We start from the raw sequence: 72,089 nt of genomic DNA on the forward strand, positions 1-72,089 counted from the left end.
CTCCCTTTAGGATTAGCAGTCCCAAATACCTCCGGGACTGATAGGATCGGGATGGGTAATAGCATGCAATAAGTAAACGAGACCATTTCGCGCTTTAATACCTAAAATAGGGCGGGAAGGGGAGATATGGATATGATGACCACGCGGTGACATCACGTGTAGCCCCTCACTGAGGAGTGATTACCGGATGTTGTGTGGGGTGATCTATATTATTAATAAACTTAGGAAGGACCCCCCTTTTCCTTTGTTTCTTCCTTTTAAACCTTTTAAACTATTTCTTCAAAATCAACTCTTTTAGTTTTCTTACTTGTAACCATCATGTGCAAAATCCCCTCTTATTTGAAGTCTTATTCACCTACGTGTTGTTTGCGCTTAAAGTCACAATAATTGTCTGGCCGGGAATCACACTAGTGGATCCTGAGGGGTGCCTAACACCTTCCCCTTGGGATAATTTCAAGCCCTTATCTAATCTCTGGTTACTCAAAACAAACCCTTTTTAGTGTCCTAATGCACTTTAATCATTAGGTGCGACTCTTCTATTCAAACCCAATTCCTAAAAGGGAACGAGATGTCCTCCCAATTGTCATAAACCCGATTTCACGAGAAAAAGGGGACGCGACACCTGTAGGTCCGTTAGAGGCTTGAACAGATCGGGCAGCTCCAAGCACAGGTTGATACGCTACAAGCTGAGGTTGAGGAGTTCAAGAAAAATATGGACCTCTTAGCCTCGAAAAAGGAAGTTGTACAAGCACAACTAGAGTCGGCCGAGGCCAAGCTCTGGGCTACAAAAGAGAAAACCTTGGTACAAGCCAAGAAAATCGAACAACTTCAATCGTAGTTGAATCTGGCTATTTTTGGTAAAAATAATCTGGCCAAGGAACTCAAGGCGGCCAAATCAGAGGTGGTTGTGGCAAAGACCTAGGTCGATACTAAAGTGGCCCAGTACAAGGTTGACGTCAAGGCGATTTAGGAGCAGGCTAAAATTATGGTGGAGCATGCAAGGTGGCAAACTCGAAGAGAAGCCATCGAGGGAGTCCATGCTCAGAACTTCGATATATTGGCTGAAATCGACTATGCCAAAGTAGAAGAAGCCAAGGACTGAAAGTTAGACTTTCCCGAGGAAGATTCCGAGAGCTTAAGCGAGTCTGAAGGCGGGAATGAAGATGTTGCCTCCTATGAGGACTAGGCCACTTTGGTCTTTGTATGTTTTTATTTTTTGCTTTTTTTATATCTTTTTAGGCCATTTCGGCCATTGTAGATTTTTGTATTGGGCTATTCTAGCCTTTGTAAATATTATATATATATATATATATATATATATATATATATATATATATATATATAAGGCTTTCTTTCCCTTTCGGCTTTAAAATTATTCCTTTACTTTATTACTAGTATTCACAAAGGTCGGAATGCCTTAGCATAAAATAACTTAGGTTATGTTCGAAAGTTCAAACAAAATTTGCCTTTAGGTTACTCTGTTTTAAGGCGCCTTGGGGTCGGTGTTATCGGAAACTTTCTCCTAAGGTAAATAATTCAAATTATAGTTTGCCAAGGGTAGCCTTCAGAATCAGTTATGAAAAACTTTTCTTTTTTGAAGGCCTAGTTTTTGTTACACGTTTCGGACTTCTCTGAGTCGTGTTAATATGGCCACAACCTTTTAGTTTGGGGGATGCCCATTGGACTTGCTTTCCCTAGTTATTCGAGGTTACCCAAGATAACAGTCCCCAAGCAAGGTGGTCGTGGCCTTTAAAATCTGGGGGGTTTCCTAATAGGTTATATGCCCCCGAGGCCCAGTAACTTGGGTTGTTCGAGTTTGTTTTTGGACGGCAGTCCCCGAGTGAGGGAGTGATCATTCGAACTCCGGTTATAAGTGGCCCTTGATCTCGTTACCTTTAGGAGATCGGAAGTACAAAATTCTTTAAGGGATGTAAATCGGATTTTTTTTTTAAACATGAGAGGATTGCAAGGAAAGTACTTCTCTTTATTCTTGTGTAAAATAGTTATGCATGCATTTTTTATGCCAGGGCTCGAGCAATCTATGTGGGAATAGTTCATTTGACCGTTTGTCCTTTACAATAAATCCTACCTATCGAGACCCTTCCTTTACGAAGTAATTTCCATGCTAAAGTTGATATCCGAGGGTAATGCCCCCTCAGTATTCGAGGTTAATGTAGAGGAACCTCAGATACAGTTAATGCGATCTTCGACACCGATTCGTGATTGGTCTTTGATTCTAAGGTAGATTGATCCACTATTGCCTCATTAAAAACCTTGCTGAAAATTCCAATTGGGACAAATCCGATTCAAGGGGAAAAGAGTGCATCGCGTGCTTTCAGACCTAAAGACTTCGTGTCGCTCCTTGTCGACCACCTGCAAGTGCTAGTCCAAAATTAAAAGGAAATAAAATGGGGTCGTACCTTAGCAGTAATATCATTTTAGGTAAGTTATGTTCCAATTGCTTGGTAGTTGTTCTCCGTTCATCATTTCGAGCTTATAGGATCATTTCCTTGTGACCTCGAGAATCTAGTACGATCCTTCCTAGTTCAGACCTAATTTCCCTTTGTTCGAATTTCGAGTGTTTAGTATGGCCTTCCTTAGTACTAAGTTCCAGACATTGAAGTATCTAAGGTTGGCCCTTTGATTGTAATACCTCTTGATCTATTGCTTTTGGGCGGTCAATCGAACAAGGGCATATTCACGCCTTTCATCCAATAGTTCCAGGCTCGTATTCATGGCCTCGTCATTTGATTCATTTGTTGCACATCAGAATCTGATACGTGGCTCCCCAACTTCGACTGGTATTAAAGTTTTAGTGCCATAAACCAACAAAGACGGGTTAGCCCTGGTACTGGACCTTAAAGTTGTGCGATATGACCAAAGAACTTAGGGCAGGATCTCGTTCCATTTTAACTTGGCGTTGGTCAATCTTTTCTTAAGGTTTTGGATTATAGTTTTGTTGGTCGATTTAGCTTATCCATTCCCATTAGGGTGATAAAGTGTCAATAAGATCCTTTGATCTTATGATCTTCGTGAAACTTGGTTACTTTGCTACCGATAAACTATTTCCTGTTGTCATATATAATTTCGGATGGCATCTCGAACCAACATATGATGTGGTCCCAAATGAAATCGATGGCTCCCTTCTCCCTAACCTTCTCATATTCTTGTGTTTCAACCCACTTAGAAAAATAGTCAGTCATAAATAAGATAAATTAAGCCTTACCTGGTGCCCATAGAAGAAGGTCGACGATGTCCATTTCCCATTTCATGAATGGCCATGGAGACAACACCGAATGAAACAGTTCCCCAGGTTGGTGAATCATCGTAGCATATCTTTGGAACTTGTCATATTTTCATACAAACTCTTTCGCATCCTTTTCCATATCTATTCAGTAATAGCTGGCTTAGATCACTTTTTGAACGAATGATTTGGCACTTGAATGATTTCTGCAGGTGCCCTCGTGAACTTTGTTCACAACATACTCGGTATCTCTCGGTCCTAGACATATTGCTAGCGGGCCATCGAACATTCTTCGGAACAAGGTTGCGTCTTCAGACAAGTTGAATTGGGTTGCCTTTGTGCGCATGACCCTCGATTCTTTTGGATATGAGGGAAGTTACCCAGTCTTCAAATACTCTACGCATTTATTTCTCCAATCCAAGGTTAAGCTTGTAGAGTTTATTTCGGCGTGACCTTCTTCTACTACCGACCTCATGAGTTGTACAAATGCCCCCGAGTTGAGCTCGTCCTCTTCGACGACCCTAAGTTTGCAAGGGCATCGACCTCACTATTTTGATCACAAGGCACGTGCTGTAAAGTACACACTTTGAACCAATGTAATGTTACCTGTAACTTAGCTAGGTACCTTTGCGTTCGTTCTTCTCTAACTTCAAACGTTCTGTTAACTTGGTTTACCACAAGGAGGGAGTCACACTTAGCTTCGATCACCTCCGCCCCCAAGCTTTTGGCCAGTTCGAAACCTGCAATCATGGCCTCATATTCGACCTCGTTGCTTGTCAACTTCACAGTTCTAATGGATTGTCTAACTACGTTGCATCTGGGTGGCTTCTGTACGATGCCAAGTCCATACCCCTTTCCGTTCGAGGTATCATCCGTAAAGAGGGTCCAGATTCCTAAAGATGTCCCCAAGTTTACCAAGAACTCTCTTTTAACTTTGGGTATTAGGGCCAGCGTAAAGTCGGCCACAAAATTTGAGATTTAATGGCTCTATGGGATTGATATTCGATATCTTACCCGCTGATTTCTATGACCCATTTGGCCAATCGTTTCGAGAGTTCAGGTTTATGCATTATATTTCGTAATGGGTAGGTTGTCACAACACATATAGGATGACACTAAAAATATGGTTTCAGTTTTCTAGAGGCATTTAGCAAAGAGAGCGTCAATTTTTCTAGGTGAGGATATATAGTTTCGCCCTCACCTAAGTTCCTGCTAACATAATAAATTGGAAATTGCGTACCTTGTTCTTCCTGAACTAGGACTCCACTTATCGCTATTTCCGATACTGCCAAATACAAGTATAGTCGTTTGTCTACCCTCGGTGTATGAAGTAGTGGCGGGCTCAATAGATATTTCTTAAGTTCTTCTAAGGCCCGTTGGCATTCCGGGGTCCATGTGAAGTTATTTTTCTTCTTCAGTAACGAGAAAAATCGATGGCTCTTATTAGAGGATTTCGAAATGAATCGCTCCAGGGTGGCAATGTGCCCAGTTAGCCTTTGTACAACTTTCACATTATCAATTACTGTGATATCCTTGATAGCTTTTATCTTGTCAGGGTTGATCTCGATTTCTCGGTTGGACACCATGAACCTGAGAAATTTACCTGATCCGACTCCGAACGTGCATTTTTTTAGATTCGGCTTCATGTTATACTTCTTTAATATACTAAAAGTTTCCTGCAAATGCTTTAAATGGTCCTCTGCTCGCAAGGACTTAACTAACATATCATCAATGTAAACTTCCATGGATTTACCTATTTATTCTTTGAACATTCAGTTTACTAGGCGTTGGTAAGTGGCGCCGATATTTTTCAATCCAAATGGCATTACGTTATAGCAGTATGTGCCATACTTAGTGATGAAGAAGGTATTTTCTTGATCATCTGGGTTCATCCGTATTTATTTTCAAGTGTCAATAACTATTCCTTCAATTTGTGCAACTGCAGTGTATTTACTAGATAACATGCCTGTAGGATTATATTAATTTATGCTCTGCTAACTCCTATCTAGATACCATGTCTATAGGGCTTTTCAATTGTTTCCGTTATCTTATTACACTGCTCACCTAGATAACATGCCTATAGGAATAAGCGATAAATCTGCCAATTATTAGAACCTAGCTACAAAATAGTGCTCCTAAGCATGCCAAATGGATCAAATGAGAGTAATTCGAGTTTTTCAATGGTTATCACTGTCCCCTCACATAGATCACTTAGAGATCATGTCTATAGGTTTTATAATCGCGATAATTTGAATAGCAGTATTGCCATGAGACTTTTTTTGAACTGTGTAGTCACTTAGAAACCATGTCTATAGGTTTAAAATGACATCTCGAACCTGAAACTGCCTATACATAATATGGAATCTGCCCGCGTGCATATGTTGCTATGTGTGGAAGCTAACTTGGGCCTTAATTGTCTTTACGTGGAGTCCTGTTTGTTTTGCATGTCGCTTAGTTTTATCATTTTGAGCAACCTAAGTAAAGTCTAGAACCACCCAAATAGTAGGTTCAAAACCTCATGGATCATAGGCATGGGACGGGTAGCGCACACATAGGGCAGGACTTAGAATTGAACTAGAACGCTTTAGGTAAACAACTTTAACATAGTAACCGGGTATTATGAGATGATAGTCTATGCTCGCTGAATAATATGAGAAACTCCTCTCCAAAAGGAGTTGCAAAGTATTATTTATGTTGCACGGGATGATCCTTTAGTCTAAAAAACTTAGGACCCCCCTCCTTTATATATTTGCTATTAGACCTAAATAGTTGTATCTTTATAGTCGTACTAAGATTTGTATTAATTGTGTTATAATAAAATTCTTTGACCTTTACATTCTCCTTGTTTATCTTATCACCTAGCCTAATTACAATCCACATAGTCTTAAGTTCAACCGGGACCCACAGTTGTGGACCTCGAAGAGTGCCTAACACCTTCTCTTTGAGGTAGTTTTAGCCCTTAACCGATCTTCGGTGATATTGACTAGTTAAACAGAGTTATTTGCAAATAGGTGCCCTAACACACCTTAAATATTGTTAGGTGGTGACTCTTCTCTTTTAATACTTATTTTAAAAGAGTTGTCACATGTCGAAACCCGCTTTTGCGAGAAAACGAGGCGTGACAAAGGTGCTGACTGAGAGTTTGACATTTTGGTCCTGGAATCAGAGATACTCAAAAGAACAAGTGTAAAATAGTATGTGTTATGAAAGTTTATACTAGGTAATCACTATTATCCTTAGCCCCACGGTAGGCGTCAAACTGTTTACCGTTAAAATTGGATAACAATTGATTTATACGCAATTTTAAGGATACACGATATAACTTGATACAAATTACGTAGACAAATTAATATTGAAATTAACAATAAGAAAATAAATGCAAACCACAAAATTGAACAACCTTAGCCTCTGAGTTTGATCGCCCTCGAGCCAAGAAATGTCTCAACTGGTGTTAGAACTGAACAACAAAATGATAATAACTAGAAATAATCAGTATATTGCTTTCTTTGTGCGTGTTACAATGCGTCTTACAAATGATAAGAACCCCCTTTATATAGTAGGAGTGCTCCACTCTTGGTATAATTCTATACAATGTAAAGACATCTCCTGATTTGCTAACTAATCGGCCTCTTCTTGATAAGTGCCGAGATTTCCGTCGTGATCCCTGACCGATTGTGGATATTTTGGCTTTCCATGATTTGGCTCGGCAAATTTCCATCGATCTTGCTCGGTCTCTGGGTCACGAGCTCGACAATCTAATTTCGCGCTTTGGTTCGATATAACCCGAGCTCGAGTTTTGACCTGCCATGTTTCATGCTCGATTGGTCAAACAATGGACGAACCCGATTTCGACCGTATATGTTCACAATTAAGCTACTTAAAAAGTGCAACTAACTTCTTTAGAATGATTATTGATTGGTAATTAACTTCTTGATAGATACATGTGCTTAGCAATTGCTCTTTATGTCAAACCAAAAATATGGTAAAACGACATCTTAACTAACTTTTTACCTAAGCTTCTAGATTGTGTCATTCACAAAAAGGGTATTTTTTCTTGATTCTTTGGCTGTCAACAGTACAAGATATTTTTAAAAGGTAACATTTCTGAGATTTATTTTTATTTAATTATTATATTTATACTCCATTAAAAACATGGACGCCATTAGCGAAATGTCGTTCGCTTTTTTACCCTTTTAAAATAAGTTTCACATTGGATAAATATATAATTTAAGTTACTTTCCTAATATTTAGGAATTTAGAATCAAGTAAAATTTGAATTATTACCTAATATTTAGGAGTTTGCAATCAACTAAAAAAGAATAAAATATATTGAGAAAAAAGAAGAGAATATAAAAAGTAAAAGGTAAGTTTCTTTTCAACAAAGGACAATAAAATATTGTATAATTTTCGTGTAATTATTTGGGAAAATAGGTGTAATATTACGTTTTCTTTTCCCTGTATATCCTATACGGCAATTTCAATGGAAATATGTTTCACGGCTTCTTGTTGGGTAACTTACAATTCTAAGATGTACTATTAAAAGTAAGAGATTTTGTATCTAACTAAATATATATTTTACTTATTAAATGTAGTTTTTTAATATACACAACTTGATAAAAAATAATATATTGTTCGAGTAGGAAAAAGAAGTTTAAGAATAATTTTTAGCTTCTATACTATCATATAAGCATGAAATCTCAACAAATAAGTAAGTCTTTGAATTAATAAATTAGCAACAAAAAAAAAATTCAATTTTTTCCCCAAAATTATTATGTAAATAAAATTATTTATCTTGACAAAATTCTTAAGGTACAAAAATTTATTTTTACAAAAAGACATCGGCCACGAAAGAAATTAAAAAATAGAGCAAAAATTGTTGTAATATAATATTAAAAATTAAATTACTAAGTTGAAGCATTAAGGATGTAACATAAGACAAAAGGTATTCAAAAGAGTTGACATTATTATTTTTCTTACTTTTTATATTCGTTCTAATAAATGATAGCTTTCTTATTTTTAGTATAGTATTACATTATTTTTTATAATTCAATATTAGTTATTTAAGATTTATTTTGTTATTTATCAATATTTTACTAGGAGCTATAACTCTATTTCATCACTCTCAAATTTCTAAAAGCCCAAAAAATTCAAAATTTTAATTTATTTTATTATCTTTGAATAATTATGGTAAAAGTATTTTTAGTGTTATTTGTTTCTAGTATTTGGTAACAAAAATAACAATAATTTTTATAAGATATTTTACTCATCATAAATCATAGTAAGGCATATAAAGACTTATGTAGAGTAAAATTTCTTTGTTTTATTGAGCTAGTTTAATGAGATTAACATTCATATTTTTAGGAACTTATGTTTTTTTATATTTAATAACTCATACATTATTTGATAACATTTATGTATTTTTAAAAATTATATATTTATTAATATAAATGCACGCGCAAAACACGTATCCTAAGATTAGTATATTGAAAGAGCAAATCGCAGCGGAAACACAGGTCGAATATATCTCCAGCCATTGTCATGGAACGGGCATCAGCATAAGTTTTCCAAATATATATATATACAACTCTATATTTGGCGCACATATGGCACAACTATTAAAAAAATATAATCTAAAATTAAAGTATTGAACTTTAGAAATATGCACCAAACTGACTGATTTTCTTCCCATTGATTTAGACAGATGTGTCGTTTTCACTTTATCGACAAGAATTGCCAGCTTGTGAGAATATATTTGAACAACGCAAATTGGCATAATGGAAAAATGACAACTTTCGGTTGAAAGTGTAAAGTGTTAAAATGTGAAAAAACTACTCATTGTTTCCACTAAAACATACTAATATACCATAACTAGTTACAAATTTAAGGTGATAATGAGTATTAGTTAATAACAATTTAGTAATAATAGTACGTGTGAAGACATTGATCATGTATTTATAATTAAGCTGATTTAAACATCGAGTACTAGTAAATTTTTACCCTAGTTCTAGTTCTGTGTGACACCGAACTGTATTACTTTATGTGTAAAGATCTTGGTTTCAAGAATCTTTAGAAGAAGTGTGACATATGCCCATATGAATATGTCTCATAATTTGCAAACCCATAGGTTAAATATGTTCGAAACGCTCTCTTTCGACTATGCTTATAAGCTATTATTAGGGGTGTACATACGTCGGGTTGGTTCAGATTTTGTAATACCAAATCAAACCAATTGTGTCGGGTTATTAAATCTAAAAACCAAACCATACCAATAAAACTCGGGTTTTTCAATCTCGGGTTTTCGGGTTATTCGGATTTTTTCGGGATTTTTTCCGTTAAAATCTTAGTAGCTCAAAACATATAACTTGTGCTCAAAATATTTCTTTAATCCTAGTAAGATACAACTATGTAAGGTATTTTCCAAGAAAATAATATAAAATATGAGATGTGTCATGGCATTACCTAAAATATTCAACAATAAAGACAATAAATTTATGTAATATAAATATTGCTAATTAAAAAGTCATAATAAAAATAAACATAATCTAAAAGTACTAAGTCATGCTAAAATAATTAGACTAATAAGGGAGTATTAATTACATGACCAAACGCTAAAGAAAAATAAAAATAGGTTATGCATTTTTATCTAAATTATTGCAAAACAAAAAATAAATATTCAATACATTACCATTCGTAGTATTGAATTGAAGTAAAAATTGCACAGGGCGCCCTATTTGGTCCCCCATTTAATATATACCCATTTTTTAAAAGTTTTAACTTGTACCCACTTTTTAAACAACTGTAGCCCCTTTCAAGCTGTAAGTTTCTTCTTCTCTTCTTCTTCTTCTTCTTCTCTCTTCTTCTTCTTCTTCTTCTTCTTCTTCTTCTGCTGCTGCTGCTGCTGCTGCTGTTGGTGATGCTATGAAACTTCAGTTTATGGGATAATTGCCATAAGTATGTTTATCAGATTATTTAAAAATAAATTATAAATAATTATGTAAGTTAGTAGACAATAATTTGTGAATATTTCCACGTAATTCTGTTATTTTCACGTTTATTGTTTCCAAAATTTATGATTTAGATATTGTTGGCAATAGGATTATTGGAAAAAATAAGGTGATTATTTATCTAGTATGTTAGAAATTTTTTTCAAAAACTTCAGCTTATATAGTGCTAAAGTTTTTACAAATGAACTAATAACTTCAGCATCTTCTACTGAAGTTTTTGAAAAAGTATTATGACAAAACTAATGAATCCATGACAAAAAAACTTTAGCTTATATAGTGCTGAAGTTTTTACAAATGAACTAAATAACTTCAGCATCTTTTGCTGAAGTTTTTGAAAAAGCTTTATGACAAAACTAAGTAATCCAGGACAAAAAAACTTCAGCTTAAATAGTGCTGAAGTTTTTACAAATGAACTAAATAACTTCAGCATCTTCTGCTGAAGTTTTTGAAAAAGCTTATCCAGGACAAATTTTTTTTTAGCTTATTTAGTGCTGAAGTTTTTACAAATGAACTAAATAACTCCAACATCTTTTGCTGAAATTTTTGAAAAACTTTTATGACAAAACTAATGAATCCAGGACAAAGTGCTGAAGTTTTTATAAACGAACTAAATAACTTTAGCATAGTCTGTTGAAGTCTTTGCTACTTCAGGCCCGTCTACTAGAATGCTGAAATTTTGTGTGATTGTCTTTGCTACTTCAGCCCCGTATGCTGAAGTTACGCGAAAACCACGCTTGCAATATTTTTGCAAAGCGGGCACAAGTTAAAATGTGACCCAACAAGCGGGTATAGATGTAAATGCCCCTGAATTGAATATCTTTTGTTAGTATTAATATTGATTTGATTTTGGTTTGGGCTTTTGTTAGCATTATTTAAGTTACTAATATTAATGGCCATAAAACTTAATCGAACATTCAAAAATTTTAAGTCCAACCTTGAATTAATATCTTAAAAGATAAAATTATGAAAAAATTTAAGAAATATTTATAAATTACATCACAATAAGTATATTTATATATTAAATATATCTAAATTTTTTATATATGTAATATCGGGTTGGTTTGGTTTCAGTTTGACTTTCTTTAGTTAAAACCAAACCAAACCAATTATGGTCGGGTTTTTTTTTTCAAAACCAAATCAAACCAAACCATAGTCGAATTTATTTTCTATGTTTGATTCGGATTATCGGGTTGGTGTGGTTTATCGGTTTTCTTTGTACACCCCTAGCGAGTATATGTTTATTCAAGATGTGATTACATTGACGACTACACTACTGGAAAATGGCAGAATTCCGACCGTCAAAACGGTCGAAAATCATGAATTTTCGGCTACTTTCCGACCGAAATTGGTCGGTCGGAAAACAGATGGTCGGAAATCAATTTCTGACCGAATCTGTCGGTGATTTCCGACCAAAGTTGTCGGAACGTTCAAAAGGTCAGACGACCAAATATTTTTTGATTTCCGACCAAAGTGGTCGGAATTTACCGACCGAATCAGTCGTAATAATATAAATAAAAATAATTATTTATTTAAAATTAAATAATAAAAATATATAATTTCCGACCGAATCGGTCGGAAATTAATAATTAAAAAATAAAATTTATTTAATTTCCGACGAAATCCATCGAAAACGGTTAAATATTAATTATTTTTAAAAAAAATTTGGGCTGTTGTCCGACTGTTTCCGTCGGAAATCAGTTAGAATTTTCTGTAAAATTGGGCAGAATTCTGCCCAATTTTGAGCTACACCACCTATCAAACTATTACAATACAATAACACCAACAATACCAACCATTAACACATTCTAAACCAACAATACCAACCATTAACACAATCTAAACCAATAATACCAATCATTAACACAACTTAAAGTCTTAAACCAACAATACCAACTATTAAACCTAACTATTTTGGGCATAAAAACATCCAAATAGTAGCCCACATTTAATTTTAAAAACAAAACATAAAGTTGTCTCTCACAATCAAGTTTATCAATCAACCAAAACATCACACCTAAACTACTACACATTAGATTCAGTCTATTCATCCTCATCATCAGATAGATCATGCCCATGTTTTCTCATGAATTTTGCATCTTAACAAATGTTCCGAATTGGGAGTCCAATTGTTGCTTCAAATCAAGAATTTTCTTTCTCGTATCTTCCATATATTCTTGATTTTGAGAATAAGAAGAATTGGCTAAGAGTGGGTTTGGATGACCTGTAGGTCGTCGATGTACTCCAAGTCCGTAGATTCTGCCTTTATTTACTTCACCCGCTACCTCTGTCCACAATGAAGCAATATCATCAGGTATTGGTTGAGTTGAAGGAGGCTGAGTTTGTTGTCATTCGTCCACCCTTTTATGATAATCTTCCTGAAATGAAAACATAACTATTATGTAAAGAAACTAATATTAATAAATCATAAATAATTATGAAGTTAGTATTTTACATATGTGTCTAACCCACGCGTCTCCACCCAGTGTTCTCTTGTACCATCCTTCTTATTTTTCTTATATGTCTCCTCGAAGACCTCAGTATGAGTCGCCAGAGCTGTCACACCTCCTTTTTGCGCGCCCGCCCCGGAGGGTAAAATGCGCGAGGGAGTTTTTCCAATTTAAGTGACAATATTCGAAATGAGATTATTTATTTAATTCAGAGTCGCCACTTGGGAAAGGTTTGGCTTTTGGTGTCCCAAGTCACCGGTTTATCTTGAATCCCAAATCGAGGAAATTTTTGACTTTTCCAAATGAAGTCTGCGAACCAGAAATTCTAAGTAAGGAATTCTGTTGACCCGAGGGAGGGTGTTAGGCACCCTCGAATCCCGTGGTTCTAGCACGATCGCTTAAATTGTTATAATGGCTAAATATCTGATTCAAATACATGTTATGACTTACGTGCTTTTATTGAATTTAAAACCGCTTTTATTATTATCATTTATTTTTATAGAATTGCAACATCGTGAAAATGCATCTCGAACCACGTCACAATCAATGCACCCGTAGTTGTTAACACATTTCGGCTCCGTTGAGATTTGGATTTGGGTCACATCAATGTGCACCCGAATTTAAGAATGTAATTTTAATTGAGTCGCGCCTAAAGAGTCTAACGCGTTATTATCTTTGGGGAAGGCAGTGAAATTCACTAAACAGTCCATCCCAAATTCTAAGTATTTATTATGATTAATTATTGATGGCCCCGCAATTTGCATTTTTGTTCGACGAGGCTCATCTCATTATTTTAGAAGGGATATCCTAAAACGACTATATTTCTAATGTGTTTGTCTCTAAAAAAAATAGAAGAAAAAGATACATGCTAATTCAATTATATGCTTTGGCCAAATCCGGATTCTTGTTAATCATCTGATCAATTGTTTACCAAAGAATGAAGAATGCTATACTTCGTAGAACATGTTCTTAATTTGATAAAAAAAAAGGAAAATTAACATACAAGATTGATGGAATGCTATACTTACTCCAAACGACCTTAAGTTAAATTTAGATTAGCCCCTTTTAACAAGATTAATAGTATTACTTATTAGAGGATGCTACCAACGGTATTCGGAGACTCGTCCTATGAACTGCCTAATGAAGCTGAAATTCAAGAATTTAAAATTGTATCGTATTTGGCAAAATTTAAAAGCCATCCACCCTACATATTTAAAGCATGACTGGAGAAAGAGTTTGAATTAACAATTATACTAAGCAATTACACATTCCATAAATTATATAACTATGTCATGTATACTACTAAGCGAACAATTTTGCAATTTCTAAACCCAAATAGTTTCCATTAAGTACAAACTTACTAAGATGTTCTCTATTAGGCTACAAATCAAAAAATTACACAATTTTGGCAATATTTACAAAGCTGTAAGTAAAGCAATGACTGATTAAATTTCTTTGCATCTTCATTTCATGCTTTCGACTTCTACATCAATGTGAGGTTTAAATGTGTACCTGAATGTTGAATATCAACAGAAGAAAAAGAAGATAGGGAGAAATCAGCAACAGCAGCAACAGATAACAGCAACGACAAAGCAACACAACAAAAATGGCAATCCCAGGCAGAATAGACCAAAACAGTAACCCGATGATACAGTACTCAATGTTGATTCTTTCAAATACTCAAGGAAAAATCCTAAATCTTGACAGAATCAACAACAAACTAGATGCTGAACTTCAAACAAAAGAATGAGGAAAGAAGCAGTGTTTTCAGTTCCAGGCAAACAAAAATTTCTTTTCTAATCTCCCTCTCTGATTTCTGAAACCCCTCTTTCTTATTCAAAGCTATTTCTGACTAATTTCAACACCTCTTTATATGTGTGTGTGTATTTGTGTCTGTGTGTGTATGTGTGTATCTCTCTAGCTGTATCTCCTCTTTATCTCTGTCTCTCCAAAAATCAGTCCCTCTCTATGTCCCCCCTCAATGTGTATCTGTATATGCCTGTTTTTTGTGGTATCTCTCTGTGTATGTCTGTATATCCTCTTTGTCTGTGTGGTCTCTCTATTTATAGCCTAGCATTAGGCCATTTACAGCCTGTTAAACACATCAGAACCCCCTCTTTTCTGCTGTTTTTCCACTCATCTTTTAAAAGTAGAACCCTTCCCATGAGATTCCCTGACAGCCCTTTATCATCTTATTTAAATTAAAACCAAGGTATGGGCAGCCTGAAGGTGGCCTGACAGCCCATGATGTCCCATTTGCTCTAATTATTAAAGCACTATAGTGCACATGCTATCAATTCGGAACTCAAGCTGAACTGAAACCCACAAACTAAACTATAAATGTTTCTGATTCAAATTGAACAAACACAAACAGCTGTACTTAGTTCCCAGTTGGGTTCAGGCAGAACTTCACACAAAAACCCACAATATGAATCAGATCATTACCATTCAAGGGCAAATTAATTGGCGACGTATATCGACTCGACTATACTAATTGTAACACAGGATAAGCAGTCGACCAAACAAAACAACACAAAGCAAAGTATAACACTGTTCTTGACAATTTGCAACGATACAGGAAAACAAACGGGTATTATTGGTTTGACGATACCAACTGAATTGAAATAAGCATACTACCACATGAACTTAACATAACAGAATAAACAAACAATCAAATAAAAGGTCCTGTAGAGATGGGGAGACAAACTGATAACAGAAATCCCAGAACTGGACAAACAAACTAAACAAGCCAACAAATTAAACTAAAAATGGACAACAAAAGGGACAAAAGAGCAAACCTGAAAAGCTTTAAACATAGCTGACCCTAGGCCCGACTTGATTTGCCCGTTTGAAGTCGACAAATCCTAACCGAGGTGTTCTCGACCGAGAACACTTCGATTAGGGTTTACTAGACCCCAAACTTTATTTAAATTCAAACAGACCCCACAAAATCTTTATGTTCTAGGGTTCGATTTTTCCAGATTTGGTTTTTTGGGATTTGTGGGTGGATTCGGACCAAACCAAGCATGGTTTGGTCACAAGGGAGGTCAGGGGAGTATCTAGTGTGAATCTGGGGTAGATCGGTGTAGATCGAAGTCCTGCTCGAATCTTCAAATGAAGATTCGAGAACCTAGGGACTGATTCGAACCAAGCGGTTAGTGGATTTGGATTCAGGGTTGTGAGGTGCATCTAGGGTGTTGGTGGTCACCAGCGTCCGTACCGCCGGGTTTTTGGTGAGGGGAAAGGGGGCGGCTCTAGGGTTCCGAGAGTTTGGGTCTGTGAAGGAGATGACCTAAGGGCAGGGGGTCTTGGATAAGGGGGCAGGGTATGGTATGGATGCTTTTATGCGGGGTGGATGGTTGGGTCTTGGCCGTTAGATCACTCGAGATCAACGGCCTGGATCTAAAAGTTAATCCAAACGGTGTCGTTTGGTTTAGTATTGGGGTCGGGTTGGTCCGGGTGGAATGGGTCGAGTTCAAACAACGGGTAGGTGTATGTGATATTGGCCGTTGATCATTCTGAGATCAACGGCCTAGATCAAACAAGATCGAAACTACGTCGTTTGGACGCCCCTGAGATCAACTGGTCTGGACCGGGCAAGACACATGTTTTGGGCTGGGTTGTTTTGGTTTGGGCCTGTTTGTTTTAATTTGGACTGGCCCAATCCGAAAATCCTTATTCTTTTCTTTTTTTTTCTTTTTAATCTCTTAAATTAAATTGCCAAATAATACTATATAAAAACATTAAACAACAATTATCACACAATTAACATTTAATTACACTAACATCACTTAATGACAAAATAGAATGAAAGATGCATTTTTTTTGTGATTTTCCTTTTAATAACCGGATTATGGTCCAACTATACACGACACATTTTTGTATTTTGTTTGATAAAAAAAAATTGAACAAAATCACAAATAACTAAAAAAATGCCACGTAAAATTCAAAACTTGTACAGCAAGACCATTTGCCATTATTTTTATTTCTTTTGGAGTGATTGTCGCGTAAACAAAAATCACGTGCTCACACTTGCCCTCTTTCCTTTTCCTTCATAACAAAAAGTATGAGTTAGACATTACAAACATAAAATTCTATATGTAATACCAAGAAAAATTTTATACGTAATTACCAATTTTAATTTATGGGCCGCAAAACTAATTGAACCTCGAAAATACTATTTATTTTATTTTGATGTTGAGGATGCCATGTACACTTTGTCTGCAATATGAAAAAGTAACATTAGATGAAAACGACAATTATTTAAATAAATGTAATCAATTTTTAGCCTAAATTGATTCCACATTTGGTCTCTGATATTGTATGTTATCTGTCCCCAAGAATTTCACGGCTCATGATAACATAGCTTCATAGAATCCACAACCAAATGTGTAGACTGAAAGGACGGAAAAAACCTGCATTAAAATTAACATATATATAATTAATAAACATCAAATAAATTTAAATATTTGGGATCTACAATAATAATTATGCAAAAACAAAAATTGATTAATCTACAACAATAATTTAATAATTTAATGGATGAAACTGATAATAGATTTCAATTAAGCTTAATTCCATGAAAGTCAAAAGATATTAAAAAAGTTAGGAGTATGACATATTGTCAAAAGTAGTCAACTAGCACTAAGAGTTTTAAAACATTTTTCATACTTTCTCCCTTTAAAATTAGTACCTTCCCCAATATAATCAAATGAGATGAATTGCTATATATGTAACAATTTTACAAATTAGTTAGCAAAATTATTTAGTAAAATTATCCCCAACTTAGTAATGTTATCCCCAAATTAGTATGTAATTTACCAACATATAAATTTAATCTAGCAATATATGACTCTAAATTACCAACATAAAACTTTAACACATAACTCTTAATTACCAACATATAAATTTAACATATAACTCTAAATTACCAACATATAACTTTAATTTAACTACTAACAATAGTCATAGATTTATTTTAGCTAACACCAAATAATTTTTACAAACCAAACTATGAGCAATTAAACAAAATCAGTGTATTTTTTTAAAAAAATAACAAAGGAGGGTGAGGGAAACTTACCTGACAGTGGAGGGTCGTCGACAGACCTGCAACTGGGCGGCGGCGACTCCTGCTAGTTGATGGCTGCGGCGGATTTGGGTGGAGGAAAGTTTGAGTGAGAGAGAGAAGAGAGAAGGAAGAAAAGAGGGAAAGGAAAAGAATGGGGTCGCTGGAAGGTTTTTAAAAAAACTTTCCGACCGATTCGGTCGGAAATTTGGTCAAAGTAGTCAACCCTCGTTTTATTAAAAAATTCCGACCGAATCGGTCACTACTTATTATTATGTTTCTTTAATTTTTTTTAAATTTTTTCGGACCGAATTGGTCGCTAACAGTGATGCAGAATTTTCCGCCAACATTTACGACGGATATAGACGGGATATTAGTCGTAACTATTATTAAAAATTAAAAAATATATTTTTATGCATTTTTCAACCGATTCCGTCGGAAATTTCCGACTACTTTTTTCCGTCGGAATATTTCGATCGGAAATGAGCCTTTTTTAGTAGTGTAGTGAAACAAATAAAAACGGATCTTAAGAAAACTGTGTGTTCTTATAAGTTGCTATTGATTTTCCCATAATTGGTATACTACTTAATTCTTTTAAATAGTAATTTATATGTAACTCAACAGCTTAATTCAAAGGAGTGATCACACCACGAAGCTTGAATTTAGAAAGTTTGATCATCGTATGAATCGTCATGTTTTGTTCAAGGAAGAAAAAATGAACTAATACAAATACCAAAATTTGTAGCAATCAGACGTGAAATTAGATATAAATGAAACCTGTACTAACGTACACAACAATAGGGTTGGTTTGTTTATTTCCACTATCTATCTAATACGCTAAATTTGTTCATGATCATGTTTAGTTCTATCTATGTAATTCTCTGAATTCGTTCATGATCACATTGGGTGAAACATAGTTTAGTTATAGAAGAGTGACTCAGAACGAAAGATTCATCTTTTTCACTTTTCACTTTTCAGTATGTTCGTAAGAGTATAAAAACATGGCTTTTGTTAAAATTGACTTTGTTAAGTTATAAGGATTATTCTTTAATGTTCTTATTCAGCTAAATACTAGATAAAAGTTACATCCGTGAATAGCCATGCATAGAATACTTTTAAACAACCGCAAAAGCACTGAATATACATATTTAGTTAGGGGCGGAGATACCACTTTAGTTACGGGTTCGGACAAACCCAATAACTTTTGTTTAGATCCTATATTTGTATAAGAAAATTCATTAAATATGTATAAATATTCAATTGTCAACCTAGTAACGAAAATGAATTATAAGTTCAGTAGCATTCAAAACTCTTAATCTTCAAATCCTGGCTCCGTCTCTATATTTAGTACACGGGTTTTCTCTAGGGCAAGAACTACATATAAGAATGGATAAATTCAGCTTCTGGGAAAAGAACAAGAAGATCCATCTAAAAACAAATTTTTTGAAACCTCATTCCAAGTATTCAAACAACGAATAATACTTTCACACACTCAATATTTATATCAAATTCATGAATATATACGCACATTATTTTACTTAAACATGATGAATTTTTATTTTTTAACTTAGATCTTTAACTTAATCACGATATATTTAGTGTTAATACCGCGGGCCTTAACAATTTTTCCTTCAAACATGAAACAATTGTCTGACTTTCTCATTTAATTAAAATTCAATTTCTAGTTCAATGGTTGCTAACTTCCGCTTACCATGTGCTTCATTTGTCCAAATTTACATGATATTTTCTCTTTTTAATCTATTCCAAAAAGGGATATGCTGTAACATGTAAATGTTGAAAACCACCACTCATACAACATAAAAATGGAGGAAGCAGAAAAAACATCCACATAAAAATACATATATTTATTTACCTGAGCTCGGAAAGTTTTCTCTCTCTCACGCGCACGTTAGATGTGATAATCTGTGCCACACGCCGGAAATGGGAGGAAGAGGGAGTCCTAGGAAAAACCAAAGCAAAATGCTAGGTATTGAACGCGGAATCAAAGAAATTATTACAAGGGACCAAGGAAAACAACATGCAAAAAGAAAAATGCAGGAGGATGAGGTAGATCTAGACAGTGACAGTGGGTTGAATTGGCCAGATCTGAGCTGCAATCGAGTAAATCAGCTGGCCCAATGAGTCCAGTCAATCAAGGGATACCTAAATTGAATATATCGCCGGTCATCATTGGTGGAGCGAGCACGAGCAAAGCAAATTCCAATGTAACAGTAACTACCAGTCCTATAATGGAGCAGAGCAATGGAACAGTACCAGTACGAGTTGAGGAAGAGAAGCACAAACAAATGAAAACAAACAATATTGGAAGGTCATGGGCAGGATTACTTCAAGAAAACAAACTTACTGCAAAAGGGATGGATATAACATATATACTACCGGTGATGCAAGATGGTGAAGTAGTAGTGCAAATTATGGAAGAAGACATAGTTGAGGAGAAGCAGCAATGGAATCGAGCAATAATTATGTACGTAGTTGGAAATACTCCAACTATAGGAGCTATTGAACGATTTGTTGCTGGTCAATGGGGAAAAATCAGGAAGCCTAAGGTACTATTTCACAACGATGGATACTTTATAATTTTGATGCATAATTTTGAAGAAAGGGATGAGGTGTTGATGAATGGGCCTTATACTATGAATAGTAGACCAGTAATATTAAAGCCATGGGCTGAGGGATTTAATTTTAGTGAAGAGGTACTGAAAACTATTCCTCTATGGGTTAAATTCACATAACTTCCACTGAATTATTGGAGTAACCTAGCCCTTAGCAAAATTGGGAGTGGATCAGGGAAACCTCTTTATGCTGATGCATGCACAACTGTGGCTGATATATAGGATCTCATATGCTCGGATTCTAATTGAAATGGACATAACAAGGACTTTACCAAGGACAATTAAACTGATTGATCCTACAGGTAAAGTGATTGAGCAACTGATACAATATGAATGGAAGTCTCAATATTGCCAAACATGCTGTCAAATTGGTCACTCATGTCATAACCAACAAACGCAGAACCAAGAAGGGGGACAACAAAACTATAGAGCACAGAACCAGAAGCAGTTATGGAAAGCTGTGAGGAAACTTGATCCAAAGATTGATAAAATAGATACAAGTGAAAGATTTCTGGAACAAGTGGAGGAGGATAAAGAAGAGGCTCAAAACAACAAGCCAAATGAAGAGCAATGACAACTGACAAGAGGGAAGTCTGCATCAAAGAAGAATGTGGAAGAGAGAAATGAGAATGGAGTTAATATAGGTAATGCTTTCAAAGCTTTGGTGGATACTGCACAAAAGATAGTCCAAATGATAGAGAATCAAGATCAAAGTAGAGAGCTGCCTAGAGATAGAGGCAGAGGTGGTACTATGAATCCAAGATCCATAAAATAATAAACATCATATTTTGGAATGTTAGAGGATTGAATAAGGGGCACAAGCAAAAAGAACTAAAAAACTTTATTAGATAAAATAAGGTAGTGTTAATGGCAGTGTTAGAGAATAAAGTTAAGGAAGTAAAGGCAAAATCTGTTATAAAGAAAGTGTTTAGTAGTTGGAGATGGATAGCAAACTATACGACTGCTCCAGGTGGAAGAATATGAGTTGTTTAGGACCATACAAAGGTGGATTTTGAAAGTTATAATATGCACAAGCAATACATAATAGGGCAGGTTACAGAATTCCAGAATGGAAACAAGTTTAACTTTGGAGCCATTTATGGTATGCATACTGTTCAAGATAGAAAAATATTATGGGAAGATATGGAAAAAATCATAGCTGGTATTAATGGACCTTGTGTGTTAATGGGGGACTATAATACTATTTTATCTAGTGAAGACAGGATGCAAGGGACCCCAGTACAGGAATTTGAAGTGAAAGATTTCAAAGAGTTCATTTGGGAGGCTGGACTAACTGAATTGAGAATACTTGAAAGGAAGTACACTTGGACAAACAATCATGTCCATAGTAAGATAGACAGAATACTTGTCAATGCTACATGGATCCAGAAATGGCCTGTAATGGAGGGGAGGGTGTTGCAACATGTTTTTTCTTATCATTTCCCCTTGAGCATATCAATTGATACTGACCAATAGAATGGAAATAGACCTTTCAAGTTTTTCAATTGCTTGACTCAACACAAAGAGTTTGAGGATACTGTGTACAAATGCTGGACAAAAAGGGATGGTGGAACAATAATGAACAATGTGTGGATGAAACTCAAGATACTAAAGACCAAGCTGAAGCAAATGAATAGTCAAGATTTTAACAGTACTGGACAAAGAATTCAAGTAGCAAGAGCAAAGTTGGAAGGGATTCAGGAACAAATGGTTGGACCTGGGAATAGCACTAAAAGTGTAGCTCAAGAAAAAGAGACAAACATGGAGTTGGTTAAATGGCTTGAAATTGAGGAAAGTATAATGAAGCAGAAATCAAGGATTAAATGGCTCAACCTGGGAGATTCAAATACATTATATTTTTATGCATGTGTTAAGAATAGACAAGCAACTAATCACATTGGAAGATTGACTAATAGTGCAGGGCAACTACTCATGAATGCTAATGATGTGGAAACAGAAATACTGAAGTTCTACAAGCAGCTACTTGGAACAACAACAACTCAAATACCAGCAGTTAATAAAGAAGTGATGCGGCAAGGCTACAATCTAAGCAGACAACAACAAATGAAGCTAATAAAAGTAGTAACTGAAGATGAAATCAAGACAACATTACAGGGTATTAGTGACAACAAAGCACCATGATGTGATGGATACAATACATTCTTCTATAATAAAGTATGACATATTATAGGGAAAGAGGTAACTCAAGATGTGATGGAGTTTTTTGAGGAAGCTGTAATGTGCAAGCCAATCAACTGTACAACTATTACCCTAATACCAAAAGTGAAGAACCCTAGTAATATTAAAGAATTCAGACCTATATCATGTTGTACTGTGTTATATAAGATTAGCTCCAAGATACTAACATCTAGATTGCAGGAAGTTATGCCAGATTTGATTGACAATTGTCAAACAGCTTTTGTGCCAGAAAGATTGATCACATATAATATTATAATGACCCATGAACTGGTCAAGGTTTATGGGAGGACGAATATATCACCTAGATGTATATTGAAGATTGATATGCAAAAGGCTTATGATTTTGTGAACAGGTGATGAGGTTATTAGAACTTCCAGAAAAATATGTAAGATAGGTAATGGTTTGCATCAGTACTGTCTCATATTCAATCATTGTCAATGGGAAGCCAATTAGTCCATTTGAAGCAAAAAGAGGATTAAGATAGGGAAATCCCCTTTCACCATTACTATTTGTAATTGCAATGGAGTACCTATGTAGGTTAACGAAGCAGCTAGGAAACAACAAAGAATTCATATTTCATCCAAGGTGTGCTAAAGTGAGACTAATACAATTGGGATTTGCTGATGATCTTTTGTTATTTTATAAGGGAGATGTGCAGCCTGTTGTGGCATTGCATAAATAATTTCAAATATTTTCTGCAGCTTCTCGGCTAGTGGCAAACATAAGTAAAAGCAGTGTGTATTTTGGAGGTGTAGATAGCAGGATACAGCTGAAGATAATGGAATTACTAGGATACACTAAAAGTAATCTACCTTTTAGATACCTTGGTGTCCCCTTGAGTACAAAAATATTGTCAGCAATTCAATGTGAGCCTCTGATTGATAAAATGGTTAATAGAATTCAATGTTGGACAACCAAGTTTCTATCTTATGCAAGAAGAGCAATACTGATCAAAAGTGTGCTGGGAACAATTTAGAACTTTTGGGCACAAGTATTCATTCTGCCAAAGAAAATTATACAATTTATTGAGACAATCTACGGAAGGTTTTTATGGTCGGGCAGTGCTGAACCAACAAAGAAAGCTTTGATAGCTTGGGACAAACTATGTGCACCTAAGATAACAGGGGGATTAAACTTCACAAACATAGAACTATGGAATAAAGCTGCTATTTGTAATCTGCTTTGGAACATTAGCAAGAAGAAAGAGAAGTTGTGGGTGCAGTGAGTTCATGCATACTATATAAAAGATAACAATATATGGGATACTGAACCAAAGAATGCCTCCTGGGTAATTCAGAAAATATTCAATGCCAAGGCACAATTCCAAGAGGCTGGATACTCAGAGGATGATGTGAGGTACATTCACAGTTTTTCCACCAAAAAAGATGTACAAAGCACTACAAGGGGACTTCCAAAAGGTGATATGGAGATGTTTAGTATGCAACAACAAGGGAATGCCAAAATGGATCTTTACCTTAAGACTAGCTATACAAGACAAGTTAGCTACTAAAGAAAGACTAGCAAGATGGGGCTTAGTAGATGAAACTTTGTGTACAATGTGCCACAGGAACAATGAAACAGTGCATCACTTATTTTTTGACTGTGATTATTCAAACGAGATATGGCAGAAGTTACTATCGTGGCAAGGGGTCATGAGAAGGAACAAACAGTGGCAGGAAGAAGTTCAATGGGCAGAGAAGAAGGCAGCAGGGAAGAGTGCAGGAGCAGAGATATACAAAATGGTTTTGGCTGCAACAGTCTACCATATTTGGCAAGCCAGAAACAATGTTATTTTCCAGAAGAAACAAATCAATGCACAGAGTATAGTGAAAACGATAGTTCAGGAAATACATATAAGAGCTCAAAATTGTAAAAAGTTGGATACTTATCTAAGTAATATGAATTGGTATCTAGTATGAGCTAACTAAGGATTGTAATAGGAGTTTAAGGAGTAGAGAAGAAATCTCATGATGAGGCTTCATGTCCAGCAGAAGATGTTAGTAATTGATTGTTTTGTAAGCTGTAAGTATTTACTTGGTAATAAAATTCTTTACTTACCAAATAAAAATAAGAATGGAGAAAGCAATAGGTAAGTTTCCAACTTTTTCTTGAAACTTATATATTTATTCTTTATATTATGATGATGCATGCACCAGTTTGTCCACACTTTTAACTTATTATTATAAAATGATGCATATCTCAGTTGTTACCTTTTTGTTACGTATATTCTTTTTACCACTATCACTAATATATTATTTATTAACTCTTTAATTTATATTTTTTCGGTCCATTTTAGTTAATATTTTGATTATTTTCACAAATATTATGGAATTCATCTTTTAGTATTAATTAATAGTAAAATTAATCATATTAACCTTAATTTGTTCATTGAAAATATAATAGATACTTCAAGACTCTTCATTCCAAGGGCAAATTTGAAAAAAGAAAAGTGCCCTTTTTTTTCCCAAAGTTGAAGTATTTGGCAAGCTTTTGGAGGAAAAAAAATTGCTTTTGAGGAGAAGCAGAAAAAGTAGTTTATTTTGAAAAACACTTTTGAGAAAAATACAATTAGAAACAGTTTTTAAAAGTTTGGTTAAACACTAAATGCTGTTCAGAAGTGGTTATCAAACTAATTAGTCCAATACAAACTGCTCTTCTCACCAAAAGTACTTTTGAGAAAAATATTTTTGAGAAAAAACACTTCACAAAATAAGCTGATTTTTGCAGCTTGGCCAAACATGTTATTAGACTCTTTATTCTAAGGGAAATTTTGAAAAAAAAATTAATTTCTTCTTAATATCTGAAAAATTAAATACTATGTACTATAACAAAAGACAAAAAAAGTTAATTAAAGTGTACCGGAAGAAATAATAAATCTACTTAATACATAGATTTTTTTTTGGGAACAATATAAATATTATCATTAACAACAACAACCGATTACACGTATAGAGCACCTAAATCTGATCAAAGACTTTAGGCCTCCAACAAAAAACAAAAAAATCAATACATAAAAATTTGTAGTAATTAGTTTTGTAGAGTGATCTTCAACGCACATAACTGGCGGAAACTCCAAAAAGAAAAAAAGAAACCTCCGCGTGATTATCATGTGTTTGGGCCACACGGTTTCGCAGGCCCCAAGAAATTCTAGTTAGCTCACCAAAGCAGTGGCGTCACCAATTACTCTGAAATGAAATAAAATAACGCCCCAACAATTTTTTTTCGTTTTCTTCACCCCCAAGATAAGAAATACTACAAGATTACTGCTATTTCAATTTATGTAATTTTTTTTTAATATATTAAAAAAAATGATTCCTTTTCTTAATAATTTATCTTTACGAAACGAAGGGAGTAGTAAATTATAAAAGAACCCCTCGTTTCATTTCAGCTGAAAGTGTTTTCATAGCACATGAAATTTACTAATATTAAAATTTGTCATTTAAAATATGCAATAGATATTTTGTGTCTATATCATTATATCATTACGGGAAAACAAAAATCTTAAAACTAAATTATTTTTAACTTGAATTTTTGCATAGATTAGAAAAGAAAATAAATTATATAAAATGAGACGGAAAGAATAATAATAAAGTAATTCAACATCCACGACCTTCCAAATTAACTCACGATATTGATGTTTCTTGTTTGATCCTCTACTTACTTCCTAATAAATTTTTTATCTCTACCAAATTATTCTTCTTTTGCGAAAGCAATTGTTGATTAAATAATTCGGATTTATTCGTTCATCATTCCACTTTTCAAGAGAGATTTAAAAATTAAGTGTAGTGAACGATGAGTAAATTAGGAGGGTGGGGTAAAAGAAGTTTTTTATTTACGTTGGGGTCATTATTGTTTCACTAAACCCTAGAAAAGCCACACGAATTCCAACTTTTGTAACCCAGAACCTTGATGTTATAAATTCCTCACATTTCCCAATATCCCCAAATCCTCAAAGTGCCAACGAACCAACCGTTTTAGTTAAGTATTTATTATTGGAAGAAGAAGAAGAAGAAGAAGAAGCCTATAACTTTTTCTTTCAGGTAAAGTATCAAACAACTAATGAGCAATATTTTCTTTTGCTTATCTGATTATTTAATTCATGTTGGGTCTATGTGTTTGTCTATAATTCGATGCTTTTGAGTGAAGTTTGGGACACCCAATGACTTTTTTAACGACTTTGATGTAATGGGCTTGGAAATTTATCTGATGGGTTTATTGGACTTCTCTTTGTTTTTACTTTGTCTTTTCTAATTTTTGATTGTTATTTGGTGTGAACGCAGGAAAAAATTGTCCTTCTGATTGTGATTCCTTGGAGAGGACACATAACATTGTGGCTTTCAAATTGGAAAAAAGGGCTGATATTTGCAATTTTTTGATCTGTGGAAATTTTGGGTGGCTGCAAATAATTGCAAAGGTGTTGGCTTTGGTGGGTTACAGGGTTGCAAAGGAGTTGAGTTTCTAGAAATGTGAGGTTTAGGTTTCTGCTTATCTTAGTTTTGACTTGTCAAGGTTAAGGTTGGCATAAGGAGTTCTGAGTATTTGGTTTTGGGGTTAATAGTTTCTGGAATGTCTGAGAATATTTGATTTTTTTTCTCTTTTGTTAATCATTCATTGAAGTTTCTTTTAGTTGACAATAGAAAGAAAGATATTTGGGAATGTTGAATTCTTGTCACCTGGAAACTCAGATATATGAGATTATAATCTGCATCCACAATTGAGCAAGTTGTCTGTGTATGGGTTTCTGGAAACAGGCACATGCTTGTAAATTGGTGGAAATGTGAAATTGCAACAAGTTTGTGTGATCAGGAGAGAGTTGCTTCAACTTGATTGTATTGCAGGTTATCAAGCTCATAACGATCCTTTACTGGTTGTTTGTGTGTTCTGGAGCCTGATAATAAGAATTTCTGCTCTCATTAGATGCTCTGCTTCAGCGTTTTAGTTTAGGGGTTGTGATTTTCGTTTTGTTTAAACCTATCATGGATGAAGCTACGTGTAGCACGAATGCGCTGCCTCCTTTTCTTACAAAGACATATGAAATGGTGGATGATCCATCCTCTGATGCCATCGTTTCCTGGAGTTCGAGTAATAAAAGCTTCATTGTGTGGAATCCTCCAGATTTTGCAAGGGATTTGTTGCCTAGATACTTCAAGCACAATAACTTTTCCAGCTTCATCAGACAGCTAAACACTTATGTAAGTGTGTCGGTTCCACTCGCACTTTTGTGTTTCTCATTTTTATCTTCTTTGTTGGTATTCACATGCCTGTGGCCTCTCTTGTGCACCAGGGATTCAGGAAAATTGACCCTGAAAAATGGGAATTCGCTAATGAAGATAATTTTGTTAGAGGTCAGCCACACCTTTTGAAGAATATCCATAGACGTAAACCGGTTCATAGTCATTCTGCACAGAATCTTCATGGTCTGTCGTCTCCATTAACTGAATCTGAAAGACAAGGGTATAAGGAAGATATTCAAAAGCTGAAGCATGAGAATGAGTCACTTCACTTGGACCTACAAAGACATCAGCAGGATCGCCAAGGACTTGAATTGCAAGTGCAGGTTTTCATTGAACGTGTTCAACACGTGGAACATCGTCAAAAGACCATGCTCTCTGCTTTAGCTCGAATGTTAGATAAACCAGTAACAGATTTGAGTGGCATGCCACAACTTCAAGTGAATGACAGAAAAAGAAGGTTGCCAGGAAACAGCTGCCTTTATAACGAAACTGACCTGGAAGATACTCGAGCGATTTCATCAAGGGCTTTGACTTGGGAAAACATGAATCCATCCTCTCTTCTTACAATCAACGCAGAACTGTTAGATCAGTTGGACTCTTCTTTGACCTTTTGGGAGAATGTGCTACAAGATGTTGATCAAGCTCGGATACAGCAGAATTGTTCATTAGAGTTGGATGAATCTACAAGTTGTGCAGATAGCCCTGCTATATGTTACACACAACTAAATGTTGATGTTGGGCCTAAGGCTTCTGATATTGACATGAATTCTGAGCCTAATGCAAACACTAATCCTGAGGTTGCGGCACCAGAAGACCAAGCAGCAGTGGCAGGTACAACTACCAATGTCCCAACAGGGGTAAATGATGTATTTTGGGAACAATTCCTAACTGAGAATCCTGGTTCAGTTGATGCGTCTGAAGTACAGTCGGAAAGGAAAGATATTGGCAACAAAAAGAATGAAAGCAAACCAGTAGACGGTGGAAAATTTTGGTGGAACATGAAGAGTGTAAATAGCTTGGCAGAACAGTTGGGACATCTTACTCCAGCAGAGAAAACTTAATTTGGTAGGTTATATGATAAATGTTTTATTAATGGTGTTAGCCTTCTGGCTTGTTGTATATCTAGAGTATAAGCTGCTTTATCAGGGGTAGATAACGTGTTGATATATAAGTTGTTTTTGTACTTGCTGTGCATTGCATAATATGAGGGAAATATGGAGCTTCTGAAAATTCTCTAGCACGACTTCCTTGTTTTATGTTGCTTATGTTCTTATTAGCCTTGCTCATTGTACTTCCTTTTGGATATAGTAATTTCTCTTTGTATTATTTGTTGTAAATCCCCACGTGTTTGCTGAGCCTCTTGGACTTCACTGATTTTTAGTGGTTATCTTGTATGATGCGAAGTTTCTTGTTTTCTCGCCAATTCAAAGTTTACTTATATATTAAGCTACTCTGGAAGTTTTGAATCCAAACAATTTATTCTCTAATTTCCTATGCTTCTGAATGCATAAGCACTCCAAATCACAACAATTACTAAATGCAGGGTCCTATTTTGCCATTTTCATGTTAAATGTATACTCCTAAGTTATAATTCTGTTTAGAGATGTAAAAGAATTTTGTTTTTGTTGTCAAAGTCACCTGGTTATACAATTATGAAGCTGCTTCTCAAAGGCACTAGCAGTTTCTCCTGGAAACAGGAAAAATGTGATGCTGTTTGGAAAAGACAATTTGCTATATTAGATACATAAACCAGGGTGTTCTGAGATTCGGCTTTGAACTGTGATGGGCAATGGTGTGTGGAAAATACACACTCCTATGACCAGCCTTATTGAACATTAAGGCCATTTACAGTTTCTCGCTTATATGTATATGTTACAGTGTTAGCATATTTGACAAATTAGAAACTTTTTTAGACCTAAAGTAGCCTATAAATTAATGAGTTCTAATCTTGGTCGGTGTCATCAAAGCTATTACTCGAATAGAGTGTGGTACATGATTCGTAGGTGTAGAGGGGTACTGAAGGATGGAAAGAGTGCAAATCGTGATCTTCAAAGTTCTTTTGGTGACTAATGTGCTGGATATATAAGCTTTTATGGTAATAGGTGCACATGGTTATATGAAGTTGTGGAAAGGTATATAGAGGCATTCAGCTTTTTGCAGATGAAGCTGCATGAGCTAAACTCGGAGATGCTAAGGCATCAAAGTTATTTTACGTGGAATTTTTGTTATGGTTGATGTTAAAATGCTTAACCTTGATTTCTATTTCTAAGACAATTTTGTGTGATTAACTCTTGTTTTAGCTCAAGGAGATTTCCAATCTGTTGGATCTGTATAGAGTCTTTGCTCCAACAATAGTGTGATGAGCTAAATGTAGAGTTGGGAATGTAATAGAGATTTTTAGATGGTAATTTCTGTCTTCTAAAGCTGAAAATATTTTATTATTTCTACTATACTCTGGACAAGACTGGACTTCATCTCCTGAAAAGAAATCAAGCCTCCAAGGGATTTTTTTCTCATTTTAATAAGTATTGAATCTATTGCATCCTCTGCTTTCCTTTGACCCTGAGATTCGAAAGTTGTGGTTCTTTGCTGAAGGCATCGACGAGTAATTAAGTAAATGTGATTTGCAGATGTTTTCTCTTTGATATGTAGTTAAAGGTCGTCTAGTTTTGTTTCAACTAGATTGAACACTTCTATCAAGAGGCCTCCTGTTGTCCCCAAAATTGCAGTTTTTATAATATGCGTCAGAAATTCTACTTTTAATGCTGTGGTATTGATTTGAAACTTGTTATTGAGATTAAATGTAGTGGGATTCTTTGTTCTTACCAGGTTGATTTTCTCACAATCATCTTTTAAAAGGAAAAAAAGAAATTGCTATGTTGATGGATTGACTTTATGTATTTCATTTTTTCCAGGTTCCTCCTTGTATGGGTCCAAATTTGGTCGACCATGGCTACTGTCAAATACAATAAAAGATGAGTTCTTCACAGCATGACGTCCCGTGGAGGACGACGACGACCGACAACGGATGAAGGACGTATGACTTTTGTAGTAGTGTAGGCCTAACAGGGTGCATTAGGAATATACTTTCGAATATTCCCTATGGTATGTCTCCTAGGATTCAGAAGGGGATTGTCCCTTATATATATAGGAAGGAAGTAACCTTGGAAGGCAGAGACTTTTTCGACTAAGAACTTCCTTTGTAATATTCATTCGACATTGGTGGTGATCATTTTTACACACTTAATCCTTCTGTTCCACGAGGTCAATAGATTTTATTTACCTTATTCATCCCTCATGTCTCTAATTCTAGAGTTTATTATACTTGGCTGAGATTTACCCTTGTATCTTCTTTAATTGATTTAACCAAAAAGGATTCAATATCTTTTGGGTCAAAAAATTTGGCGCCATCTGTGGGGATTTCTCTAGCTAAGATTATAGTTTCATCCAGACTCCTGAAAGGGATAATCACTTCTTCCGAGTTTGGTACAAACCAACAATGGTAGGGAAAGGAGATGCAAGGCTAAAAGCCATAGTAGGCATCACAACCAACCTCTTAGACACCATTAACGAAGAGAGCAGAGAGGATCATGAAAATGAAACACCAAACATCACGCCCGGGGGCAACACTTCACCTCCCCCGCACGGGAGCGTGACCGCTTCACGCGAAAGGGAAGCCTCCACATCTGCAATAGGAGAGGCACCATTGGTAGTAAGAAGACTGCTGGAAGAATGGCTAATTACAAGTGCTCTGAACACCATCCTTGATAAACCCACCCAAAGGGATGATAGAAATGTGACACATGCAGATGTCACAATAAACGAGGGTGAGTAAGACGGCCCCCGTACATGTAACACTTATGTTGAAAATAACGCAGGCAATGATACGATTGCAGCCGTTTTCAAGAAAATGTAGGAGATAGAAAATGAGAATAAGGCACTCCGTGACCAAATGAAATAACACCAAGAGAGAGTTGACAAAATACCAGGCGCTCCAAAGTTGCTGCCAAAACGCGACGTTGGGCGATTCATCGAGCAACCATACAGTGAAGAAGCGGCCCCGTACACCATTCCAAAAACCTTCAAAATGCCGCCCTACTTAAAGATATATGATGGTACTACCGATCCAGAAGATCACATCATCCACTACGTTATAGCCGTAAAAGGCAACGATCTCTCAAAAGAACAGGTACCATCGGTGCTGTTGAAAAAGTTCGGCGAAACCTTAACAGGGGGAGCCTTACATGGTACTCTCAACTACCAGCACGCTCGATAGCGACATTCGAGGAAATGGCAGACAAATTCGTCACCGCCCATGTTGGAGCAAAAAAGGCAGAGGCGAGGGTTAATGATATATTTGCCATAAGACAGATGCACGACGAGGGACTTAGGGACTTCTTAGCTTGGTTCAACAGGGTGAGAATGAGCTTGCCAAATGTGTCAGAAGGAATGGCAGTAGCAGCCTTCTAGAATGGATTAAACAGAAACGAGTCGAGGGCGGCAAGAAAACTGCTAAGCAGGCTCATGAAATACCCTCCAACTACTTGTGAAGAAATCCATAACGCCTACTGCACCGAGGTACGAGCCGACGAGGACTATCTAAACGGCCTGACCCAACGGTTGACATCACTCCAAACCGAAGCAAGGAAAGATTGTCATAACGACGGTCAAAGAGATCAGTTGGGGCCCCGTTCCGATTGGGAAAGGCATCAACCCTACGTCAGGATGTCAGTCCCGCCTCCACCATGACGCATGGATGCTCCTCCTCGACACATTGCACCATGTCGACATGAGAAAGGTATGCCTCCACTTCTATCCACTCACAATTTTTGTGTTTCTCCTTCAGAAATAGTGTACGCCCTAGAGAAACTCGACCCAAATGTGCAATGGCCGCAAAAGATGAGGTCAGACCCCAGAACGAGGAAGTCAAGCGCTTTCTGTGAATTTCACAAAGAAAGGGGTCACAAAACCGAAGATTGCATAGGATTACGATAAGAAGTAGTATGAATGCTAAACCAGGGTCACCTAAAGGAGCTGCTGCGTGATCGAGGACGGACTAACTTCGCCCGCGGACGCGAACAACCCCAAGGACCTCCAAAAACTGCCTTCTCCTGCTCGCACAATATAGATGATCATCGGCGGGGGCGATGACACAGCGATCAATTATGTCAAGTTCACCACCATACATAAACTCAAATGATCAATCACTCACGAACGGTATGATGACCTCAAAGACAGTATCATCTTTAATAAATCAGATACCGACGGTTTGTCTTTCCCTCACCATGATGCTCTTGTTATCACTTTACATATTGCAGATACTGATGTAAAAAGAATAATGGTAGATGACGGTAGCGACGCGTGTATTATCCACCCTCGAGTTCTCGTATAGATGAGACTCGAAGATAAAATAATACCGCGCTGTATAACGCTAACAGGTTTTAATAATACAGTTGAGCGGACCTTAGGGGAAATAGTGCTACCCGTCCTAACCGGAGGAGTCACCTTGGTAACAATATTTCACGTCATGAACCAGGAAACGGTTTACAACGCCATCATAGGGCACCCGTGGATACACGCCATGCGAGCGATCCCTTCTAGTCTCTATCAAGTAATCAAGTTTCCTACCCCATGGGGAATATTCAACATTCGAGGGGAGCAACGCACCGTACAAGAATGCTATCGTATCGCCCAAGATTGCGCACACACCCAACAACACAAAGGAGCAAATGCGGAAGCATAACAATCACCGATGTCAGGAGCCAAACCTAACGTGCAGGCAAACGTTATCAAGGACCCCGTCATCGTGGAAGAATCCGAATCAATGATAAAAAATCTTGATCCCATCCTACTAGACGGCAACGACAACACAAAAAAGGCTTACATCGGGCACAACCTCTTGGAACTAGGTAAATTTCATAAGTTCTTGACTGACCATGCCGATCTGTTTGCCTTCTCCCATGCAGATATGTCAGGCATTCAAAAAGATATCGCCACCCACAAGTTAAACGTCGATCCTCTATAATCGCCAGTGCAACAAATGAGAAGGAAGTTCAAAACCGCAAACAATGAAGCTGTCAGCGAAGAGGTAGATAAGCTACTCATAAATGGCTCCGTCCGGGAATCGAAATATCCTCAATGGGTCGCCAATGTGGTCATGGTGAAAAAGAAAAACGGAAAATGGTGAATGTGTGTAGATTTCACAGACCTGAATAAGGCATGTCCGAAAGATTCTTTTCCATTGCCACACATCGACCAGCTCATCGATGCAACAACAGGACATGAGTTGCTAAGCTTCTTGGATGCCTATTCAGGTTATAACCAGATCCTCATGGAAGAAAAAGACCAGGAGAAAACTACTTTCATCACTCACCAGGGAACATACTGCTACAAAGTGATGCCGTTCAGACTAAAAAATATGGGGGCGACATATCAGAGATTGATCACTAAAATGTTCAAAAACCAGCTTGGTAAAACAATGGAAGTCTACATCGATGATATGTTGGTTAAGTCAAAGAGGAAAGAAGATTATATCGGTCATCTGAAGGAAGCCTTCGATATATTGAGATGGTACGACATGAAACTAAACTCCGAAAAATGTGCCTTCGGCGTAAGCTCGGGAAAGTTCCTCGGTTTCCTAGTGTCACAAAGAGGCATCGAGGTCAACCCAGAACAGATCAAGGCCATAGAAGGAATACCCGAAACACTGACCAGCAAAAAACAGGTACAAAAATTGATGGGACGAATAGCAGCCCAGTCGATGTTCATATCACAGTCATCAGATAGGTGCTACAAATTCTTTAATGTATTAAGGAAGGACAACGGGATCCAGTGGAATGCAGAGTGCGTCGATGCCCTGAGGAAACTAAAAGCGTACTTGTCTTTGCCACCCTTACTCGCCAAAGCATAATCAGGCGAGTGCCTCATAGTCTACCTAGCCGTATCCGAAGTCACGGTAAGTGCAGTTCTAGTCCGAGAAAGCCAAGGTACGCAATCTCCAATTTACTATATCAGCAAAACCTTAATTGACGCTGAAACAAGGTACCCCCACCTTGAAAAACTGGCTCTGGCACTAGTCGTTGCTTCACAAAAACTTAGACCATATTTTCAATGCCACCCTATAAAGGTGGTGACAACCTTTCCTCTCAAGAGTATCCTACATAAACCCGAATTATCGGGTCATTTAGCCAAATGGGCCATAGAACTGAGCAAGCACGATATATCATACCAACCGCTAACCTCAATAAAGTCGCAAGTGCTCGCCGACTTTGTCGCCGATTTCAGAGCAGAGATACTGCTGAGGTCGAGCAAGAAGCGCTTCACACTACACCTGAGCAATCCGACCTTTGGGTCCTCTACATCGATGGCGCATCCAACGCGATGGGATCGGGACTGGGACTCGTACTCGAGGTCCCAACGGGAGAAGTGATCCTTCAATCTTTACGATGTCCTGAAATGACTAACAATGAGGCCGAGTATGAGGCCGTAATTGCAGGATTAAAATTGGCCCTCAAGTATGGTGCTCGATGGGTCATCCTTCGCTGCCACTCTCAACTCGTTGTGAACCAGGTTACTGGGACTTTCCAAATTAAGGAACAGAGGTTGCAGAAATACCAAACTGAAATCCACAAATTGCTGCCAGAATTCGACGAATGCCGATTCGACCAAATACCCCGAGCACAAAGCAAATGGTCTCGCCAAGCTGGCAGCGTGTTAGTTTGTATGAGTCCGCCAAACTGTAGAGTACCTGTTCCTATATAAGACAATGCTGAGAATGCTATAGAAACTAAAAGTAAAGAAGATAAGGGATTTTTTCATGAAAAAATCCCACACTAGGGGATAAAAAAACCACGACCTACTCTTGTAGGCTTTTAACTTCACTAACTTGCAATCTCTCTATTACAAGCCACTTTGCAATATCCTTATTACAAAGACTTCAATTAACTTGTGATGCTCACACCACAAGCCACTTTATAACTCTCCTAGTTACAAAGGCTTTAAACTTATGACTATTCCAAGTCATAACATAAACTCGGAAGTTTACGGATTTTTGGTTTTTTCCTAAGACAAAGCTTCTAAGAAAGAAAATTAGGAAATACCATGAAGAGAAAATAACAAGATTACAACTCAACTACGGATGTACATAAACTCATTAAGAAACTAATCCTTAGTGGAGTTGTCTTCTTGTTCTTGACACACCAGTGACTTCAATGCGGATGAACATTGTTATGCTTGAGAGATTATCACTGAATGCACACCAAGGTTATGCCTTGCACTAAGTTGTTATATCACAAAAGATATAACAATAGATAGTGATGTCAATTCTTGGTACACGCTTCTTCCCAATGAGAAGTGACTATTGTACTGTCTGCACAATCACTTCTGTGCAGTTGCGTTCCCGCTGGATAGTTGACTTGTACTTATGTTAGAGACCACTAGCGGACCAGGTCCTAGTTGTGTTCCTCTTCTGTAACAGTTGCGAGATAGTCACTTTCTACTATTACGTTCCAACTGTACAGTCGACTTGTAATTCTGTCAGAGAACCCTAAGGGACCAGGTCCCTGTTGTGTTCCTCTTTATAATGATTGCGAACAGTCACATGCTTGTGTTGGAGAACTCCACGGGACCAGGTCACCAGGTCCCCGTTGTGTTCCTCCCTGTGGTTGTTCATTCATTTGCTGATTTTCAGACTAGACCAAGTCAGTTGAAATGTATACCATGTGGGTCAGGTTTTCTATCTGGTTCTTCACAACAAGTTTGTTAGATCATCAAAACATAAGAAGCATAAGGCAAAGACATTGAAAACCCATCAATTTTCCCCTTTTTGATAATGACAAACTTAGGCATGGATAATATTTGTTTAGAGCAAAAATAACCAAATAAGATACCAGAAACTACACAAAGTTGCTCCTTAATCTCAGATTTTTTTTATTCCCCTTCTCCTTAGTCTCAGAGCTCTGCTGAAATCTGATAAATTCAGAAACTACACAAAGTTCCCCCTGAAATCTAAACTACACAAAGTTCTCCCTGAAATCTTATTCTTCCCCCTTTTGGCATCATTAAAAAGAGCACAAGTAGGTATTTAGCATAAAGAAGTCTAACACAGCTAGCTCATGCCACATATGTGCACACAACATGACAGAAAAGAGAAGCCAAAGGAACACACCATTGTACAAGCAAAAAGGGGAGCTGTTTTATTAATGTTTACAATGGACTGAGCAAGGCAGGAGCAGTAATGGTGAATTCCAGCATGCCATCACAAACACAAAGGAAAACAAAAATAAAACAGCAGCCACAAAATATTAGAGCAAAAGTAGTTGGACATTAAGAGGATCCTAGGGGACACTAGAAGAAGGAGGCTTGGAAGAAGAGACAACAATGGTTTTGAGAACTAGGTCCAGTCGAGCATTTGCAGACAGTTGTTCGTCAAGTAATTATGCCCGAAGTTTATCATTTTCCTTTGTCAGTCGTGCAATTTCTTCATTAACAGAATCAGGTCCTTTAACTGCTTGACTGAGTTGAGTTTCCAGTATGGCATTTTGAGCCCTAACCTTCTGATCTCTTCAGAAGCTACTTTTTGAGCGTTGATCAGCTGAGAAATGGTCGAGATGCTTCTACCAACTCTTTCTACACATTCACATTCTTCTAAAATGATCTTAGAGAAGGTTTGCTTGCATGTGTCTACTCTGGGATTCCCCAAGGGGACCTTGTAGAATCTGAACACCTGAATGAGGAGAAAGCCATATGGTAGCTCATGATTCCCACCTTTAAAGTTTGCTACCTTTTGCATATTATTTATCATGATTGGTGGTAAATTGATTGGGACAAACTCTTAAAGCACTTCCATTAAGACCATATCCGATTTTGTAGCAATAGATCACCTCTCAGAATGAGGCAAGAGCACCTTATTGACCAGTTCAAAGAGAAGCTGATACTCAGGAAGCAATACCTTCTTATGCACTTGTTCCCCCTGCTGAATAGCTTGCTCCTTCATGATGGCTCTTCTAAAGTTTACACCACAGACACCCTTGACTGAGGATATCCATTCACATGTAATTCTGAGAACCTTTCCCAATGTTGAAGCATCGAGTACAATGTATACTCCATTTACTAGCGCACAAATGTGATCCCCCTCAACAGTGAAGAGAGATATGTAAAAACTTCATACACCAAAGGCATGCTCCCTTCACACAAGTTTTCCTATTGTTGAAATTCCACAATCTCCAGAATTTATCTCATACCAGCCATCTCCAAAATTGTTGGGTCAAATGTGCAACCCCATAAGACTTTTTGAGTTCTTAATCTCTGCTGCCAAAGACCACTATCACAGGACATGGTCCTCAGTGCACCAGGTTCTTTAATAGTTTCCCGTTTTCATTTGCTAAACCCTTCACCAGACTTTCCTTTCCAACTTACTAACCCCACAGTATCATCTTCAGATATGGCTTGCTCAGTTTGACTCCTTTTGGACTTGTTGCTGCCCTTCACGGATGAACCATTTTGTTGCTCAATAGTTTCATCGAAAGATTTATCCACAGATTTTTGAGCTTTCATAGATTGTTGTACTAAGGAACCAGGTTCCCTTGGAGCATTTTTGTCAATCCCACTTACTGGAACACTCTTGTTAGTGACAAATTCCCTTTGATTCATTAGCCTCTTTTTCCTTGTCTTGACACTCCTCTTTCTTTTTTGCAATGTGGACTCACAATTCTCTTGCTGCTGTGACCTGATAGTGGGTGATTTGGAGGAGGACTCTACGAGCTTAGAATGATCAGGAGGTGCAGGAGTGGGTTTGCATGGAAGAGAATCAGGTTCTTCAGAAGGTTTTTCTGAGAACGTTTCATGAGCCAAAGACTCGAGGAGTACTGTGGTTCTTAAATCTCCTAGGATTGGAGTTTCTTCCCCTTGATACTCAGACAAGAGATATGCTCCTTCATTCATCAAACTCTCAGCAGCGATAGCCATGATGTTATGCGCTGCTTCCTTTTTTGGTGACTCTTTGAGAGTCACTAAGTCCAAAATGGAGGAGTTCAGATACTGATTAGGATCATCCTCAGGGACCTCTGACACTTGAGAGATGAAACCCCCTGAGTGTTCTTTGATGAGATTGGAGGAGTGAAGAGATATAGAGTTCTTAGTATATGGGAGAAAAACAGGGTTTGTCAGAAAAGGAAAGACTATAGGAAAAGAGCAGGAGCCAGGTGTGGGTAAAGTAGTAGAAGGAATAGTGAAGCTCTGGGGATGATTTCAAGGATGATTGGGAAGTGGGAGTGGTGTTAATGGTGGGAGAAGGGGTGATTGTTCGATTGCCATTATAAGAGTACTTGGAAGACGAGTAGAGTGAGAGAGAGAGATGAAGAGAGGATCACAGCTACACAAAAGAGATGAAGGTTCATGACTTGCTATGAGAGAGAAAGAAAGTTTTATTGGAAGAAGGGCTAATGATGAGAGGAGAGAGCAACAGGTTCTGAATAGTTCTGAAAATTGCGATAGGTTTGTGGGAAAGTGTTACCGTGTAGAGGGGATGAAGGGATTTGAAAGACAAGACATGACATGCAGACTTTGATAAATCGGATGATGTGGCAGTTGAGTTAATTTTGTTAACCATTTTTTTGTTTTTGTTTTGAGGAGGCATGCAGAATAAGCACATTACTACTGACCTGGGGGTACAACAACCTGATGCCAGAACAATTTTTTGAAAAAGGTTTTAGCAACTCCTCCTTCGCAATACATAACTGTACCTTTTGCTTTTATAATCGTCATGCGTGTTTACGTGCAACAGTATTGTTGTGAGTTAGGCTTGGTCAGAAAATACTTTAGCTAACTTTACCCGACGGTGTCTTGCATAGCCAGATGATGGAGGATCAGGTTCTTCATTAGACTCTCATGACCCCATCTTCACCTTGTTTGATCCAGAATATTCTCTACTCAAGGCTTTGATAAAGATATCTGGAATTTTGTCTTCTATTCTGCAAGACTTTCCACAGATCAACCCTTTCTTCATATTGACCCTCAAAAGATAATCTCACCCCTCAATGTGCATGGTCCTCTTGTTTTGAGATTTATTTTTCAGTTATTGACGAGGCTATTGAGTTTTTCTTCCTTGTCCCCCAAGGGATGAGGCATGAACATGGCAAGTGAACTGTTCTAGAAGTGTTTTTCCTTTTACAGCAAAACCTGCACAGTTAACATCATCATACCCAACAGGATTAAAAACACTGTCACCTAAGGGGTAACACAGGACCAGGTCCTGAGTTCCCTTAAGGTATCTCAAACTTCTGTGGGCAGCCTTCAAGTAGGATTCCTACGGACTTTCACTTTGGATTCTATTCTGGAGTGGAGATACTCTAGAATAAAAGAAAGTGATTAACTTGTCACACAAATGAGAGCTTTTGTGTTTCCAGTTTGGGACTGAAGTTTTATTGGTAGGGGAGATTTGGAGGTTAATTTGATTTTCCCACACTCTGTGTTCTGTTGCTTGTGGAGTGCCATGAGCTGCATCTCCACTCTTTCCTCAGCTTCAGTGGTAGTACGTGAAGTACCAGGTTCCTCGTGAGGAGTGGAAGATGATGTTGCATTGTCTTTCACCACTCTCTTTCATCTTACTCATTTTATCAGCCTCCCTATTTGAAGCCTCAGATATTTCCCAGGGACCAGAGTTGGTTTATCATATTGATCATCACCGTTTCTTCCTTAGCTAGAGGAAGGTGTGAATACCCCATGGGCACTTCCTTCCATTTAGTGTGCCCTTTATTGTAGACTGTGGCCTTGCTTTGTGGAGAGTAACCCAGAAGGATTCCTTCATTCGCCTTTTGCATTGAACTTTCCAAGCTGGTCCTTCCCGCTGTCGAGAACATGGCATTTTTAGTCAAGAAGGTTCTCAGATGAGTTGTCTTTCAGTCAAGAAGGCATTTTCCTCCATTTGGCAGCTCAGAGTGGGTGTTGATTCGGGAGAGACCTGATCAGACACCTGTTTGCCAATTAGAAAATAGTATTTACTGCTTTTGCCCAGAATTTCTTGGTGATTCCATAGTCGATGAGCATTGTCCATGCCACATCTTCCAGTTCCGTTCTTTCTTTCAGCAATACTATTTTGCTGTGAAGTCCTTGGTGTTGAGAAGTTGTGCGTGATCCCTTTTTTTTCACTTGAATCTTCTTGACAGGAACCATTAATACCTCAAGAGTTTCCTCCTTTGTTTTGTGAACTCGTGCCCAGGTGACACTTGAGTTTGGCAGACCACGGACCAGGTCCTTCTGAGTTAATTTATTCGGAGATGAGAAGCTTGCATACACCAATCTTTCATGCCAAAGCTCCGACTTCACCCATCTCATACCACCAGCTTTTGGAGATCATAGTCGACAGAGTGGATGTTCTTGCTTCCTTTGTTCACTGAGACCACTTGGCCAGTCATCAGATTGGTACTGTGAGCACGTGATTTTTGCCCTATGAGAATTACTCCAAAAAAAAAATCAAAAAAAAATGGTTTGGCGTTGTTTGTGATTTATTTGTATTTATGGTCTGTGCATGTTTATTTCTACTTTAATTTAGAAAAATACAAAAAATATGTGTTGCATGTGCATTTAGGATTTAATTTTACAATTTAGGAATTAATTAAACAAACAAGTTTGTTTTACAAAATGAAAAATTACAAAAAAATAATTTACTTTGCATTTTTAGCATTTAATGTCAAATTGTGTGATTTTATTTCTAATTGATATTCAATTGTGTGTGATAATTATTATTAAGGGTTGATTAGTATTTTGTAGGATAATTTTGGCTTTACAATTTATTTTAGAATTTTTGTTTTGGGAATTAAAAAAGAAATAGAAGAAAAAGAAGAAAACAAGAAAAAAATCGGACTGGGCCAATTTTAAAAGAGAGTTCAGGCCCAGTCCAAATACCCTCTTGCCCGGTCCAACCCAGCCAGCCTTGAGGGCGGATAGAACGACGCCGTTTGGGCATGAAAAATCTGGGTCGTTGATCTCACTCGATCGAACGGTCCAGTCAATCCCCAGATATATCCAAACGACATCGTATATAGCCGATAGATCCAGGCCACCAGTTTCATTTGATCCAACGCCTCAGAACAATCCCCACAACCCGACCCACTTGCCCCCGAATCACCCCCGCCCCAGTACTACCCCAAAACGACACCGTCTCCTTTAAATGAACTGATCCAGGCAATTGATCGTGCCTGATCCAACGGCCAGGATTAGACCACCCCCTCCATATATAAACCTAACCTCTCACCTCACACCCCCCAAGCCACACCCATGCTCATCGTCTTCTTCAGAGACAAACCAAACAACCCTCCAAACCCTAGCCGCCCTAAAACCCCTTCGCCTGAAAGCCGGCGGCAACGACGCCGATGACCATGAAACTAACACCCCTAGAGCACCTAACCACCCTCTCCACGAATCCCTTAACTGTTTTGCTCGAATCAGACTATAGCTTCTCGAATATTCAATCGAAGATTCGAGCAAACTTGAAACCCACCCCAACCAGTCCCAAACTCACACCAAGGCACCCCCTAACCACCCTCGTTATGGATCTGTTAACCGTTTGCCTCGAATCAACCTCCAGCTTCTCGAATCTTCAATCGAAGATTCGAGCAAAACTCGAACCTACCTCAACCAAGCCCAAATTCACACCCTGGCACCCCATGACCTCCCTCGTGCCCAAACCACCTTTGGTTTAAATCGAATCTGGCTAGAAACACTCAAACCCTAAATCGAAGCGTAAGAACCCTAGAAAACCAAAACTGGTTTCTGTCCGAAGTTTAAGGGAATTTGGATGTTTAACTGACCTTAGTCGAAGTGTTCTCAGTTGAGAACACTCAATTAAGGTCCGTTCGACCTCAAACAGTTCGAGTTTGAGTTTGAATCAGGGTCGTCCAGGTCCCGAGTTCTTGAGGTATTTTCCCCCTTTCCTGTTTGTTCCATTTTTGTGTTTGTTTATTCTGTTTACTTTAGTTTAATTTTATTGACTTTTCATTTTTCTTTTGTCAATTGATTTTGTCCGTCTTCAATGACCCTTTATTTGGTCGAACTTTTTCTGGTCATGGTTAATGAATGTGATAAAACTATACAATAGATTTCAATAAGTGTCGTCGATTAGTTAAGTTTTGTTATGAATCCATGTTTTCTATCAATACGATTCGAATCACCTGTGTGCCTATTCAATTCTTATTTGCTATTGATTGTATGTGTTGTAATTCATGTAGTCGATTGAATAAGTGTCGTCGATTAGTTTTACATGCTTCAATTCTAATTAAATAACCTGATAACAATATGATTCGTACTGCTTCAATTCTGATTGAATCATTGTTTGAATTGGATTTTGAATTGGTTATAGTTGTAGTACTTTAGTGATCAGTTAAAAAATCAGTTGTTAGGTTTGTAACTTAGAAAACAGATCGATTGAAGTTTAGGGCATGACAGTAATACACAGGGGTTAAGGGGGTAGTTTGGGGATTGAAAAGTTCAAAAAATTGGCTAGTTTAAGTGGGCTGACAGTAGGGTACTAAAATACCATTAAACTAATACAATTGTTTAGTGCTAATGGGGAACAAGCCATAATGATGGGGGAAAGGTTTAAAGAAAATGGATTAAGAAATAGGTGCCCATACCTATTTGAATTTAAATAAAGAAAAGACAAGTGTAGTGGGGAACAAAACATATACTAGTGTAATTAAAAGGAGATGATGAGCAGAATTAGTGGGAAAATTCTGCCCAAAGTGCTTCTGAAAGTTGAGGGGCAGGGTTAGTGTTTAGTTATAAATAGAGTCACTTAGGACAAATTTAGGGGTCAGAGTTTTTACACGGGATTAATTCTGAAAAAATCTGGAGAGAGACATGGGGGGACCTTTTTTTTGAATGGGCAGTAAGGGTTGAGAGTCAAAAACAAGTAGAAAAAGTCCAAAGATTGGCACACACTGCCTGACTTTGAAAAAGATTGAGAAAACCTAGTGTTGCATTAGTTTCCTGAAGTCAAATTAGAATTCCATTTGATGAGTTGCATGTTTCTAGCTTGATTTCTGATTGTGAGAGTCTCAGAGGTTCCCTGGTTGGTTTTCTAGTGACTTTGGGTTTATTTAGGCTGGTTTTGAGTCAGTTCTTGTAATTCTATTGGGTTTTAAACACTTCTGGATTTCTGGTTTATCGCTTGGGTCTGCTGCGTATGTCACTAGCTGTTGGTACCTGCTGTTTGGTACTCGCAGTGTTTGTTTGATGTTCTGCTGTGTTGTATTGCTACTGCTGCTGATCCTCTTCTCCTTCTTCTTGTCCTGTTTTTCCAATCCAGGTACACTTTTCGAATCGCCTTGATGTAGCTCCTTGAAGTTGAAAAATGGAAATATTCACATATTTGTGTTTATTTGTAGGCTGCCTGTTGTTTATAATTGGATGAGTTGTTAGTTAATTATATCTAGTCGATATTGATTATGTGTTTAGTATTATGTGAATAGTGGATACACATGGATTGTAATTAAGAGCTACTGAACCGCTATGTTCCTGTTGACATGCTGTTAGTTTATAAATTTGAGCTGCTAGGTTGTCAGTTGCTTTACCATAACAATTAGTACTAGATGAAGTTATTTGAACTCTTGATTCGTTCTGCTATAAGGGATTCATGTCAAAGTGGGCAACTAGTTAGGGACAATAATTTAATTAGAAATGGAAGCATCAGAATGTTCGAATGTGCGCTGGTTTTATTTGGGACTACTTGAATTCATGGTTATCTAGCAACCGCTTTAGTATAGATAGTGCTCACTTTAGTAAAGCACTATTCTGTTGAAAAGTCAAATTTAGAAACATGATTGGGCTTGCAAATGTATGATGGGTCATCAAGTTTGATTTCGAGTTAAACCTAATATCAGTAGGCATCAACCGTTTAGGCTAGTAATATCAGTAGGCATCATCAGTAACTTGTTCAAAATAAGCAGGTACCGTTAGCACTAACTAAACAAATTGGTCATAATAATTGGATATGAATAAGTAGTTAATTTGAACGAGCGTACATCGTAGTATTTTATTACTATTTGGTAAACACACTCTGGAGAGTTGGAGTAATTGTGGTGTGCAAATGCTTATCCCGCGATCTTCTCAGCCTGATCCTGTTCATTTGAACTAGGTTAGTCCTAGGCCCACCTTGGGCCACTGAAAATTCACGGTTGGCCTGCACGAATTTTATGGCTTGGGCTCTTTAGGCCCAAGACTGATATGGCATGTTGGCACCTAAGGATGGACTGGGCTTTTAAATTGGGTAGTGGATTCACATTAAAAGGTTCGTCCTTTCGTTTGGATCTGGACTTGAACTATGAGGCCCGATTTTGTAATGTTAATTAATTAGGACTTTTCCTTTTTTTTAGAGACAAATAAAGTAGAAAATTACAGATTGCTTTAGGTTTGCCCTTTTAAAATAAGGATGAGACGAGCCTCGCCGAATAAAAAAAAATAATACAAAATTGCGGGGCCCTCAATAAATACTTGTTTTAAAATACTTAGACTTAGGGACGGGCCATTTAGCGAATTTCACGGCCTTCCCCAAAAGATAATAACGCGCAAGTCACTTCCGACGCGCTTTAAATAATTTACTCTCTTAAACTCGGGTGCACATTTATGTGACCCAAATCCAAGTCTCAACGAAGCCGAAATGTGTCGCTAATCACGAGTACATTGATTGTGACGTGGTTCGAGATGCATTTCCACGACGTTGCAAATTCCTTTAAAAATTAATGAATGAGACGATCCTCGACAAACAAAAATACACAAGTTGCGGGGCCCTCTATACGTGTTGGTAAAATTACTTAGACTTCGGGATGGACCGTTTAGCAAAATTTCAGGGCCCTACCCAAAATAATGATACGCTAGTCGCTTTAGGTGCGTACTTAATAATGTTATCTTCTTAAACTCGGGTGCACATTTATGTGACCCAAATCCAAATCTCAACAGAGTTGAAGTGTTTCAATAACCACGGGTGCATTGATGTGACGTGGTTCGAGATGTATTTTCAAGATGGTGCAATTCTCGGTAAAAATGATAATAATAATAAAAGCGGTACACAGTTAAAATTTGCACACAGGTTCAACATATATTAAAATTAGATAAATAAGCCGACTATGAAGGTTGAGTGACCGTGCTAGAACCACGGAACTCGGGAATGCCTAACACCTTCTCCCGGGTTAACAAAATTCCTTACTCGGATTTCTAGTTCGCGGACTGTTATACAGAGTCAATCTTTTCCTCGATTCGGGATCCAACCTGTGACTTGGGACACTATAAATCTCCTAAGTGGCGACTCTGAATTAAATAATAAATCCCGTTTCGATTGTCCTTTAATTGGAAAAACTCCCTTTACGCCTCTTCACGGGGGGTGTAGGTAAAAAGGAGGTGTGACAGCTCTGGCGACTCTGCTGGGGAGCGAACCCAGAATCTCTGGTTCAGGGTTCAGAATTCGAGCTTAGATAAATTGTTATATTCGGTTTTATGTGATTTTTACATGTTTGGGCTTAATGTGCTAAATGATGCTTTTACCGCTTTGATATTATCTGAATTGTATATAAATTGTGCTGAAACCCTTCTCTTCTTACCCCGAGGAGGAGCTTGCTGGTCGAGACTCCCTATTCTATTAGTGTCAATACCTGAAATAAGAAAGAGGTCGGACAAGTTACTAAGCCGGATGGCCTTTTGGTTCCCGGTACGTAGCCCCCTCCTCGACTCGAGTTGTCCGCTCGGGTACACAGTCTAGAACAAATACCCAGGTTATGAACCTAGAATAACTCAGCTTCATGCCGGATCCCTAGTAGGAACGTTTGTTTGCATCACGTGCATTTGACTTTGGAGGCTCAACACAGGGGTTGGGTCTGTCTAGGACAGGTGTACCAAAAAAACGGAAATGACCATCCTGATGCATCTTACTTGCTACCTGTGCATTTATTTGCTTCGGACTTGCATGCTGACCGACTTTTTGAGGAAAGCGAAATAGCAGTATGAGGGTTAAGGAGAGTTAATCGTCTGTTTTTGAAAAAAAACGATGTCCAAATAGTGTCGAAACTCTGCCGATTTTTTTTTTTGAGAAAATGAAAAAAAAAGGAAAAAGAAAAAATATAAGCTTTATTTGCAAATGAAAAGAGTCTTGTTTTCAAAAGAAGTTTGTTTTATCTACCCGAACTATGTCGGTTTGATTCTTACAAGGTGCGGGATACGTAGGCAACCCTCATCGGGTCCAACCTCCCCTTTTACAAAAATAGCCAAAAATGTCAAACTTTAATTGTCAACATAAATAAGTCGGGTGATGCCGGCTTTGGCAAGAATATCCGAATATTCCCGAAAGGGACGCCGGAAGGCTGACTTTGCATAAACGGCCACTTTTAGTCATTTTTGAATTTTTGAACCGGTTGACTCACCCAACTTTAAAATCTTCGTTCCCGAAGTGCTGAAAAGCCGTGTGCGGAGCCAGATCTTCCTTTTAATCTGTGAAAAATTAAAAATAGTCAATTTGTTGAGTCAAATAAATTTTGCTTCTTAATCACCTTAATAAATGTGCAGGATGAGCACGATGCAAAATGAACCTTTTTCAATAATGACTAAAATCCCTTTCAAGTTGCGGCTATGGTAGGATGATTTAGGTGGTGAAGGGCAAGATGAGGTCAAGAAATATCTAAAAGGTCTTACGGGTTTATTGAAAATCCAGCCACGGGGGGATATCATAAGAGCTTTGGTAACATGCTGGGACCCGGCACACAATGTTTTCCACTTCTCCGATTTCGAACTCACTCCGACTTTGGAGGAAATAGCCGGGTACATCGGAAATGCTGAAGTTCCGTTGAGGCAAAAATACCTGGTTGCTCCAAGAGCTGTCACTGTGTATCGGTTTTTAGATTCGTTAAAGATACCCAGTACGGTCCATAACCCAGATTTGGCCGCAGGTTTTTGTAATCCGCGCTTCATATATGACAGATACAGTCATGTCGGAGGATTCAACAACCCGGGTAACAAGTTATGCATCAAAAGTAACCGTCAGAAATGAGACGAGCATAGACGAGCAGCTTTTATGATAACCTTTTTGGGCCTTTTGGTATTTCCAAGGAAAGACGGAAACATTGATCTAAAAATAGCCGGGGTTGTCAGTACCTTGCTCACTCAAGATAAAAGCACTCTTGCGCCTATGATAGTATCTGATATCTTCCGAGCTCTCATAGCCTGCAAAGCCAGAGGGAACTTTTTCGAGGGGTGTAACTTGTTGCTACAAATATGGATGACTGAGCATCTCTGCCACCGTTCCCAGCTCTTGATTTATGGTTCCTCGAAGAAAACTTGCATAGAAGAGTTCTACATAAGAATCAAGGGGGTTAGTCTACTCGAGGGAGTTACAGCGTGGACATCATTCTTTCGGACCCTCACCGCCAGCCAAATACAGTGGACACTAGGATGGTTGCCTGTGGATGAAATCATATATATGCCAGCCACTGGACCCCATTTCCTTTTGATGGGACTCCGGAGTATTCAACCCTATGCCCCGTATCGAGTCTTGAGACAGCTGGGGAGATGCCAAATAGTTCCGAAAGATGAAGATCTTAGTGGCAAAGTAGTCGAGATCGGGCCCAACGGACAGTTTCCTGAAGCAGCGGTGGTCTGACAAGTTTGGAGCGAGTGTCAATACTTAACAGCCAATACATATGTACGCGATCGGTCCAAGGGTGAAGTTTCGCCGGGATACCTTGCTTGATTTAGGAAAGAAATCAAGTTTGGGATACCGGCCAAAAGGCCCCATCTCCAGGAGTTCGTCCAGGCGTCGCAAGAATAGTGGGATTGGTTGGCTAAAGAAGAGAGTTGCAGGGCAGAAATAGGCAAGCTGAGGCAACAGATTAGAGACCTAGAATTTGAAAATAGTTGTCACACCTCCTTTTTCCGTACCCGCGAGGGGACAAGGGAGTTTTTCCAATTAAAGGACAATCGAAAGGGGATTTATTTGTTTATTTCAGAGTCGCCACTTGGGAGATTCAGGATGTCCCAAGTCACCAATTTTAATCCCGAATCAAGGAAAAGAATGACTCCATATTACAGTCTGCGTACCAGAAATCCGGATAAGGAATTATGTTAACCCGAGAGAAGGTGTTAGGCAATCCCGAGTTCCGTGGTTCTAGCACGGTCGCTCAACTGTTATATTCGGCTTGATTATCTGATTCTATACAAATATGAACTTATGTGCAGATTTTAACTTTTTACCGCTCTCATAATTATTATTATTAAGAATGTGAACATCGCTTAAAACATGTCTTTGGACTGCGTCACATGAAATGTACCCACAATCCGGAACATATTTTATTTGACGTTTTGGGATTTGGATTTGGGTCGCATGAAATGCACACCCAAGTTTAAGAAAGTAGATTATTAAACACGCACCTAAAGAGACTATCGTGTTATTATTTTGGGAAGGCCGTGAAATTCGCTAAACGGCCCTCCTGAATTCTAAGTAATTTAAAACAAGCATTTACTGAGGGCCCCGCAATTTGTATTTTTATTCGGCGAGGCTCATCTCATTCATTATTTTTTTAAAAGGAGTTTGCAACGTCATGGAAATGAATCTCAGACCACGGCACAATCAATGTACCCGTGATTAGAGACACCTTTCGACTCCGTTGAGATTTGGATTTGGGTCACCTAAGTGTGCACCCGAGTTAGGGAGAATAAATTATTAAAGGCGCGCCTAAGGCAACTATCGCATTATTATTTTGGGTAGGGCCGTGAAATTTGCTAAACGGCCCGTCCCGGAATCTAAGTATTTAATACATATATTTTGTGAGGGCTCCGTAATCTGTACATTTTTTATTTTGGCGAAGCTCGGCTTGTTTTTTTTTTTTTTTTTTTTAAAAGGATGCCATTTTTTATGCCTTTAACAATACTAAACCTTACAGCCCCTTTACAACTAAAATCTCATAATTCGTTAGAAATTTAATAAAATGAGTTTAGTGAAGGAGTGTTTCGGAAGTAGTAACAACAAGTACTAATGCTAGTTTTGTCCGAATGAACTAAGCGAGGGAAGAGACGAACAAATTAACGTCAAACTTGTGTCATAGAACAACTAACCCAACTTAATTAAATGACATCAAATAAACAAGAATAACATAACGACGAATGAACAAAATGCATACGGTGAAAACATAATCAGAAAATTATCATACCAATTTCTATATTGCATCTTCGAACATTTAACGTAACGTTTCCTTATCTAATACTTGAGGTTTACTAACCTGAACAAACAGAAACGGATAGAGCCATGGACCAACCCTCTACATCGACCTCCACGAACAACCTGGACGTACCGGACCTCGACGAACAAAAACGACCTCAACGGAAAACAGAAAGATCGGACCAAGACTGTCAACGACCCGAGGGGTTGGTTGCTGCTGTTTTTTTTCTTATTGACGCAGCAACTGGTACGTGAATATGAAGCGAAAGGGGTTGTTGGCGAAGAAATGCGGCGACAGCTGCTCGGCAACGCAGCGACCTAGCAACAGCTGCTGTATTTTTCCGACGCAGCAACTGGTGCGTGAAGCTGCAACAGAAGGGGTCGTTGGAGGTGAGAAAAGGGGAGCTATGGAGGGTCGTTTGGCCAGTGGTCGACGAAGGAGAAGAAATGTGGCCACAACTGCTCGGCAAAGCAGCAACAACTGCTGCCCGACTGGCGATGCAACAGTAGAGTCGACGAGCTGAATGCCGAAGAAAGTGATGACAATGGTTATGGCGTTTGGACGTGGGGTCGACGCAAGGAGGATGAAGCAAAAAAGGGGTCGTTTGGATGCGAGGAAGGAGCAGCTGTGCGTTGCTTGCCGGGCTGGGGGATAGGGATAGTGACGGGTGGTGGAGTTGGGGCTGGTTGTAGCGACGATGGAGGGAGCTAGGAGGAGGTGGAGTGACGATGGTTATGGGTGACGGACTGGCGGAGCTGGAGTTCCGACGAGGGGGGTGGCTGACGGGTTGTTTGGTTGACGATGCTACTGCTGGTTCGTGGTGGATGGTGGGTTGTTGATAGTGGTTCGGGCAGGAGGGTTGAGGGTGGTTTTGGTGGTCGACGGACGTGAAGGAGGTGGATGTTTGGTGGTGGTGTTTGGACGTGAGGCTGGTGAAGCTGGTGGCGACTAGATTTTTTTTGTCGAAGGGTGGTGGTTATAGCGTCGGGGGGGGGGGGGGTAGTGCGCCTGGTTTGGGTAGGGTTTTGCTAGGTTTTCCTGTTTGTTTTTCTGAGGAAGAAGACGAGGATACAATGCTTTTTCCTCCAAATTTTTCAAAATCTATTTCAAATTTTTTCAAAGTCCAGCCCCCCTTTCCTGTGTTTGCCCGTGCATTTGTAACCTTCTGCCAAGAAAAATGAGCCCCACGCATGGTGGGGTTCAAGACTTGTGTCCCCCACGCGTGGTGGGGTTCCCCGTGCGTCGTGTTCCGTCCGTGTTCCCCATGTGTGGTGGACTCGGATTTTTGTGGGCTAGGTCCGAAAATTAGGCCTGAAACCGGGTAGTTTGAACCCGAATATTATTCTTTTGTCCGGACCCGAGAATAAGAACACGGCGTTGCTCAACTAATCCTATGTAAGCAAAATAACTACCAAAAATAAGACTAATATTTAAAACAACTATATCTTTTTTAATATTTTTTCAAGATTAAAATAGCTACAAAATATTAATAAAACTATTTTTTGTAATTTTCGTTTTTATATAAAGATAAAATATAAAGTAATATTTTTTGTATTAAAATGACTACAAAACATTAATAGAACTATATTTTTTGGTAATTTTCGAAATTATGTAAAGTACAAAATAAGGTACTATTTTTTGTATTTTTCAAGTTTATGAGAAATACATAAACTAAAAATTTATATATATTTTTTTGTAATTTTTCTTTTTGCAACGAAATAAAGCAAAATAGTCAAAATAGCTATATTAGACCCAATTTCACATATTCACGCTAAAAAAATGTGAAAATTCTCGGGGAGTGTCAAAAATCACGTGTCTACAGCTGCCCCTCTTGGACTGGAAACACGAGGAGTTTTCCGACAAAGAACGACTAGACATGTTTTTGACCCGACCATTATTTGGAGGGACTACACTAAGGAAAGGAAGGGAATGTGACCGAGCCCTGGTATCTGAGCTGCCTACATATCCTTGGTTATACAGGAATCAGGCCACGTGTAGTTCGGAAATGAGAGAGATGGTGGAGTGTACCGAGGTGAAGAGCCGATCGAGGGGCCGTTCTGTTGAGGTTCCGGTCCGTGGTCCTGTCATTACATCAAAAATGAAAACTGAAAAAGACTAACTAAGCCTATCAGCTACTAGTTACAAGGATTCCTATCTTTAAGTCTTCTGAAACTTGATCTTGAGTCTTGAATGGTGCTTCATGCAGACTTTGGATTTGAACTTTGATACTTGCTAGTTGTAGGCGCTAGTTCTTGAACAGACCACATATGTTCTCCCCTTCTGTACTTTGGATTCTTTTTTCTTTTCCTTTTTTTTTTGTAAAGACTGAAATGTATTCCTCTCGTTATACAAGTGGGCGCCTGAACACTTGTAATGAAAAGACTGAAATGTATGCCTCTGTTCTATGGGCGGGCTCCCAACTTCAACACTTGAAATGTAAGGACTGAAATGTATGCCTCTCGTTATACAGGTGGGCGCCTGGTTTCTTCTTTTCTTTGTCCTTGTTCTCCAGGCGGACGCCTGATTTCTTTCTTTCTTTGTCCTTGTTCTCCAGGTGGACACCTGATTTCTTCAATTCTTTGTCCTTGTTTTCCAGGTGGACGCCTGATTTCTTCTTTTCTTTGTCCTTGTTCTCCAGGTGGACGCCTGATTGCTTCCTTTCTTTGTCCTTGTTCTCCAGGTGGACGCTTGATTTCTTCTTTTCTTTGTCCTTGTTCTCCAGGTGGACGCCTGATTTCTTCCTTTCTTTGTCCTTGTTTTCCAGGTGGACGCCTGATTTCTTCTTTTCTTTGTCCTTGTTCTCCAGGTGGACGCCTGATTACTTCTTTTCTTTGTCCTTGTTCTCCAGGTGGACGCCTGATTTCTTCTTTTCTTTGTCCTTGTTCTCCAGGTGGACGCCTGATTACTTCTTTTCTTTGTCCTTGTTCTCCAGGTGGACGCCTGATTTCTTCCTTTCTTTGTCCTTGTTCTCCAGGTGGACGCCTGATTTCTTCTTTTCTTTGTCCTTGTTCTCCAGGTGGACGCCTGATTACTTCCTTTCTTTGTCCTTGTTCTCCAGGTGGACGCCTGATTTCTTCCTTTCTTTGTCCTTGTTCTCCAGGTGGACGCCTGATTACTTCCTTTCTTTGTCCTTGTTCTCCAGGTGGATGCCTGATTTCTTCCTTCCTTTGTCCTTGTTCTCCAGGTGGACGCCTGATTTCTTCTTTTCTTTGTCCTTGTTCTCCAGGTGGACGCCTGATTGCTTCTTTTCTTTGTCCTTGTTCTCCAGGTGGATGCCTGATTTCTTCCTTCCTTTGTCCTTGTTCTCCAGGTGGACGCCTGATTGCTTCCTTTCTTTGTCCTTGTTCTCCAGGTGGACGCCTGATTTCTTCTTTTCTTTGTCCTTGTTCTCCAGGTGGACGCCTGATTGCTTCCTTTCTTTGTCCTTGTTCTCCAGGTGGACGCCTGATTTCTTCCTTTCTTTGTCCTTGTTCTCCAGGTGGACGCCTGATTTCTTCCTTTTCTTTGTCCTTGTTCTCCAGGTGGACGCCTGATTTCTTCCTTTCTTTGTCCTTGTTCTCCAGGTGGACGCCTGATTTCTTCCTTTCTTTGTCCTTGTTCTCCAGGTGGACGCCTGATTTCTTCTTTTCTTTGTCCTTGTTCTCCAGGTGGATGCCTGATTTCTTCTTTTCTTTGTCCTTGTTCTCCAGGTGGACGCCTGATTTCTTCCTTTCTTCAACATATAACAACCTCCGTTCTACAGGCGGGTCCCTGACAACCAAAACAAACAAAACAAAGGAAATTTCCTAACCCAGTTTGCACTGGGAAGATTTGTGAGTCGTTAGCAAAATCGTAACCCACTGATATTACTGATGCAATGAAGAGGAAATTTCCTCTAGGAAGTGTGTCTCCTAGGGGTGAAAAACTTCGGTGGCTAAAACTAGGAACTGCGTCTCCTATGAATAAAATCTCAATTTAGGAAGTGCCCTCCTAAAAAAAACTTGAAAGACCTTAATTAGGAAGTGCGTCTCCTACAGGTGAAACTTCAATAAACTAGACTAGGAAGTGTGTCTCCTATGGTCGAACTTAAAATGAATCAAACTAGAAAGTGCATCTCCTAAGGGTGAAATCTTGATTCGGGAAGTGCATCTCCTGAAATAAAATATAATCTGAATGATCTAAACTTAGGAAGTGCGTCTCCTATTGGTAGAACTAAACTTAGGAAGTGCATCTCCTATGGGGTAAAACTAAACTTAGGAGGAAATGCCTCTCCTATGGGTAAAGACGCGGGATGTATTCCCTTGTTATACAGGTGGGCGCCTACTGGTAAAGACATGAAATGTATTCCCTTGTTATACAGGTGGGCGCCTAAAATATGAAATGAACAAACAAAAAAGTATTCCTCTCGTTATACAGGTGGGCGCCTGGAATGAAATTTAAAGACTGAAATGTATTCCTCTCGTTATACAGGTGGGCACCTGTCATGAAATTTAAAGACTGAAAAGTATTCCTCTCGTTATACAGGTGGGCGCCTGGAACAAAATTTAAAGACTGAAATGTATTCCTCTCGTTATACAGGTGGGCGCCTGTCATGAAATTTAAAGACTGAAAAGTATTCCTCTCGTTATACAGGTGGGCGCCTGGCATGAAATGAACAGACAAAAAGTATTCCTCTCGTTATTCAGGTGGGCGCCTGTCAAGAAATTTAAAGACTGAAAAGTATTCCTCTCGTTATACAGGTGGGCGCCTGACATGAAATGTAAAGATTGAAAAGTATTCCTCTCGTTATACAGGTGGGCGCCTGGCATGATAATTTAAAGACTGAAAAGTATTCCTCTCGTTATACAGGTGGGCGCCTGACATGAAATTTAAAGACTGAAAAGTATTCCTCTCGTTATACAGGTGGGCGCCTGGCATGAAATGAACAGACAAAAAGTATTCCTCTCGTTATTCAGGTGGGCGCCTGTCAAGAAATTTAAAGACTGAAAAGTATTCCTCTCGTTATACAGGTGGGCGCCTGACATGAAATGTAAAGATTGAAAAGTATTCCTCTCGTTATACAGGTGGGCGCCTTGCATGATAATTTAAAGACTGAAATGTATTCCCTTGTTATACAGGTGGGCGCCTAGTGGTAAAGACATGAAATGTATTCCCTTGTTATACAGGTGGGCGCCTAGTGGTAAAGACATGAAATGTATTCCCTTCCTATTCGAGGGCGGATGAACCCAACATATCCTATTCGAGGGCGGATGAACCCAACATATCCTATTCGAGGGCGGATGAACCCAACATATCCTATTCGAGGGCGGATGAACCCAACATATCCTATTCGAGGGCGGATGAACCCAACATATCCTATTCGAGGGCGGATGAACCCAACATATCCTATTCGAGGGCGGATGAACCCAACATATCCTATTCGAGGGCGGATGAACCCAACATATCCTATTCGAGGGCGGATGAACCCAAAATATCCTATTCGAGGGCGGATGAACCCAAAATATCCTATTCGAGGGCGGATGAACCCAAAATATCCTATTCGAGGGCGGATGAACCCAAAATATCCTATTCGAGGGCGGATGAACCCAAAATATCCTATTCGAGGGTGGATGAACCCAAAATATCCTATTCGAGGGCGGATGAACCCAAAATATCCTATTCGAGTTGAAAATGTCTTACCTCGAATACTTGCTGGGGATTGGGATGAATTTTCCCTTTCTACCTTCCCCATTTTATTTTTTTATTTTTTATTATTATTCTTTTTTATTATTATTATTATTATTATTATTATTAGCTTCTTCCTTTGAAGACTAACCGCTGAGGATACCGATTTTCACCAAACTTGGGTTGGACTCCTCAAACCTGCTAGGGATAACACTGTTGGGGAATTATTCACTTACCTGTTGGGGGTAAAATGTTATCAGCTGGGGATAACGCTGTCGTGGATAATACTGCTGGGGGATTTTGATTCCTTCAGAACTAGTGCTTCACTCTTCGGAAGGCTGCTGGCCTCTTGCTTTTCTGAGTTCAAGTTTTATCCCTTTGCTGGAGAACAACTTCCTCCATTGAAACTTATTATGTTGGGGGCAACACTGGTTCTAAGACCATTTCCCTTGAGACTGACGTTATCTTTATTCTTCCCCGAATGGGTATCTGACTTTCAGAAAATTTTCTAAATGAAAAGAAAATTTTCTGCCCCAGTTTGATAATATCTCTTGTGGCATGCATTTCTGGCATCAATGCCATTTCCTTTACCTGTTTCAAATCAAACAAAACGCGGTAGTTGGTTGTGATACTCCCACTGGGATGGTTTTCCCTTTCTCCTTCCTTGCTCTGCGCTCCACAACTCGTTGGGGACGATGCCATTTGCTGGGGATAATCCCTTTCTGCTGGGGATATCCCTCTTCTTTTGTGGCATAGCTCGGAAACTGGCATTTCCCCGACCTTTTAGTCTAGGATGAATTTCCCAAATTATGCTCCCTGCTTTCCTTGCTTTGTTTACAGGCCTTGGCCTTGAGGTTTATAACTTTGGTTTTGGCAAGGATATCCCTTTTGACACTCGTCAATCCTTTGTCAATTCCCTTTTGCTGGGGATATCTTTCTTGACACTGCCCTCGCGCTTGTTCTTTGCTGACTATACCATTTGGATGTACTAGCCAGATCTCATTTTGTATAATTGGAAAGCTGATGGCATATTTTGAAGTCAATTCTCACTTGTTCTGACCAAACAAACTCTATTGGGGAATTTTTCTATGAAAGGAAAACGATAAAAGGGAACGAGATAAAAAGACAAATGAAAACGATGACTCTTTAACAAAAGAAACTATAAATAAAAACCTATCAAACGCAGACACCGACTCTAATGGTCATGACATGCACATGTGGCCTATCCTCCGCCGTCAATCGTCTTTGAAGACCTTCAATATGCAATTCCCCATCTGATTCTCAATCTTATTCGACTTGTAGTGCTCGAAGGTTTTCACTATCAAGTCTCTCTCATTTTGGTTTCTCTCTCATCTTTCGTCGCCTTATGGTGCCTGTGAAGGTTTTCACCGATAAGACTCTCTTATTTGTATCACTTTCCAGCTGGGGATTTGGAGTGTCGCCGGTATGACTCTTTCTGCTGGAGATTAGAGTCCTTTCTGCTGTGGAACAGAATGTTATGTTCGCCGGTAAGACTCTCATTTGTCTGACTTGGCATCTTTTGAAGACTGATCAGAAGGTCTTTCTTTGGACCGTAATGTGGGTTTTTGGATAGGGCTAGAAAGAAAAGGTATTAAAGGCTCAAAAAATGAATCGATTTTTGGTTATTAATTACAACCTTCAGAACTAGATTTATTTACAACAAACGCAACCTCTGCCCTAGTTTCTTGCTTAGGGATATTTTAATTGATTTTTTTTTCATTTTTCAAAATTATGACCGAGCCGTGAAGCGCCTACGTATCCTCTGTGAGGAATCAGGTCAAACGTAGTTCTCAATTTCTCTTTTCCATTTGACTTTCTTTTTTTTCTTTGTTATCATTTTCTTTTCTTTTTTTTTCTTTTTCGTTTTGTTGTTTTCTTTTCTTTCTCTTTTTTTTTCTTTCTTTTGTTTACCTGCCGCGCTTGCGTTTTCTATTCGCTGCTACTAATTCCGAACGAGGGGTATGAAAGAAAATAAATAAGGCTCAAAAGGGGTAACGAAGGGTAAAGTGTTTAGGTAGCAGAACAAAATGCCTTCGTCATTCCAGTCTTCAAAACATGCCAAGTGCAAACAACACAATTGAACATAGATTTATAGTCTCTTCCGATGGTGCTGGACTTGACAATTATGTTAAACCTTTTATTTTTCCTTTGTCATTTCTAAAGCACCGTTGGGCGACACTCTCATTATCATGAACGACCCTCATGCCAATTTGGCGAATCTTGCTTTTAACGGTTTTCTTCATATTTTACTTGCCCCAGTTCCATATGACTCGAGCTCTGAATAATCTCAACCGTCCTTATTTCCTTTAAATGGTCTGATCACCTTTTCGGGGTTTTATGATTAACATTAAAGATTAGGCCCAAACTGTGTGCGCATGTCATGTCACTAGAATCGGCATTGAACAAAATGGTAAAAGGACTAAACAAAAAGACGAATGGAAACAACAAAAGACCGGATTTGTATTAGACTACCGGTGAAATGGTTTGAATAACAAAACAAACAAAACAATCCAGAACAAAATCCTAAAACAAACTGGACAAAATTTAAACAACCGCTATGACAAAAACGGAAAGTTAAGACAGTCTGACACAAGACAGTATCCGACTTATAACCCTAATAATCCGAACAACAGAAATGACAACAAAATAAGCCACCACAAGCTTCTCTCTTGCTAACAAAGGAACGAAGTGTCTTCCCACTTTATCAAAAACTGGCATCTTAGCCTCTGAGCTTTGCATCAATACTGCCAAGACCATTACCCGCTTCAACCTCATCAAACTCCGTCGGCAAGTTCTTGAGGGAGTTCGAGTGTTTCCGTTATCAGGCCTGATCCTCGCAGAGTGTGTATCATGAGATGCAAGTAAAGGATTCCGGGTGTCATTGTCCGGCTTACCACAAACCAATCACCTTAACTTTCTTTGCAAAACCAACAGGTTGGAATGGACTCAGTCAGTCCTCATTATTAACAACATTTTTTCATTTTTCTTTCTCTTTCCTTTTTTTCGATTTTTCCTTTTTCTTTTTTTTCTTTTCTTTTTCCTCTCTCTTTTTTTTCATTCTCTTTTTCTTTTTGCTTTTTTTCATTTTGCTCTTCTTCTTTTTTTCATTTTTTTTGTTGTGGTCGAATCATGGAGATTGCCTACGTATCATGACCCCGCATGAATCAGACCTTGCGTAGTTCGGACCAATAAAAGATAAACAATAAATAAAGATTTTTTTTTGGAATTTCCAACTTTCAAATTAAAACCAACTTGATTGCAAAAGGTTAAGAACTAACCATACTAGCAGACTTTTGACAAAAGACAACAAATGGCCTCGAAAATCAAATAACTTGCATACTCTAATCAAAGAATTACAAACTCAAAAACAAACGGCCAGTTCCCTTCCCCGTTTGCCAAATGCAACCAAACGGTTATTTTTGCAAATGTGACCCCTTCCAAATTTCACATAAATTTTGAGGTCGGGGAGGATTATTTTATGACACTTTACAAACTTGTCCGTTCTTTTACGAAAATAGTCTTTCGACAACTGAAAGATACTCTAAGGCTATTTCGGCAAGAACGGTTTAAGACGCGGCCGAAGCTGGCTCGGCTTATCATGACAAAATTCAAACGGTATTCACCTGACCGCTGACTCTTTGTTCTTTTCTTTTTCTAATTACAATAAAAACCTGGTGTTGCAAACACGGCCCTTCAGCGCCTCGGGGACGAATATTTATAGGGCTGTGTGGGTCAACTAGACCAAAAATCCTAAACATGACCCAAAAAGTGGCTGTTTATGCAAAGTCAGCCTTCCGGCGTCCCTTTCGGGAACATTCGGCTATTTATGACAAAACAGAATCACCCGGCTTATTTATGACTCTTTTTATCGTTTTTCAAATTAGAAAACTCAATATTGCAAACACGGCCTTTCAACGTCTCGGGGACGAAGATTTTTAAGGCTGTGTGGGTCAACTGAACCAAATCTTAACCTGACCCAAAAGTGACCGTTTATGCAAAGTCAGCCTTCCGGCGTCCCTTTCGGGAACATTCGGCTATGTCTTGATAAAACAGCGTCACCCGACCTCTTAAAAATTTGACATATATATTTTTGCTATTTTTTTTGTAAAAGGGGAAGTTGGACATCACCCGACTTATTTATGACAAAATTAAAAATCTTGACATGTTTTTTTTTGTTTATTTGTTTGTTTTTGGCTATTTTAGCAAAAGGTGGGGTTGGACCCGATGAGGATTGCCTACGTATCTCACATCCGGTGAGAATCAAACCCGCGTAGTTCGGGCCATCAAGAATAAGTAGATGAACTAACCCCCTTTTTTTGTGAATTTGTGAAAGAACTACTTTAAAAGAAGAAAGGAACTATTTTTTGGATTTTTGATTGATTTTTTTTTAAAAGAAATACTTGAATTTTCATTTGCTTTTTTATTCTAAAGAAAAAGAAGAAAATATTTTTCGGAATTTTACCTTTAATAAAAGAAATGCTTTAAAAAATATTTTTTGAATTTTGAATTTTCTTTTCAATTTTGAAAGAAGAATCAAAATATTTTCGGATTTTTTTATTATTATTATCATTTTTTTAAAACAATTAGAAAGACTTTCTAAAGAAGTCAATAATGGAAAATATTTTTGGATTTTTTTTTTTTGAAAATTGGGGTTCTAAAAACTTTTCTAGACTTTTTGGCAAGACAAATGTTCTTGCAACAGATAAAGATATTTATACATTTTTTGGAAATAAAGAAAACTTTTTGGATTTATATATATATATATATACATTTGCAATAAATAATAAAACCACTTTCAACGCCTGACTCTTTTTTTTTAATAAATAATAAAACTTTTTGGACTTTTGACATTTTTTTAATAAGACATGTTTTTTTTCATTTTCTCAAAATTTCGGCAGAGCTTCGACACTAGTTGGACTTTTTCTCTACGCTGTTATTTTCTCCTCTTTTTCACGATTTTCTAATTTGTGGAAAATGATGACAACATGTAAAATCTTTTTGAATTTTCAATGCTCTTTTTTATTTATTATTATTTTATTATTATTTTCAAAAATGTGGCATGGGAGACATAGGGAATTCCAAGACTTCTTGGATTCCACAAATGTTCCCCATGTGCTTTTTCCCAAAAATGAAGCATGGGGGACATAGAGGATTCCAAGACTTCTTGGATTCCACAAATGTTCCCCATGTGCTTTTCCCAAAAAATGAAGCGTGGGGGACGTGTGGAATACCAAGGCTTCTTGAATTCCACAATGTTCCCCATGTGCTTAATTAATATAATAGCATGTTTATCTAAAAAATCGTGCAACTTTCTTATTTAACGTGATCAGCATGATAAGGAGTGTGATTTGTCCGCAAATATCATTGGTCCGCCAAATGACCCATTCACCCTTGAATAAATACAACATGTAGCACATAGGATGCCAAAAGATGGTCTATTATTTTCAGGTTACTTGTCCTAGACGGACCCAACCCCTGTGTTGAGTCTCCTAAGTCAAATGCACATGATGCAAATAAACGTTCCTACTAGGGATCCGGCATGTGGCTTTGTTATACTAGGTTCAGAACCTGGGTGTTTGTTCTAGACCTGGCTTACCCGAGCGGACAGCTCGAGCCGGGGGGGGGGGGGGCAGCGTACCGGGAATACAGAAGCTTCACCGGCTTAGCAACTTATCCGAACCTCGTTCTAAATTGGGATTTGACACTATACAGAAAAGAAGTCGTACGAAGTACGCCCTTCTTCATGATTAAGAAAACTCAGAGAGAAGATGGGTTTCGGCACAGTTTATATACAGTTCAAATAATATCAAAGCGGTAAAAACATCATTTAGCACATTGAGCCCAAACATGTAACAAAATCAGATAAAACCAAATATAACAATTTATATAAGCTCGAATTTCTAACCCTGAACCAGTGGTTCTGGGTTTTTTATCCCCAGCAGAGTCGCCAGAACTGTCACACCTCCTTTTTCCGTACCCGCGAGGGGACAAGAGAGTTTTTCCAATTAAAGGACAATCGAAAGGGGATTTATTTGTTTATTTCAGAGTCGCCACTTGGGAGATTTAGGGTGTCCCAAGTCACCAATTTTAATCCCGAATCGAGGAAAAGAATGACTCCATATTACAGTCTGCGTACCAGAAATCCGGATAAGGAATTCTGTTAACCCGGGAGAAGGTGTTAGGCATTCCCGAGTTCCGTGGTTCTAGCACGGTCGCTCAACTGTTATATTCGGCTTGATTATCTGATTCTATACAAATATGAACTTATGTGCAGATTTTAACTTTTTACCGCTCTCATAATTATTATTATTAAGAATGTGAACATCGCTTAAAACATGTCTTTGGACTGCGTCACATGAAATGTACCCACAATCCGGAACATATTTTATTTGACGTTTTGGGATTTGGATTTGGGTCGCATGAAATGCACACCCAAGTTTAAGAAAGTAGATTATTAAACACGCACCTAAAGAGACTATCGTGTTATTATTTTGGGAAGGCCATGAAATTCGCTAAACGGCCCTCCTGAATTCTAAGTAATTTAAAACAAGCATTTACTGAGGGCCCCGCAATTTGTATTTTTATTCGGCGAGGCTCATCTCATTCATTATTTTTTTAAAAGGAGTTTGCAACGTCATGGAAATGCATCTCAGACCACGCCACAATCAATGTACCCGTGATTAGAGACACCTTTCGACTCCGTTGAGATTTGGATTTGGGTCACCTAAGTGTGCACCTGAGTTAGGGAGAATAAATTATTAAAGGCGCGCCTAAGGCAACTAGCGCATTATTATTTTGGGTAGGGCCGTAAAATTTGCTAAACGGCCCGTTCCGGAATCTAAGTATTTAATGCATATATTCTGTGAGGGCTCCGTAATCTGTACATTTTTTATTTTGGCGAAGCTCGGCTCGTTTTTTTTTATTTTTTATTTAAAAGGATGCCATTTTTTATGGCTTTAACAATACTAAACCTTACAGCCCCTTTACAACTAAAATCTCATAATTCGTCAGAAATTTAATAAAATGAGTTTAGCGAAGGAGTGTTTCGGAAGTAGTAACAACAAGTACTAATGCTAGTTTTGTTCGAATGAACTAAGCGAGGGAAGAGACGAACAAATTAACGTCAAACTTGTGTCATAGAACAACTAACCCAACTTAATTAAATGACATCAAATAAACAAGAATAACATAACGACGAATGAACAAAATGTATACGGTGAAAACATAATCAGAAAATTATCATACCAATTTCTATATTGCATCTTCAAACATTTAACGTAACGTTTCCTTATCTAATACTTGAGGTTTACTAACCTGAACAAACAGAAACGGATAGAGCCATGGACCAACCCTCTACATCGACCTCCACGAACAACCTCGACGTACCGGACCTCGACGAAAAAAACGACCTCAACAGAAAACAGAAAGATCGGACCAAGACTGTCAACGACTCGAGGGGTTGGTTGCTGCTGTTTTTTTTCTTATTAACGCAGCAACTGGTACGTGAATATGAAGCGAAAGGGGTCGTTGGCGAAGAAATGCGGCGACAGCTGCTCGGCAATGCAGCGACCTAGCAACAGCTGCTGTATTTTTCCGACGCAGCAACTGGTGCGTGAAGCTGCAACAGAAGGGGTCTTTGGAGGTGAGGAAAGGGGAGCTATGGAGGGTCGTTTGGCCAGTGGTCGACAAAGGAGAAGAAATGTGGCCACAACTGCTCGGCAAAGCAGCAACAGCAGCTGCCCGACTGGCGACGCAATAGTAGAGTCGACGAGCTGAATGCCGAAGAAAGTGATGACAATGGTTATGGCGTTTGGACGTGGGGTCGACGCGAGGAGGATGAAGCAAAAAAAGGGTCGTTTGGATGCGAGGAAGGAGCAGTTGTGCGTTGCTTGCCGGGCTGGGGGATAGGGACAGTGACGGGTGGTGGAGTTGGGGCTGGTTGTAGCGACGATGGAGTGAGCTAGGAGGAGGAGGAGTGACGATGGTTATGGGTAACGGACTGGCGGAGCTGGAGTTCCGACGAGGGGGGTGGCTGACGGGTTGTTTGGTTGACGACGCTACTGCTGGTTCGTGGTGGATGGTGGGTTGTTGATGGTGGTTCGGGCAGGAGGGTTGAGGGTGGTTTTGGTGGTCGACGGACGTGAAGGAGGTGGGTGTTTGGTGGTTTTTGGACCGTCCCGAGGGGCTGGTAGCGACTGGTTTTTTTTCGTCGAAGGGTGGTGGTTATGGCGTCGGGGTCGTTAACGGGGGTGGAAGGGTCGTTGGTTTGGACGGTAGGGTTTTTTGTTAGGTTTTTGTTTTGTTCTTCTGAGGAAGAAGACGAGGATACAGTGCTTTTTCCTCCAAATTTTTCGAGCCTCCTCTTTCAAAATCTGTCCAAAGTCCAACCCTTGTCCGTGTGTTTTTGTAGTTTTTGCAAAAGAAAATGGACCCCACGTGTGTAGGGGTCCAAGATTTGTGTCCCCCATGCGTGGTGGGGTTCCCCGTGTGTGGGGTTCCGTCCGTGTTCCCCACGCGTGTCCCCCGTGTGTGGTGGACTCGGATTATTATGGGCTAGGTCCCAAAATTAGACCTAAAAACGGGTAGTTTGAACCCGAATATTATTCTTTTGCCCGGACCCGAGAATAAGAACACGACGTTGCTCAACTAATCCTATGTAAGCAAAATAACTACCAAAAATAAGACTAATATTTAAAACAACTATATCTTTTTTAATATTTTTTCAAGATTAAAATAGCTACAAAATATTAATAAAACTATTTTTTGTAATTTTTGTTTTTATATAAAGATAAAATATAAAGTAATATTTTTTGTATTAAAATGACTACAAAACATTAATAGAACTATATTTTTTGGTAATTTTCGAAATTATGTAAAGTACAAAATAAGGTACTATTTTTTGTATTTTTCAAGTTTATGAGAAATACATAAACTAAAAATTTATATATATATTTTTTGTAATTTTTCTTTTTGCAACGAAATAAAGCAAAAATAGTCAAAATAGGTATACTAGTCCTAAATTACATATTTATGCAAAAAAATGTGAAAATTCTCGGGGAGGGTCAAAAATCACGTGTCTACAATAGTCTGTAAGCAAATGCCGACCAGGGAGGAAAGAGCAAATTGGCCCAAGAAAATGAGGCGCTGAAAGCCCAAATCCGACAAATGCGGAGAGATGCTGACCAACAACAAAGGAGTCGGTCGGATGAACGGTTAATAAAAGGATTGGAAAAGGAAATTGGTGAGTGCCGGGATGATTTGAAGAAATCTGAGGATACCATAGCACAACTCCAGGCACAATGGGCAAAAAGAACAAAAGTGCGTACACTGTACTTACAGCAGGCGAGGAAAGATTATGGAAAGACCTTTGCCAATCTAAAAAGGAAAGTGACCACCTTAGAGAGCGAGACGGCTAAACAAGCCAAGATTTTTGAAACTGAGAGTAAACACTGCTATAATCTGGTGGCCTCAATGGAAGATGAAATACAACAGTTACGGAAACAACATTGGCATGATTCTCGGGTTTTGAAGGCTAGAGGGGATCAGATAGAACGCCTACTCCTAGGGAAAGACCGAACCAGGAACAAGATTCTGTCTATTGCTCGTGCTATTACCAGGAAATGTTGGGAGTGTGAAAACATGACCCGTACTACCTTCTTCTCGACGGTGATGATATTTGTGAAGCAAATCATGCATGAATTGGAGTAGGTGGAAAGGAACCTTACACCTAAACCCGTGGCAAGGCCGAATGACGCCCCGCAGGCACCCAAATTCAAAACCTTAATGTGTTCATAGTTTGAATCTGCATTTTCTTTCTCTTAGAGTCTGTTGTTTGTTAGAGTCTGTCTTTATTTCGCATCAGAGTATGTTGGTAGTTATTAAGTTCGTACTTGGTTTGGTTTCGAGTCTGTTATTTTCCTTTCTAAGAAGCGTCTGGTTTGTAATAGAATGTTTATTAAAGAAAAATAAAAAATTTCCAAAAAATTATCTTTTTGCTTTTCGCACTTATAGGGCAGAACTACGCCCGGTCTTATTCATGCGGGGACATGATACGTAGGCAATCCACATAAGATTCGACCACCACTAAAAAGAAAAAAAGAGAAAGGCAAAGTGAATAAAAGAAAGGAAAAGAAGGAAATAAAAAGAGAGATAAAGAAAGTTTTAGGAACACTTAAACGAGGCACAAACAAAGTAAGCCGGAATGACGCATGCGGTCGAAGCAAAGACATGTTAGAAATGGTTAAACTGCCTAGGAACATTGCATCCCCCAACGTGAAATTGCAATATGTGTTAAACTCTAACGCTAACAAGTTTGTTGTCCTTCCAGAGATTTCGAACCAGTTAGTTTGTTAGAACGTTCTGACAGATTACCATTACCAAACAAGATCCAAAGGGCCTGTACTAAAAAGCATGACTAGTTCAGACCAAAGTGTCGAGGATGAAAGGACGGAGAATCAAATGCTGAAGGAGGAAATGGATAAGATGAGACAGGAGATGAAAGAAATGCAGCTGGCCTTAGCTAGGGTACAAAAAGTGCCTAACCCTCCCGTTATTCCCACTCTCCCACCAGGACACACGCCGGAATACCCTCCGCCCGGCCCTTCAACAAGCTTCCCCAGTCACCAATATTATCAGGGAAGAAATGCCTATGATCCCCAAGCTTTACAACCCAATCAGAATCCTCCTCCACCAAATGTTCCTATTTTCGTGGCACCCCCACCAGCCACGTTACAAAGATCATCCAGTGGGCTGTTGTTTCAGGCTCACGATAACCAATATTGCCCCCCTGAACCTACCCTCAAAGCACCCGAGCCATATACTTATAATCCTCACTTTGAAATCCCGGTGGAGACTAAAAAGCCGGCTAAGGGCCCGGAGCAGGACAAAGTTCTTCGAAAATTTAAAAGCCTGGAGCAGTCCTTCAGGAATATACATGGGTTAGACAATTAGGTCAGTGTAGCTTACAAAGATCTATGTCCTTTCCCTGATGTTCAATTACCGGCAGGGTTCAAGATGCCAAAGTTTGATCTATACGAGGGGCACAGTGATCCAATAACACATATGCGAGGGTTTTGCAGCAAGATGAGAGGAGAAGGTGGTAAAGATGAGCTGCTAATAGCTTACTTTGGTCAAAGTCTAAGTGGGTCTGCGCTGGAATGGTACACAAGATAGGATCCGAGCAGGTGGTACACCTGGGACGATCTAGCACAAGCATTCGCAGGTCACTTCTAGTACAACCTTGAGATCGTCCCTGACCGTCTCACATTGTTGAAACTTGAGAAGAAGCCGGGAGAGAGCTTTAGAGAATTTGGGTTTCGGTGGAGAGAACAGGCAGCAAGAGTTGATCCTCCGATGAGAGAGGGGGTGGTACAGTTGGAAAAGGTAGACGTCAAGCCAGTAGTGGTGATGGGGAAGAGTTCGCCTGTTGTTGCAAAGAATCCAGAGACGATCAAAGTAACAGTGCGAGGGGTACCAAGCAAGCCAGCATGCATAGGGCCAGTTGTCATCAGGCCAGTAATACAGATGCCGATAACCAGCGAGAAAGTCGTGTCATGGAGCTACAGTAAAGCGATGGTAATGTACAAAGGGAAGGATGTTGTGGAAGAAGTATGTGAGGCCCAGGGCTTAACTCGTTCGGGAAGGTGTTTTGCTCCCGTAGAGTTAAGAAGGTCCAACCCAGCGGTGGTAAAAAAGCCAGTGACGGAGGAAGAGGCTGAGGAGTTTTTGAAGAAAATGAAGGCACAAGACTACTCCATTGTGGAGCAGTTAAGAAAGACCCCAGCGCAGATTTCGTTACTATCACTGCTGATCCATTCCAGCAATCATTGCTAGGCCTAAACAAGGCCCATGTTCCGGATAAAATCTCTGTAAATCACTTGGAGAGGATAGTGCACAAAAATCTTCGAGGTAAACCGAGTGACGTTTTCTGATGATGAATTGCCAGCAGAGGGTACAGAACACAACAAAGCCCTATACTTAACCGTGAAATGCGAAGACTCGGTGGTCACCCGAGTATTGATTGATAATGGATCAAGCGCCAACATCTATACTTTGACGACTCTGAACAAGCTGAAAGTTGATCATGACCGGATTCACAGGAACAACATCTGCGTCCGAGGTTTCGATGGAGGTGGTACCGACACGGTGGGTGATATCATACTGGGATTGACCATTGGTCCAGTAGAATTCACCATGGAATTCCAAGTGGCAGACGTGGAAGTATCATACAATCTTCTATTGGGGCGACCCTGGATCTATGCCGCCAAAGTTGTGCCTTCTACATTGCACCAGATTTTGAAATTTGAATGGGGCAGTCAGGAGATAGTGGTGCACGGGGATGATGGTACAGGCATTGTGAGTGATGCCGTTGTGCCATTCATAGAAACTGATGACGACAAAGGTCCATGGGTGTACCAGGTTTTCGACGCAGTTTCAGTGGATAAAATTTCTGAAGGCGAAGACCTTCCACTTTCGAGGATCGCAGCTGCGACCTTCATGGTAGCCTCGGAAATGCTAAACAGCGGGTTTGTACCAGGAAAAGGTTTGGGGGTTGATATGCAAGGTATGGTCCAACCAGTTTCTTTGCCCAAGAACCTGGACACTTTTGGGCTAAGATTCAAGCCTACGGCAGCAGATGTAAGGCAGGCCCGAAAGTTGAAGAAGAAAGTTTGGGTTCTTCCTAAGCCAGTTCCACGTCTTTCCAGATCCTTTGTCAGAGAAGGTATCAGAAGGTTGTCAGTCCCCAAAATTCTCAGACCTCTGATTGGGTCAGATGGAGATTTGAATCAGGGTTTTGAAAGGCTGTTCGCCGACGTCAACGTGATAGAAGCTGGAGAAGGTTCTAGTAGGGCAGATATACAGTTTGTGGGGCCTAGGGCCAATATCAACAATTGGATAGCTACTCCTCTTCCTACCCGGGGGGAGTCTTGGTAGTAGGCTCTGGATTTTCTTTCTTGTTTTCTGGATTATTCCAGAGTTGTAATCCAGTTTTGTTTTATTTTTGTATTCGACAAAAGCGTGAAACTCTGTTATCCCGCATTTTAATAAAGTGAAAGTTTTCTCTCTTTATTTTGTTTTAATTCTGTTTTCTTCTTTTCTCATTCTGAACAGTTCTCTTTATACTGGTTCTAATGACATGGTATGCACAACGGATCTTCAACCCAGTCTAAAAAATCAATCTGATTCCGAACTAATTGTACAAGAGGTCGATTATGATGATGAATCGAAATACGGTGAGGATGAAGCCTTCGAAGAGATAAATAGAGAGTTAAGCCAGTTTGAGGAGAAACACAAACCCAACTTAAATGACACAGAAGCCATCAATTTAGGGGATGCAGATGATATCAGGGAAACTAAAATAAGCATCCACATTGCACCAAATATCAGGGAAGAACTAATCAAAACACTTATTGAGTTCAAAGACGTTTTTGCATGGTCGTATGATGACATGCCGGGGTTAAGCACAGATTTAGTGGTTCACAAATTGCCCATCAACCCGGTATGCCGTCCCGTCAAGCAGAAATTGAGGAAGTTCAAAACAGACATGAGTGTGAAGATTAAAGAGGAAGTAACCAAGCAGCTGCAAGCAAAGGTTATTCGGGTCACTCGATATCCTGATTGGTTGGCTAATGTGGTGCCAGTGCCGAAGAAAGATGGGAAGATCAGGGTGTGTGTCGATTACTGCAATCTGAACAGGGCAAGCCCAAAGGATAACTTTCCATTACCCAATATCCATATCTTGATCGATAATTGTGCCGGACGTGAGATTGGATCTTTTGTGGATTGCTATGCTGGGTATCATCAGATTCTGATGGATGAAGAAGATGCGGAAAAGACAGCTTTCATTACACTGTGAGGGACTTATTGCTACCGGGTAATGCCATTTGGTTTGAAGAATGCTGGGGCAATGTACATGAGAGCAATGACTACTGTGTTTCATGACATGATACACAAAGAGATTGAGGTATACGTGGACGATGTGATCATAAAATCCAAGCATCAGGGAGACCACATAGCAGACATAAGGAAGTTTTTCCAGAGACTTCGGAGGTACGATATTAAGCTCAACCCGGCCAAATGTGCATTTGGTGTTCCATCTGGAAAGCTTTTGGGATTCATCGTCAGTCAGCGAGGTATTGAGTTGGACCCGTCAAAGATCAAATCCATCCAAGATTTGCCACCGCCGAAGAACAAGACAGAAGTAATGAGTCTGTTAGGAAGGTTGAATTATATCAGAAGGTTTATTGCTCAACTCACAGCAACTTGTGAACCCATTTTTCGGCTACTAAAGAAAGATGCTACGGTAGAATGGACGACAGAATGTCAGGAAGCATTTGACCAAATCAAAGGATATTTATCAAATCCACCTGTGTTGGTTCCACCTGAGCCAGAAAGACCGTTAATTCTTTATCTAACGGTCCTGGAGAATTCGTTTGGCTGCGTACTGGGGCAGCACGACATTACGGGAAGGAAGGATCAAGCCATCTATTATCTCAGCAAGAAGTTTACAGGCTATGAGGTTAAGTACACTCAACTCGAGAAGACATGTTGCGCTCTAACTTGGGTGGCCCAGAAATTGAAGCATTATCTGTCATCATATATTACTTATCTCATTTCACGCTTAGATCCACTGAAGTATATTTTTCAGAAGCCTATGCCCACAGGGAGATTGGCAAAATGGCAGATATTACTCACAGAATTCGACATCGTCTATGTGACGAGGACGGCCATGAAGGCCCAAGCATTGGCTGATCATTTGGCCGAGAATCCTGTTGATGAAGAATACGAGCCCTTGAGGACGTATTTTCCTGATGAAGAAGCGATGCATGTAGATGAATTGGAATTATCTGAGGAACCAGGTTGGAAGCTCTTCTTTGATTGAGCCGCAAATGCGAAAGGATTGGGAATAGGAGCGGTACTTATTTCTAAAACAGGACATCATTATCATGTTACGGCACAACTACGTTTCTATTGTACCAATAACATGGCTGAATATGAGGCATGCATTTTGGGTTAACGGTTAGATGTAGACAAGGATGTCCAGGACGTCTTGGTCTTGGGAGACTCGGACCTCCTGGTGCATCAGATTCAGGGTGAATAGGAAATAAGGTATTTGAAGCTTATACCATATCGACAATGTTTGCACGATCTGAGCAAGCGATTTCGATCAGTGGAGTTCAGACACATCCCAAGAGTTCACAATGAGGTTGCCTATGCTTTGGCCACTTTAGCATCGATGTTGCACCACCCAAACAAAATTTATGTTGACCCGTTGCATATCCAGGTTCGTAATCAGCATGCTTATTGCAACACGATAGAGGAAGAAATGGATGGCGAGCCATGGTTTTATGATGTCAAGGAATACCTCAGGATGGGGATATACCCGGAACAGGACACCGGAGATTAAAAAAGAGCCATTCGGCGATTGGTAAATGGATTATTCCTCAGTGGGGGACTGTTGTACAAAAGAAAACCAGATTTGGGATTGCTGAGATGTATAGATGCTAGTCAAGCCACGACAGTTATGACAGAGGTACTTGTTGGAGTTTGTGGGCCACATATGAGCGGATATGTATTGGCAAAGAAGATTCTTCGAGCAGGGTACTATTGGCTCACTATGGAGTGTGATTGTATCAGTTTCGTGCGGAAGTGCCATCAATGTCAGATACACGGAGATTTGATTCATTCTCCGCCAACAAAATTGCATACAATGTCAGCACCATGGCCGTTTGTTGCATGGGGCATGGACATCATTGGACCGATTGAGCCTGCAGCTTCCAACGGTCATAGGTTCATTCTGGTCACCATCGATTATTTCACCAAGTGGGTTGAGGCTAAAACTTTCAAGTCGGTAACCAAGAAGGCACTGGTGGATTTCGTTCATTCCCATATCATCTGTAGATTTGGGATCCCCAAAGTGATCATCACGAACAATGGCGCTAATCTTAACAGCAGTTTGATGAAAGAAGTATGTCAACAATTCAAGATTACACATCGTAATTCCACCCCGTATCGTCCCAAGGCGAATGGCGCGGTTGAGGCAGCCAACAAGAACATAAAGAAGATATTGAGGAAGATGGTAGAAGGGTTCAGGCAATGGCATGAAAAGTTGCCATTTGCATTATTGGGATATCGCACTACTGTCCGCACTTCAGTAGGTGCAACTCCTTATTTGTTGGTATATGGAACTGAAGCAGTAATACTGGCGGAAGTGGAAATCCCATCCCTTTGGATTATCGCTGAGCCTGGGATTGATGACGATGAATGGGTCAAAGCCCGATTGGAGCAGTTGAACTTGATTGATGAAAAGAGATTGGCAGCAGTATGCCATGGCCAATTGTATCAAAAGAGAATGGCAAGATCCTACAACAAGAAGGTGCGTCCCCGGAAGTTTGAAGTGGGTCAG

The 72,089-nt window shown here is 38.9% G+C and overlaps 2 protein-coding genes across 3 annotated transcripts; both read left to right on the plus strand.

Annotated features, from left to right (window-relative positions):
- The first annotated feature begins 21,419 nt into the window (after positions 1-21,419).
- Positions 21,420-22,535, plus strand: LOC107824605 (uncharacterized). The gene is made up of 2 exons (XM_016651406.1): positions 21,420-21,791; positions 21,870-22,535. The coding sequence occupies exons 1-2, from the start codon at positions 21,420-21,422 to the stop codon at positions 22,533-22,535; spliced, it is 1,038 nt and encodes a 345-aa protein (XP_016506892.1).
- Positions 22,536-26,280: 3,745 nt separating this feature from the next.
- LOC107824607 (heat stress transcription factor A-4c) lies at positions 26,281-31,070 on the plus strand. 2 transcript variants are annotated; one of them, XM_016651409.2, is made up of 4 exons: positions 26,281-26,633; positions 26,874-27,785; positions 27,878-28,892; positions 30,743-31,070. In XM_016651409.2, exons 2-3 carry the CDS (start codon positions 27,570-27,572, stop codon positions 28,886-28,888), a joined length of 1,227 nt encoding a protein of 408 aa, XP_016506895.1. In that variant the 5' UTR covers positions 26,281-26,633; positions 26,874-27,569; the 3' UTR covers positions 28,889-28,892; positions 30,743-31,070. The 2 variants fall into 2 exon arrangements, with proteins under 2 accessions (XP_016506895.1, XP_016506894.1); XM_016651408.2 differs by lacking the exon at positions 30,743-31,070 and having other exon boundaries at positions 27,878-29,057.
- The last annotated feature ends 41,019 nt before the right edge of the window (positions 31,071-72,089 follow it).

This window comes from Nicotiana tabacum, chromosome 3 (assembly GCF_000715075.1).
Source record: "Nicotiana tabacum cultivar K326 chromosome 3, ASM71507v2, whole genome shotgun sequence".
NCBI lineage: Eukaryota > Viridiplantae > Streptophyta > Magnoliopsida > Solanales > Solanaceae > Nicotiana > Nicotiana tabacum.

Bases quoted from the DNA above. Each gene is read 5' to 3' on its own strand.
- LOC107824605 (XM_016651406.1), top strand. From the start codon at position 21,420: ATGCACAAGCAATACATAATAGGGCAGGTTACAGAATTCCAGAATGGA. The intron at 21,792-21,869 runs GTAATGGAGGGG...ACTGACCAATAG, and splicing joins CATGGATCCAGAAATGGCCT to AATGGAAATAGACCTTTCAA.
- LOC107824607 (XM_016651409.2), top strand. From the start codon at position 27,570: ATGGATGAAGCTACGTGTAGCACGAATGCGCTGCCTCCTTTTCTTACA. The intron at 27,786-27,877 runs GTAAGTGTGTCG...CTTGTGCACCAG, and splicing joins TCAGACAGCTAAACACTTAT to GGATTCAGGAAAATTGACCC.